This window comes from Pyrgilauda ruficollis, unplaced genomic scaffold (assembly GCF_017590135.1).
Source record: "Pyrgilauda ruficollis isolate IOZ18807 unplaced genomic scaffold, ASM1759013v1 scaffold61, whole genome shotgun sequence".
NCBI lineage: Eukaryota > Metazoa > Chordata > Aves > Passeriformes > Passeridae > Pyrgilauda > Pyrgilauda ruficollis.
Genome location: NW_024527822.1, coordinates 3,571,498 through 3,640,994, shown reverse-complemented (window position 1 = coordinate 3,640,994; position 69,497 = coordinate 3,571,498). Strand labels below are relative to the sequence as shown.

Below are 69,497 nucleotides of genomic sequence, written 5' to 3'. Positions count from 1 at the left end.
GGCCAGGAGAAGGGAATGGGCAGGTCCCCTGGAGCGTGGGTACCCGGTGCCATCTCTGCAGGAGTGACAGAAAGGCCATTTTTATGCCTTACATCAGCAAGTCCAGATGGTCAGCAGCCATTGCAGCCCGCTGCAGCCGTAGGGGATGCCTGAATGCAGTGCCCGACCCAGCCTGGTGGAATTGCAGGCAATACAGGCTGTGCTCAGGGCCATGCTGGACACCCATCCTCTGTAAGACATGGGGACGTCCTGGTGTGTCCTCAAAAGCCCATCATTCCCATCCCGAGCTGCTCAGTCTCTCTGTTGCTTTCTTCATCCAACCCATAACAATTAACTCCCACCCACTCAAACGCTCCTGCCATGGAGGAACCCAACTTTGAACTTCTTTCCTGAGAAGTATTGCCCTGTGTCAGTGCCCTGTGACAGTCTGTCCCCTCTTTGGCACCGTACAGCTGTGCCTTTGCCTTGTCTCATACCCATTCACTGCCAGCGCTGCATCCCTGGACAGCACAGCTGAATCCACAGCTCCTGGCATTCACTGGTGCCGTGTTGCTGCACTCCCTCTTCCCACCAGCCACGTCTTTGGCACCACCTTGCCCCAGTCTCTGCTCAGCAGTTGTACGGGAGAGCAAGCTTGGCAGGAGCAGCTGGACCATGGCAGGGCAAGGAGGTGGATGCTGCTGCCCAGCTCTGCCATCCCCAGAGAGTGGCTTTACCCTCAAAGTCACCAGCTTGGAGACCAGGAGAGTGCAAGAAGGCAGGAAGAGGGAATCCCCCTCTCTACATCCATTTCCAATTGCTGGCAAGGGTTGGAAGATCCCTAATTTTGGGCTCAGGGCTTCTTGGGATACGAGCACTGCCCAAGCCCCAGCAGAGGATCCTGGTTTGCCAGTATCAGCCATCATTTGCAGAGACCCAAAAGCAGAGCTGGGATGTGGGCAGATGCACTTCTCCCGGCAGACCTGCTCCCATTTAAAGGCAAAGTTTAGCTTTTCCATTCCTGACACAGAACATTCCAGCTCGGGACCTCACCAGCGTCCGTTCCTAAGCAACCCCAGTGAATCGGGGAGGAAAGGACCCCTGGGCAGCACAGCGATCCCTTGTCTGTCAGACACGGCTACAGCAGCGAGAGACCATTGGCTGCTGCTCGGCCCATCGGACAGGTTCCAAAAAAGCCACAGGAGTCAGGCAGGGGGTGAAGTGCAGGACGCTGGATCCCCTTTAGAGCCCAGGAACTGAAATTAGCATCCCACTTTTATTATTTACTCCTCTCCTTTGCGAGCAGAGGCATAGCTGGAAAAAGACAGGGATCAGGGATCGAAGGCTTGACCTGGGCTGAAGAGTTTGGGAGTTACCTGCCAGGACTGCCTCCGTGCTCCAATGGCACATCCCCGTCCCCAGAAGTGCCCGTTGCTGGGAGCTTCCCAAAATCCCTGACCAAGGAGCATCCAGCAGGACCCAAGTGCAGGGCACTGCTCCAACAAAGGTACCCCTGCCTCCAGTGCTCCCATCAGGGCAGCACTGCTCGTGGGGATACCTGTCCCCCCCTCGGTTCATCTTCTTGGGGTCCTGCCTGTCCTCCTAAGCCACATCATTCCATTTTTCCCCGAAAATCCGGTTGGTATCACTTTGTTCTCATTAAACATTGTAATTGTAGCAGCAGTTCCAAGTTCTCGCAGGGAGGGCGGTGATGGACTTGATACACTTCTGAATAATCTCAGGCGGTTTCAGCCTGCACCCCGCAAGCACACACGAGTGTGGGTAACCCCTCCTAACAGGGGACAACCCCGAGACACAGACGGATGATGTGACGCTCCAGGTACCGTGGATCCCGAGGGATCCCGATCCCAGGAGCCCCCTCCCCGGCACCGCAGCAGTGCCGAGAGCCGAGCGGCTTACGGGGATTGACACCTGAGGAGCCGCTGCTGCCACACGTCACCGAGGAGCCAGCTCCTCCAGCCCGGGCGGAAAATCAGTTCCCAGGGAGGCACCAAACGCAGCCCCCCATCCCCATCCCGGCAAAGCCCCCCAGGCTGGGGGAGCGGCAGCCGGGCTGCTCCAGCCGCAGCGGCCTGGGGTCTGCAGGGCACACCCGGCTCTGCGACCCCTGCCCTGCCCAAACCCCCTCCAGCCCCACTCCGAGGGTCCCCCCGACCCTGGGACCCCGAGCCCCACGTTCCCGATAGAGTTTTGGGGGGATGTTGCTTTGGGGAGGATTATTTGAAAGTTGATTTTCTTGGGCAGAAGGGGAGGGAAATGTTTTGTGAGTTATTTGGGGAGGGGATCTTGCTGGAAGGGTTTAGTTCTGGGCATATCGTTTGGGGTTTTTTTTAAATTTGGCGCTGTGTTTGGGGTTGATGGATTATTTTTGGTTTGGGACACTAATGGGGAGATGGTTGTTTTTGTTTTATTTCAGGGGGTTTTTTTAATATAATTAGGCCAAATTGAAGCTTTTCCTTCTTTTGGAATTTGGGGGGGCTCCTTTTATATTTTTTCATTAGGGTGCAGCCTTTCTTATTTTTGATGCTGTTTTGGAGGGAGACTGAGAATTCTTTCTTATTTCATATGGATTTTTAAATTTGTTTGCAGGGTTCGGGCAGGTTCCTCGCTCGGGCCGGCCCCTCGGCTGCCTGCGGCGCTCCGTGCCGAGCCGGGGGGCAGGGGGTGGCGAGCAGCCGCTCTCCGGGGCGGCCGGGAGGAGGTTCCTCCTAACCGGGGGGCATTTACCGGGAGGGTCGGGAGGGGGGGGCACCACGGGACTTTCGGCTGCATTTCCTCCGCCGCGGTTCGCTGCGGCGGGGGGTTCTTTCGGGGGAGGGGGGTGCCGGGGGTGGTCGCTGTCGCGGCGGAGCGCCGTCCCTTACCCTGGCCGAGGTCTCCCCGAAGAGCGGCCGGTTGTCCGCGCCGCCGGTGCCGTACCCGCGGGCGGGGAATCCCTCCATGGCGCGGGGGCGCTGCGCCGGCGGCCGCGGGGGGGCGCCCGCTCATGCTGCGCCTCCCCCGCCCGGCCCTGCGCGCCCGCTCCGCGCCCCGCGGCGGCACCGGCAGCGAACGCAGCGGAGCGGCACCGGGGAACGCGGGGCCAGCGCGCCGCCCGCCGCCGGCTCTGCCGATTTGTTGCTCAACAAAGTTGCGGTATTTGGGCAAATCTCATTAGGGATGATGATATGGCAGCTTGGAGGAAGTAGCCTGATTTGATTTGGGTTTGATTCGATTTGATTTTTCTTATTATAGGCTTTATTTTCTTTTCTTTTTTTTTTTTTTTTTTTTGCTTTTATTTTCCTTTATTGTGTTTTACTCTCATAAAATCACAGAAGCAGAATATCCTGAGTTGGAAGGGACCCAAAAGTAACATCAGTCCAACTCCTGGCCGTGCACAGGACACCCCGCAAACCTCACCCTGTGCCTGGGAGCATTGTCCAAACCCTTCTTGAGCTCTGTCAGGCTCAGTGCTGTGAGCCTGCTCCAGTGCCCAGCCACCCCCTGGGTGTAAAACCTTTTCCTGATGTCCAACCTAACCTTTATTTTACAGCCATTGTATTTTTTATTTTGTCATTTATTCTTCTTTATTCTATTTTACTTTATTTTTAGGGGCATATTTATTTATTTATTTATAACATCTGAGCCTGCTAGAGCTGAAAAATGAACTCACATGTGCTCTTCCTGGTCCCCTACATAAGTTACCCACCTAAACTAGATAAAAGAGAGGGATTGTCCCTGGAGCTAGGATTGGTAGCAGTAAAACACTTTTGCTGTATACATTCCTTAGCAAAAGTTATCCCATCTCCCAGCTGCTGCTGCTGCTTTGGAGCTGATGATGGGTTTGCATGTGAGAAAGCCTGGGGGCATTAATTGTATTGTTATTCTAAAATTTATTTTTATTTATTTTAATTTTATAATGATAGTTTTATTTACATTTTTATTTAATTTTTATTTAAATTAATTTCTATTGGTTTGGAGGGTTTTTTTACTTTTAAATTAATTTCATTTTTTCTATTTACATCACTTGGTCTCAGGAAATAGCTTTCCTTTCGGATGTCCCCCAGACCATCATGGATATAACCTTTCTCCAAGTGCATTTTAGGATGAAAAGAAACCAGTTAAGATTCATTAAATGTTGTGGCTTCCAGGACAGATTTTAAACTTTTTGTTCAAATGTCTGTGGTTTCCCCAGACCCTGCTCTCTCCAGGAATTCCAGAGGGCTTTTTGCCCTGAGAGACAAACTCCCCTAAATACCACTGGAATTTAGGAGAAACAGCATGGCCATTTCCTTCTTGCTGGATAGAAAAGATTTATAGGCCAGCTCTGTAGGTGAAAAGATCAGAAAGAAGAACACATCTGCAGATATGAGCTGTCAGAGCAGTTGTTCTGTTGGTGGCTCCAATTCCTGCCACCAAGGTCCTCCTGCAGGCCATGGCTCTGGGAGCTCCCCAGCTGTTGAGCAAGAGCCTGGTGAAATCAGCTTCTCTTGCAAAACATTTCTGTCATTTTAGGTCTCAAGTGCTGCCTGCCCTGGGGCTGTGCAGGCAGGGCTGGGGCACTGGAGCACTCGGTCTGCTCTCGGCCTCTGCGCTCAACGCTCAGAGACCAAAGCACCGCCGCCTCAGAGGGGAAAAGTACTGAATTCAAGTGAGGCTGGGAAATTATCACAGCTTCCAAGGGGAAAAGTACTGAATTCAAGTGAGGCTGGGAAATTATCACAGCTTCCAAGGGGAAAAGTACTGAATTCAAGTGAGGCTGGGAAATTATCACAGCTTCAACGAGCTTGACGGAGTCCTGAGCTGAAGTACTGGGTGGGAAGCACAAGGTCTCCTGTAACCCTCTGTTCCCAGGGTAAGCGCTGGGGAAGAAGGGTCTCCAGACCCAGTGGAGAGACTCTTCATGTCCTCTTGAGCCACTTGCTAACAAACAATCCCATGGTGTGAAGGATGTGGCTTCCTGGCACACGAGTGCTCTTGACCTACAGAACAGTTGGTTCTATGCTCATTTTTCAGTACTTGTGTATTAATTATACTCCTGAGCAGGCTCTGGCTGTGCCCAGATTAAATACTGAGGGGTTTGTAGGGTCTGGGTGGGGCATGGCAGTGCTGGAGAGGGTGACTGCATCATTTAAACTTGGAGTTATGGCTCAGTGGGACAAAGGGACATAACCTTCTTCCAACACCCACTGAATAACTGAGAACAAATGCAAAACAGAGGCAAAACTTGCTGAAAACCACAAATTGTTACTTGTGCATAATAATCCATGAATCAATAATCAGGGAATATTGGAACAGGGGAGTTACTTGTTTCTCAGCCCATGCTTTGTTATAGTATCTTGTTTTTTCAGTGCTACATGTCTTCTACACTTAACCAACCTGCACCTCTCCCACCTGGACCACTGACTTGTGCATCAAAGTGCTTCCTGGGTGATATGATCACTTTGTAGACAGCAGCTGTAATCTGATGAGAGTCTGATTGAGCCACTAATGTAACAGACCAAACAGATTCACTTCTTTCTACAATTCAAACTAAGTATATCAGTCTTCAGTGAAAAATACCTATGCTTCTCAGGTCTGAAATAAAAAACAACTTGCTGTTTAATAGAGGAAGTAATATCAAAGGAAATCTTGGATGATTTAACATTGGAAGGATTTGTACTGCTCAGGTTGGACACAACTCCTTCGGTCTTATTTAGTGTGTTTTACATTTATTACAGTTGGCTGCATCTGTTACAGCAGTTCCAAGGTTTACATGCTGAGCTTTAGCTCTCCTTCCTCAAAAATATTCCTGGCATTACTTCCTAGAAATAGATTTGGCCCATAAATTGCAGAGAGCTTTGGAGTCTCTTCAGAACATCAGCACCATAGACTATAAAAGACTATGTGCTTTCTCCTGTCTAATATTTTATTTATATTAAAGCCATCATGTGTTTTTCTCTGCACTCTGGGTGAAGGTTTAATTCAGCACATATATGAAAATTTCAATATATCCCAAGGCTAATTATATATCACTGTCACTGATGCTGCAGCCTCTGTAACTCACCAGCTGGCTGTTGGAGTCCCAGGGTGGAGGTCAGTAACTCATCTGGGCAGGCAGTGCTGCCTTCAGCCCCTCACTGACCTGGCTCCCTGATGCTCTGTGTGTCCTTTCTAGTGATCTAAAGTGCTGGAGCTTCTAATGCATCAATTTATTCCATAACTCTTTGGTAGCAGGGGCTTTCTGTTGCCATTTATCTCGGTCTCAGCTCCAGCAAGAGCAGACCCTGCTCTCCTGTCTCCTTCCCCGTAGCAATTTCAGCTTCCCGACACAGCCATTACTGATTACAGCCTGGCAGTTGGTTTTTGCACTATTAAATCAGCCCTCAGCTCCCAGCACAATGGCCATGAGGCTATTCTACTTGGCACACTTTATTTTTAAAGGATAGCAGTTTCCTCAGAGCTTTCTAACAAAGCCTCCACAACACAAAACTCCTGGGGCATCCAGGAGCTGTTTTCACTGTGTTTTCAAGTCCAAAGGAAACCTGACTAACAAACTTGGTTTGTCAGAATAGCTTTTACTCCCATCTCTATCAGGCCCCAACCTGAGGAAATACTTTAGAAGAGGAATAAATGGACAAGATATTTACAACACTGAGATCCCTCTCCATCACCCCAGAAGAGTTGGTTTTGACTCCCTCTACAGAAAAGGTCACCCGACTCTGGCGGATCATCAAGGGACAGCCAGCTCGAGGACAGCCATGCTCCCCCCAGAGCAAGGGGCATGATTTTCAGTTAATCCTGCCTTGCTGTACATTTCTTGCCTTTGCTGGGTGCATATGTTCTGCTGAGATGACAGGAAGTTTCTAAGTATTTCCAGTACACCCCAGGTGTAATCTAGTGGTGCAGCCAAAGATCTCTGCCTGCATCTCCCAGTTTATGGTAACTTTTCTTGAGTCTCTGCCTTACTGCTTTCAGAGTTTTTCCCCCAAACAAGGATGCTTTAATTTAGAGTTAATGGAGAAGCTGAGTGGCACTGGGACCCATGGAGCAGATGCCACAAAGGGAACACAGGGCTGCTGGGGTGACAACCACTGGGACCATGGGGCTGGGGCTGATGTGAGCAGCCCGTACCCAACAGCTCCCCAGATTTCACTGTCATTGCCTGGGACATGGGGAGGAACATCATCCCAGCGGGAGGGGGAAAACAACCACGGCCTTTTATGATTTGCAGCCAATGAGAGAGGTCTGGGGATGCAGTCAGCAGAGGGAGGCACGAGCACACAGATCCTGTGCAAGCCTCAGCCCGTGGCAAACCTCCAAGCTCCACAATGCAGACAGAGGGCTTCAAACAGTTCTGAAAAACTACTTATTTCATTTTTTTCATATTTATGTTTAGCTCTTGGAGATCAGATGAGAGACTGGACAAGTGAGGAAGCTGAAACATTCTCATTCAAGGATGTATTGTCTGAATTATTCATTATAATTTTCATTCTCCTGTGGATTTTTCAGCATTTGAGATTTATGAGGATTGTGGATTCTCCCTCTTTTATATTATCTTACTTAATGAATTCCAGAAGCTTTCCCATCTACTCCTTCATACTCCAAAATCTCAGCAGAGAGTCAATGTTTGATAGACTTAGAGAAAAATTTCCTCAATATTTTTTTTTTATTTTTGAGAAAAAATATTTTCAAAAAGATAAACATTTCATTAATATATGCACATGTACGCATATACAATGCAAATTTCCCTCCTGGGCTTCTGATAGATGTATAAGCTGTTTACCATTTACCAACTGCTCCTCTGAGCTGGTGGCAGACATTAAGTGGGGCAGCAGCTATGGGGCTGCTTCAAAACACCCCTTTGAAGAGCAGAGGATAGAGCTCAGTGTGACACCAGTGGTGGCAGGAACATCACAGGGAAATCTGCATTGGTACTGATCTTCAAGAAGAAAAAAGCTACTTTGAATAGCAAAAGGACACAGAGCAGCAGTACCACCTCCTGATTTTGCAGGATTTCCATCTTGTCATTTAAGCTTTCCACAGTAGGATGAACAGAAAAGAAAATTATGCACCTATTTGTCCTTCCTTAGTATGTGCATATGCTCCCCTTTGGCACTACCACAGCCTTGAAATGCAGGGTTTTGTGATTCTCTGCAGAGAGCTGAGATGAAAAACCTTCTTTGCCCACAGCAAGCATGCTTTGAGAGGTCATCCCACCAGCAGCAAGGGTCTGTGCCTTGTCCATCTTCCCAAGCCACCTCAAGGCTACCTGCCAGCCAAGCACATCCAGGAGGAGATTTTCTTCCCAAAATTCGATGTTCCTGAGGCACATGCTCCATTAAACAATGGCTAGCTGGAGGCTGACTAAAACATCTGCCTGAAATCCAGACTGCTGCCTCTTGTGCTGAAATGTTTCCAGCTGGCACTGCCCCAAACGCAGGTTTTTTCTTCTCCATGGGCATGTGCAGTTCAAAGCCTGCAGTGGCTACAGCTTCTGAATTGAAAAGCAAGTCATGCAAATCCTATTTGTACCAGGGAGCTGTTATCTTACTAAAGTTTATGGATTTCACAGAGTCTGAGGGCAGAGGGCTCCATCCCAAGTGAGAGGTGTGAACTCTCTTTTGGGATCTCACACAACACAAATCACTGCTTATAGTCAGGTAACTGGGCTGAGACTGATGGCAGTGTTTGGAAACTGTGTTAATCCTCAGGCAGTAAAATAATGTTCCAGAAACAAAACCTCTGCCTGCTCCGTATCTGTCTTACATCTCTGTATCCACCTTGTCTGTATCAGACAAGATGTGCCTGATCAGTGAGGCACAGTGGAAAATACTTCCATTGGCCTCCATTGACAGAGTCCCAGTGTAACCACTTCATTAATTTATCCCTGATTAGAGTCTGTTTATCCAGTCTAGTATCATTCCCTTTTAAGTACTGGTTCCTGTTGACCCTTCATCAGTCCTCTGGCACCTCTCCAGTTTTCCAAAGTTTGTTAAGATCTAAAATTAATGAAATAAGAGTACTGAGCTACTGGTCTTAAGAATGGAAGTGTACATGACCCCAGACTTCTGAACTTAAAGTGTTCATATTTAGCACGTGTTTCACATCCTCCTCAGCTACAGATTGTAAATTATTTCATCTGGTATAGATAGATCCTACTACCTTGCTCTGATATAGTAAAGCAGGAATAAGAACATTTGGTGTGATGTTTTTCCCATCTGATGGATATAAATGGTAAGATTGTAAATAACAGAAAAGCTATTCCTAGGTTAAGATTCCCAGTGATATTTTAATGTCTTCTTACTGTCTAAACATACTTAAGTTTTTATATTTCTGTTTCTGTTGCCTTGCATTCTCAATAATCTGCTTGCAATATACATTCTATGGTAATGAATATCTCTTCTAAACACCTCTTCTGAACTCCTCCTTCAGATCTATCTGTCTGTCATCTATCTATCTTCTCTGTTGAAATATTGCTCTGGTCTGAAAAAATATTAATCCACTGATGTTTAAATAAATCTCTGTCTTTGTAGTTGCACTTGTAGTAATCTTTCTCATTTGCTGAGGCCAAAGTTGTGAGTGATAGGCTACCAAAGAGATATTTCATGTTTTTAATTAGCATCTCCTCCAAACAGTGATCTTTCAGCTTTGGTCCACAGACCTCCTCCTTTTTGAAGGGTCCAGTGGAGGGAAGAAGGGTCCTTCTGGACTGTGACTCAAGTTCCTTCTGAACAAGATGGACATGTATCTCAGGGAGGTTAGGATAGGAGTTAGCAGGTTGTAACCACCACAGAGCAAGAGCTCCACTGTCTGTAGCTTCAGGAAACCAGAGCCACGGAAAGAAGCTGATCTGCAGGGACACCGGGCTCTTTTCTCCAGAAACACTGCCCAACACATCCCTGTGTCGCGTGTGCCTGGCTCCAGCCCATCTCTCCAGGCACAGCATCCAAGCACTTATCTCCTCTCACTCACAGCCCACCTGCTGGCTCCTCCTCGCTCACATCCCAGCCCTGGCTGGAACATCACGTACTTGGCACAGGATGCTCCCCAGGACAGCACAGCAGACATCCTCTAGACACCCCGGGCAAACATGAAGAACCTGCCATATATCCAGCCCCCTGCTTTTTGTTCCATCCCCCAAGCAGCTGGCAGCCGTTTATCCACCCGAGCAGGACAGCTCCCACTTGGATGAGGTATTTGGGTGCTCCTGCCAAGGCAGGAGGAACATCTGCAGCGAGGAGCTGGGACCACATCCTACTTCCCCAACCAGCAAGAGTTGCCAGCAGGGGAGGAGGTTTCTGTGAGCACGAGATTGCTGGCAAAATGCTGATGCATCTGTGCGCTTGACTCTTTAACCTGCTCGTCCTTCCCTGAACCCGTCCCCTTCTTCCCCCGCTCCCCTTTCCCCCTCCTCCTTCTGTTTCTGGGCATTCCCTTCCCGTATCTCCCGGTCCCTAGAGCTGCCGCCTGCCAGCACCGTGGGGCTCAGGTGCGTGGGTGCCTCTCCACCATCCTCAGAGCACAGCCAAGCGCCTGCCTCGGGAGCTGCCACAGGACGTGTGAAACTGCAGAGCATCTGCTTCAGTAAATTGTCTGGTTATTCCGTATCACAGAAGTAACAAATAACGAGGAAAACAGTGATTTAAACACACAGGCACACAAACATTAATGAGCAGGTGATGAGAGAGACAGTAAGGGAGGCCAGAACTTGCCAGGCACTGTCTGATGGACCATTAAAGGAGCTACTCTGGCTTTGGAGAGGGTCTGCCTCAATATTGTAACTGATAAGATGGAGAGAACATGGTTAGTGTGAAATCAGAGGTGTATGTGAGGGAGCTCGGGGAACTGAACAAAACTTACTACAGGATGTTTACAGAAATGACCAAAGACACAGGAAGGGAAGGATCAGGGTGGAACAAGTATGGGAAGATGACAAGGAAGGAGGCTGGAGGGATCACACATGACAGCAAGTGTTTGGGCAGGACAATCACCTGGCTGGGCCCTGGCCCTGATCCATGCAGTCTGGCCTGCCTTCTTATTAAAACCCATCCTTGATTTCCTTTGCTGTGTGCCAGGCCCCGGAAAAGACTCAAGGTCTGAGCCAGGGCTGGTGGAGGGAGCCAGGACAGAGGACACTGGACAGGCTTTTCAAGGGATCCATGAGTGTGGAGTGCCTGTGAAGGCAGAGAAGATGGGAGAGTATTGAGGGGAGAAAAAGAGCCACAAAAGCAACAAGCAGCAAAGATACTCTATCTCAACACTGAGAGATGTAAATACACTGGCAGAACAAAGCATCCATAAAAATGATTATGTTTGTTCAAAGTTACATTACAGTAATTTTTTGGGTGCCACCCTGGAACTCTACTGTCAGTAGACATTCCCCAGTCACCATCCCAAATGTTGTTTGTGAGGGTGTTGTGCTTCAGACTTGAATTAAATGCCAAGTCTCAATTGCAACAAGAAAGAAATTGTGGGTTTTTTTTAAGTAATTAAGTAATTGCTAAGAAGTGTTCAGGACATCCAGGTTACTGAGAAAGCAGGTCCAATGAATAAGATAAATTCAGTGGAACTGAAGTACCAGGAGAGAACCTGCAAGGAGCACAGGGGAACTCCATTCCAGCTGCTTTCAGGCAGCCCTCGTTTGTATCGACAATGTGAGGAAAAGCAGCACCAACAACTGCTGAGTTAGGAAGTTGTTTTTAATGAGTTTGAAGCCTACCATTTTCAACACTTTGAAACAAGGGAACCATGCTTGAAAACCAAAAGGTTGAGGTTCAACTGTCTTCAGAGATGGAAAAACAACTGTCCATTCAGGTACCTAAGTGAAAAATCAAAACAACTCTGCCATCCTTCCGTGTGGAGCTTTGAGCTGCTGTGACTGCAAAGCAGTCAAACAACCATGGTATCACTGTCAGAAAGCACTGTTCCAAAATGGATTCCACTAAAGCCTGAAAAGCAGAGCACAGCAGCCTGGAACACCCCAGGTTGCACTCTTGGCATTTCACGTGTAGCAGTCAAACACAAAGCCTGCAGAGTAGGTCTTGGAATTTGTTTTCCCTACTCTTGTGAGCTTTTACAGGCACAGAAAGGATTTATTATTCTTTTACAAAGCTATGAAGGGAATTAAAATTAGACCAAGTAGATCAGGCTTAGACAGCTGCAAGCTAACAGAGCCTTGCCACCAACCATTCCTTGAGCTGCTGCAAATGCCACTGAGAGCATTACAATATTCCCTGATAAGAGAAATACCAACAGATAAGTACCTGGGAAAGTACTTTTTACATAATTACTTTTTACTAAGACTCAAATCAGAAAAACAGCACATATTTTCATCTCTGGGCAATAAAACTTGAAATATGTGCTTTATCTCTTTAAAATTCAGTAAAAGAGTTTGTATAATGATGTTCAGAAATAATTTATGTAGATAAGTACTGTTGTGTCACCCTTAAATGAAGCACAGCTTCCCCAGATCGCTTACTTCTGATACTCCTTCATAACTAAGCTTAAGAGACAAGTGAGCTCACAGCTTTCCACCTGCTTAAAACTGAGGTAGGGATATTTCAGCTAAGAAATATTTCAGGTATTTCTCATATCAGATGTATCAGATAAGAGAAAACACTGAGTTCTTTTGACAGCTCTTCCGAGCAAAAGATATATCCAGCACACAGGCAGCAGAGGAAACTTTGTTGGTACTCAAGTATCAGCTTCATGCTCAGCCAGCACAGCTGAATGCCAAAGCCTGGTTAGGAGGAACTTTGGCAGGCTGGAGGAGTGGTCATATTATCTTAAGTTTAGCACAAACTGGATGTCAAAGGACAATTATAACTGAAACCAACGCTGCTAGTACAAAACCTGCTGTTTTGCTAATGAACTGAGGGAACTCGCAAATTCCCCAGTCTTGAACTGACAAAGGCCATCTCAGTAAACTGGTCTTACTAATTACAAGGCTTGTCTTTCATCCTGTGAATCTTTTCAATATCACAGTGACATTCAATCTTTTTTACACTGACAGTGCTGAAAAACGTAAGTAATATCTAGGTAACTCATTCTCTCAAAGTGGGAAGGATCTGTCAACTCATATAAAGTGGAACATGAATTCCCATGCTATTCATTTGAAGTGAAATATCCATGGGCTGCATGAAATGCACACTCATGGTTTTAAAATACAGACAGAAGCATCTAGCAACATTGCAAAAATATTGAGGAGTAGTTAGGTATAATGAGGGAATGCCAGAATAATCTCTTATATGTGTTTCAACTTCCAAAAATCTTTCTTGAGGAAAAAAATTCACATTAAATCCTAAAAAGTTACCTGCAGTTTTAATTCCTGTTCTCAAATACCCAACTATGTCTTTTTTATAGACTGAGAAAATGGCTGTACCAAATGTTCTCACTTCTTCTGTGTGTGCTGATAGCAATAATTTCTGACAATAAATTTGAGCTGGCTATACACCACATCTATGTTTTGTGAAATTCTTTAAAGGCCGTTTTCATATCCACTGGAATATTCTGGTTTTAGGATTTTTTTAAAGCTAACAAAGTGAGATCCACTAAACTAAAGTGACAAAATAGATGGGTTATCTGGTAATTGCTCTGTTTCCACTATTTAACTGCAAAGTATGTAAAAAGTCCTGTCTTTAAAAAGTACATCCAGAGCACTTCAAGTATAAAAGAAATCATAATGAAAGGCTGAAATGACATTCATTGCAGCAATGCTTTATTTCTCTACATTGCAGTAACTCTCTATATGCCACTAAAGCCTTCTGGGAATATAAGTTTCATAGTTGCTTCAGAGTATCTTTCAGTCATTTCTCTAACAGAGCTCATACAAATTTAAGCTAAAATTCTCCAAGTGGTCTAAATACGATGAGAGCATCAGCAATCATTGTCAATGAAGTATTTTAAATATTGCACTCATACTAGTTATTTTGACTAGGAGCTGTGTCTTCTATTTCTCATCTTGAGTCTGCTTCCATCTTAGGCTCAAACAAATGAAGAATATCCATAAGTTAGGTGGTCAAATGTACACTGCTAACTCCTGCCTAAATCTAAGTTTAGATACCCTTGGTCAACAGTCTAGAGATAGGAAATATTAACAACAAAATTTTTGTAACTACCTCAAACACACCTACTGGTCTTCATAACAACAGTCTGTTCTGCTGGTCAATTATCAGGAGTTTTGGCATCTCAAAGTATTTTAATATAATATTTTAAATCCCCTCATGAGTGAAGGTAAGTACAGTCCCTCATCTTCACTGAGTGTCTCAGTAGCCCAGATATGGGCAGCTGCTGCAGAGCTGATGTCACAGCAGCACATTCAAAGAAAACATTACATAGCTGCACTTAAAATAAATTAATTGTGCCCACAAGAGCTTCTCTCCATTCAGAACAAAGGCTGTCCAAATGACAGGATCAGGTGTGGATGTTGATAATGTGACATTTGAAGTTAGATGAGATGAATTCTGCCCAGAAATCCCACATATAATCTGTGTACGTCAATTTCCCCTAAATATTACCAAACATGGATTTCATGTTCTCCCTGGAGTTTTATACTCCATGTTCCCAACACCTGTGAATCCACAATCCACCCCTGCAAGAAGGAATATGCTGCTAAGTCAATTAATACTTCCTCTTTGAGTAATTAATACTGGCATCTGACAAAAATACTTTGGGGATAGACAAAAAGACATTTCTGTTGTGACTCTTTCTATCACAATAACCAGTCTTTATATCTGCGTCTCAGCACTGGCCATTGTTACTTGATTGTTCAGCATCCTGCACTTAAATTCTTTGCTTGTTTTTCTTGCTCTGCTCCAAGGAAATGTCAGTCAGTGCTCTGGTCTCACTTTGGCCCTTTGGAGTCTCATAACCCTTAGCTGCCCCAAGAGACTGTGGCTGACATTAACAAGTGTCAACTAGATTCTATTGTTTGGAATAAAGATTGATGCTTGTACTTACAATGGATGTTATACAGTTAATTGAAATATATGATATCCATTTACCAGTTTTTAGCTTTATGTCAAAGCATCTGTAACCAGGAAAATGAGGCATAATAAGGCTTTTAGTTATAGGAAGGAAAAGGTGAAGTTTCTATGTCTATAGTTCAGGCTTCTCTACATTTCCGGCACTCCCCTTTCTATCTAAGCATGACATGGATACTTCAGGTAAGCCAGATTACACAGTTCATTTACTTACAGGTCTTAAGAAACAATTTATAGAAACAAACCAACCAGAACAGTAACAGCACTAATACACATAAACTTTCACGTTACGGACATCTTTGTCTTCGCATTCTCTTTGCCTATTGTAATAATAGAATGTATTGTCCCTTCTCTGGAGTTTCTTAACAAATCCAGTTTCTGGCCAGCACTCTACCTACAAGTAGAACAAAAATGATATAAAATCACCTGAACCACATTAAATTATGTTTGTGCAGGACATTGCAACGAATATGGGGTATACTTTCATAGAAAACCCTCATTTGCATCTAAATACTACTTTTCTATTAACTTGCTGAACTTTTAAAAACAGATTGAGAACAAGATGACAGAAACCAGTTTTCAGTTTAGTATAAAGTTATGTGATCTGAAAAGCCTAGAAATAGGAATCTAAGGATATTTAACAGACTTATTTTAAATTGGGCAAGTCAAAGTTTTTAAAACTCCTTGTTTAGGAACACAACATTGATGCTATTCAGTTATTCAGTAATCTGAGAGGCTGCCAGTGTCTGCTTTTGTAAGACTGACATATATTTAAAGATTTCTTTCAGATCCTTCTGTTGAATATGCAAATGCTGAAGCCTTTAATTTAAAGGGTGATGCTGAGTTTATGTGGGACTTACCAGTCTCGAAGACAGTAGGATCAGTCCCACATAAACTCAGCATCACCCTGGTGCTCTTCACTCTTTCATAGTGTAAAGCTTTAAATTAAAAGCTTCAGCATTTGCATATTCAACAGCTTTATGGCTTTAGTGGCTCTTTCAGCTTGGGCATCTATGACTGCTTCTGATTAAACTAAACCTTAAAAATCAGGTAATAAGCATCTTATTTCTCTTCCAGGCAGAGCTGACAACAGGATGTCAAACTAGAGCATTCTCTAATTGGAGAGCCCCAGAAGTGGTTTCATCACTTACCTTCTGACTTCAGGCACATAGCTGTGTTATTTGCATTGTCTATCTAAACATAACAGCCCTAAGATTCATTCCACCTACATTATAATTGCATCTTTAGTAACAACAATATGGAATAAACAAGACATTTCAGAATATGTAAGTTCAAAGAGAATCACTGCCAGGCCCTGGCATGCTGGAACTGAATGCTCACTCACACTACAATTAGTCAGTGGTATTCTTTAACTTTCATCAGGGTTTAACTGCCAGGGGCTGTGCCCTGTCATGAATCTTGAACACACAGATCCTACCACAATAATTACGTTATTTCCTTCTGCAGTTACTGAAAATTATACCACAGCCTTTGTAGTGATTTCAGAGTCCACGATAAAATAATAAACTGTATCTTATTATGCACATCAATATGTTTTGCTGTGTTTTGAGTTAACTGGATGGGGAGTGAGTTTCTTGGAACTTTCTGTTCTTTCTTATGTGCACAGGAAGCCAGCATATTTTAAAAGTGTGTTCTTCATACTGTATTTGCTGCTTTGGAAGATAAATTACAGAGCTGTAATAAAAATGATATATTGTTTGCTGTATTAACCTGTCGGTTGCTGTTTTGAACCCAGAGTAGCCACTGGATGTTTGGCCACTACTCAGTAGCTCATTTGATGTGCTGGAGAGCATCACTAACAACTGCAGTGAGCAGAGGCACAAGTCCTTGGTGTTGACAAGAGCCTGTGTCACAACTGCCTTTAGTACAATTCAAATATTTCCATTGTGGACATCATTTTGATAGAGGCCAAGCTGTGAGTGTGCACAAAGCCTGACTGTGCTACCAAACAATCCAACTGCAAACTGAAGCAGCAGCAATGACACAGGACTGACTCCACGGACAATCAACAAGTTTCCTATCAAGTCTATTGACAGACTAATGGGGAAGCTTCAGAGAGCTCACTTTGAAATGTTTCTTTCCTGAACACTGAATGATTCCTTTGGAGATCAGCTCCATCTGTTCAAAGAGATCTGTGATGCTTCTAAATGCATCAGAGATGGGCAACAAAACACAGGCTGGGTAGTATTTCTGCTTCACTTCTGTGAAATGAGTTATTCTACACAGTTAACAACAGCTCAAGAATTCAAGTCAGACCTGTGAGGAAAAACACTGTATCAGAACCTAGCCTAAATGAAAGGAAGTAAGCAGCACCTCCATTTTTATTTAATCATTTTAGATGAGACAGAAGTTCAAAGCAGTAACTCTTACAAAGTTCTAAATCTTACCTCATCAACTTGTTTTACTTGTTTATATTCCACCTCATCTCTGTATCCAGCTTGCTGAAATCTGTATAAGTTCTCTACATCATTTGACCATATCTTGGCACGATGCACAGATTTTGGTTTGATGTCAGCTTTTGTCATGACTTTAGAAACTTCAGGCATCTTCCTGAAATCAGACTTAAAAAAATTAAATAGAGAAGACAGAAGCAAGTGATTTTGTTGGGGACATAGAGTAATGGATAGAACAAAATGTTAAAACAAAGGAATTACAGAGTTCAAAGTCTGAGGTTAAAAAAGGAAAAAGTTATAAGCAGTTGGAACCAAATTAAATGCACTACTTGATGTCAAACCCAACTCATCTGTACTTCTGTATATATCTTGACTCAACCCTCCTAAAATTTAATTGTGCATATTGATGAATTAAAAAAATACTAAATGCAGTATTTTTGAATTTCACATCGCTGCAGCTGCTGTCCCCTTGGGGCAGGCGGGCAGAATTCCACATTTTTCTTTCTTGCTCCTGAAGTGGCACCAAACTGGGAACCACAGAATGAAGATCTGGGCTGTTACTGAAGAACAGCAAACACTCAGGATGGGACAGGAGGGGAAAGGAGAAATGCACAGTCAGTGACATGGCCACAGTGCCAATGACAGAGATGAGGTCTTCAGAGATAAACTGGATAAGGAGACAAGGCACACAGCCTGCCAGAATTCACCCTTTTCTACCTTTGCCCAAGCAAACAGACTGCCACTGACTTCCTCCTCACACAAAACCCATTTGTTCAGTCTGCTGAGATGCAGCAAACAGGTTAATCAGCTGCTAAACCTGAGAAGAGCAGAACTGGGACAAGCTGAAACTCAAACTGAAAAGAAAATTAATTGCATAGATAAATAATAAAAAAACCCCAAATAAACTAAAAACAACAGCAACAAAAAAAGCAATTAAAAATTGCAGAGAGTGGATACTCAGCAGGGGTGGATTTGAACTGCACTAAAAAAATAAATACTTTGACTTCTGAATTTCATTGCATTTGCTTTCCTAAGCATATCTTATTTTGCTGCCCAAATAGAACTTTTGTTGCTTCTGCCAGCAAAGCACACCCATCACTATCATGCCTAGCAGGTATGATCAGAGGTGAGTCCTTTCCCAGTTTTGAAATGTCACCAAGCTTCAGCTTCATAACCAGGAAAGCATCTCGAAGGAATGAAAACTTCTGTATTTTACAGTGAGAGGATGAATAGTTTCCTTCCCTGTGGGTATCATGCTGCCTCCAAACCTTGCCCAATTTCTTTACTTGGCAAGTTCCTATATCAACTTGAGAGAACTTGAAAAGTTGAATGCTGAAATTATATCAAATGCAAAATGTCACTAGTCTTTCAGAAAAGCAGAAATTGGGAAAAAAAAAGTCTTGCATCACATGATAAAAATATTTGGGAAAAATATATCAACAATTATTGTTACCACAATGTGGAACTAGCAGAAAGAAGTCTGCACCTGTTTGTATGAGAGCCAGCAGGAGACAAAGAAAGGGCCTTTTATCTCCTACTGAATACATTTATTAGAGATCAATAAAAATATGTGAAAGGGCATTTTTCTGGCAACACTAAACCATTTCTTGCAGTTCAGTATTCCAAGCATTCTTTTACCAGGCACTGCAGCATTTTTCAGTTGAAAGCAGCCATTCACTAAACTAAAAAAGCAATTTTCCCACCTGGTTATGAAGTATCAAATACAAATTAACAGGATAAGCACAGATCCTTATTCTAAATTTAGGGTAGTAATTAGGGTAAGTTTGTTCCTCCTGTGCTGCAAAGGGCTCTTTTGTAGCCACCACAGGATTTTTCAAGCTCTGTATTTTTTATCAGTGTTTGATGAGAACTGTTGTCAGTCAATATTGACTTCAGACAGTCAATATGATTAGCAATAATATTAGATCCTAATAAATGCTAAGCTATAATGAAATTAAGTGTCTTGTGATAACTTACATGTCGTTAGTGTTAAGTACTTCTTTACTGGACGTGCTGGATTCACCTAATGAAGGTTTTTCTTCAAGACATGTGGATAGGTCTGGCACTTCTTGAGTCACCATTAATTCACAGTGCCTGTCTACAGGCGTTCCTGCCCAAAAAATAAAGATCAGATATTAAAACTTCCAGCTTAGTGACTTCATATAATGAAAGCATCCCATTTTGGGGCTGCTATTTAAAAATTGTACTCTGTGTCTATTGTGTGTCCAAGTTCCAGGCACAGAGCTGTTTTCATTGTACCAGAGCAGGGGACAGCTGTACTCCAGCCAGGAATTCAGGGAAGAGATGAAGGACAACAGACAGACAAAGGCAAATAAAGAAGACAAGAGAATGGTAAGAAAATATTCAGTTTAATTTTAACGCTTTTCATTTAGGGGGAATTTTTGAACAGTGAAGTGAACTTTGCTAAAATGACAATGTTTGCCAGCTCCTGATTTAGGGTAAACAGTGAGTGCTTTGGCCTTGGGAACACATTTTTTAATGTTAACCATAACACAGTGACTGTGGAGTCCCAGCTAGCTTGGGCTCGCTGATGGTGGTTTCCTGAACAGTTACACAAGCTGTAAGGGTTTGTGGGAGGAGAGTGTCTGCTCCCTTAGGGCATCTGCCCAAGGACCACTTTCACTGCAACATGGGGTTACAGGAAAGGGAGAAAGACATACAACAATATATGGGGACTCAAACCTGAGCAGCAAATGAGGAAAGTGAGGATGAGAACCCCACCCGTGGCATGTGAAGAGTGTGAGAATGTTAATTCCAACAAGGTTATCTGATCAGGGACCTTGTCAGTTGGGAAATTTGGGAAAAAGGGGGAAACAAACAAAATATGCAGAGATAGGGACCTGACAAAACAAACGCTGATAAACAAACCTCAACTCCAGCACTAATAGATGGCCTATCAAGAAACAACAGGAATGACATCCAGGGAAAGCAACCTGGACTTTGCACTGGTGAGACTTAACCAGGGGAACCCAGACTTGGAGAGGTGTGGGAATCCACAGAACTGTATAGATCTGTGAGGAATGTGCAGGAGCAGTGAGAAACAAAGATGGGAATAGACAGAAAGGAGTACAAAACAAGCCTGTCCTGTGTAAAACAGGATCAGTCAGTATTACGTGCCCAGCTAAGCCCCACACCTGATCATCACAGACTGTCCTACTCTTTTGTATCTTCTTAAATCTTGACTGTCTCTGCACAAACTCTGTGTTCCGTGTGTGTGCTGCAAGGACAAAGTGCCAGCTCCTGGTGAGACCTGTGTATGAGTGAACACTGGTGCCAGCTCTGGGAATCAGGCTGGGGCTATGAGCACTTGTGGCCTATGATATCTGGAGTAGGTGGGGATACTAAATTTCCAGCCACTGGAGCAGGAACAGGGTGTGTCCTGAAAAATTAGCTACTGGGGGAGGGCTGTCATGAGTGAGGGGCTCCATGTCAGCAGGTGCAGCAGGACTGTGGGTCACAGCCTGTGTGCTGGTGCTGGGGGGGAGTAGTGTCTGTGCCTTCACCCATTTAGGGTGCACACCCACATTCACCAGCAAACTTGAAGCTGAAAAGTACGGGCACCTTGGCCCCAGGCCAGGGTATCCTCAGCCCGGACAAGGAGCACCATGTCCCCAGGCAGGAGAGGCCCTGGGCACAGCACTGGGAGGAGATGGCTGTACTGCCTACATCACTCACCCCAACCCAGCAAACACAGGACCTGCTTGGGGTCTCAGAAGAGCCAGTAAGGGATTTCATAGAATGTCAAGGGGTTGGAAAGGCCCTTAAAGATCATCTCGTTCCAAACCCCTGCCATGAGCAGGGACACCTTCCATTAGATCAGGTTGGTCAAAGGCCCATCCAACCAGGCCTTGAACTGTCCCAGGGCTGGGGCAGCAAAACCTCACTGGGAAACCTGTCCCAGTGCCTCACCGCCCGCACTGTAAAAAAAAAAAAAAAAATCCTTCCTAACATCTAATCTAAGTTCCCCTCTTTCCAGTGGCTTCTACCTACTCTACCCGACAGTTCCTTGTACATTCCGAGATGCTCAGGCTGACGTCCCGGCCTGCACCCGTAACTGCGCAGCGACCCTAACTCCACCCTGCTCCCACCGCTCTGGCCACAACCCGCCCACCCAGTCCTTAAGGCAGCCCACCTCGGTTCAAGAGAGGCAAAACGGGGACTCTTCCCAGGCGGGGCGGAGCGGCAGCCGAGGCCCGATGGCGGCGCCCCTCACGGCCTCCCCCAGCCCCTCACGGCTGTCCCCTCACGGCTGTCCCCTCACGACGCCAACGGTCGCCAGGCAACCGCCCGCCGTGGCCTCTTTAATCGGCCGTGCCCGCCCCTGATAGGCTGGCGCGGGGCGGGACCGCCTCTCGATTGGCCGGGGGCCGGGCTGGGCGGAAGCGCGCGCTCGCCGCCCGCCATGAGCCGGTTCGGGGGCCGCACGCGCGAGTACCCGGCGCTGTCCATCGACCGCTTCGACCGCGACAACCTGCGCGCGCGCGCCTTCTTCCTGTCGCACTGCCACAAGGGTGAGGGCCCGCCGGGGTCCCCCCGCCGTGCTCCCTCCCCCGCCGTGTCCCCCGGCTGACCCCCCGCCTCTCTCCCCAGATCACATGATGGGGCTGCGGGCGACCGCCCTGAAGAGGAGGCTGGAGGGCAGGTACGGGCTGAGGCGGGGCGGCCTCAGGGGAGGCGGCTGAAGAGCGCGAGGAGCCGCCGTGGGCCATAAATCCCGGGATGGGAACGGGACAGGGACACCTCCCGCTAGACCGGGCTGCTCCTGCCTGGCCTCGGACTCTTCCAGGGATGGGGCATCCGCAACTTCTCTGGGCAGTTTGTTGCAGTGCCTCGCCACCCTCGCTCATTGTAAAAAACTTATTCTTTGTACGTCGTCTAGACCTGCCCCCTTTCAATTTAAAGTCAGCTCCCCTGGTCCACACCATGTCCTTGTGGAAAGTCCCTCTCTGTAATTTTTAAAAGCCCCTTTTAAATATCAAATGGTAGCAGTAATGTCCCCCCAGAATTTTCTCTTCTCTAGGCTGAAAAACCCCAGCTATCTCAGCCTGCCTTCATAGCGGAGGTGCCCCAGCCCTCTGAGCATCTTCGTGGCCTCCTCTGGAACTGCTCCAACAGGTCCCTGTCCTTCCTGTGCTGGTGACCCCAGAGCTGGCAGCAGCGCTGCAGCTGGGGCTCACGGGAGAGGAGCAGAACGCCCTGCTTGTCCTGCTGCCCACAGTGCTGGTGATGCAGCCCGGGATAAGATTGGCTTTCTGGGCTGCAGGTGCACACTGCTGGCTCATGTCCAGCCTCTCATCCACCCGTACCCCAAAGTCTTCTGCAGGGCTGCTGTTAACCCGTTTATCCCTCAGTCTGTTTTGATACCAGGGGTTGCTCAGACTCAGGTACACTTGGCCTCGTTGAACTCCATGACGTTCATGAGCTTCGTGAGGATCTCTGTTGTTCTCTGGAAGCGTTGGTACACGGAGACAGTGCTGTGACTGTGCAGTGGAGGGGCCAGCTGTGCTCTCTGAGGTGTATAAGCAAACAGGTAGCCAGCAGTTTGAGGGAGACAGTTATTCCCCGCTGGCCAGCATCTATGAGACTTTTCTGGGGTACTGTGTCCAGCCCTGGGCTCCCCTGGATGGTAAATTGATAGGTGTTCTGGTCAGCATCACCACGCTGGTCTGGGGCCAGGGCTGTGTGGTGTGTGAGGAGAGGCTGAGAGAGCTGGATGTCTTCAGCCTTAGGAGTAGGTGACAATCGTATATCACTGTTTGCAGGTAGGGATAGAGGAGATGGAGCCAGGCTTTTCATGGAAATGCATAAAGAAAGGGCAAGGGACACCTTTTTCACCCTGAGGGTGACTAAATGTGGCAATGGGCCCAGGGTGGTTGTGGACCAGTTCCTAAGCTCTCTTTGATTTATTAGAGTAGGTATTGCATCTCCTCTGATGCAAGCAGAGAATCTCTTTGCTCATCAGGTCTCTGTGCATCAGCTTGAGCTTCATAAGGAGTATTCTGTGTTCTGCTGTGTGCTAACTGTCCCAAATGCCTTTCCAGGAGTGTGTGCAGGGGTAGAGAAACAAGCAGATGGGTCATGGCCATGTGCCACACGCTGCATTTGTGTCTGCACCAAACCCTGCAGGCAGGGGCACACAGGGGTAGGTTTGGGTTGCTGTGCTGAAGAGAAGCCTGCAGGCTTCCAGCTCTGCAGGTCTCCTCACGTGAGAGCTTTCTGAGGGCAGGGTTTGATGTACTGGGTGCCAGGTGCTGATGTGTTGTTAGATTGTTCCTCATGTCTGCTTTAGAAAACACTTATCTGTGTTTTTTGTCTCCTCACAGCTTGAAAGTTAAACTATACTGCTCACCAGTAACTAAGGAATTGTTGTTGACTAACTGGAAATACAAGTTTTGGGAGAATCATATTGTGAGTTTGTGTTTATTTTGAAAATAGCACTTTCCAAGCAGTGATTCTCAGAGAGAAGCAGCTCCCTGCTCCTCAGGAGTGTCTAAAGATTGGTGTTGATATAGTCTTGCAGGGCTTGAGTACTTCCAGCAGTGTGCCTTTCCTGCTGCTTGCTGTGTGGCATTGGTTTATTGCTGCTTGTTGTTTAATGATTTTTCCCCCCACAAAATTTTTCCTTTTCTCTGAACTTCAGCTTTACATGATCTCATCCTTACACTGATCATTGTATGTTTGAATTTGTATTCATTTCCTTACCTTGCTCATGTCTCTTTGCTTCTGTCCTTTATTTTTCTTTGGCTTCATTTAAAGTCTCTTACTGCTTGGAGTGTATATAATCCGAAGTTATGATTTTCCTTTTACTTTTTGGAAAATGGACAATAACATGAAGAAGTTTTAATATAAAATCACTGAAAAACTTAATAAATTTACATGATTTGCAGTGTTTGAAGCCAGACTGCAAGGGAACAATGTTATGTACAGGTGTGACTTGAAGTTATTTCCTTCCTTTTTCAGATGCAGGCATTATAAAACAGAACATGAGTTTTTTTACAGAAGCAAAAATAATTAGATCATAATTATTATATATATGTATGTAATATAATATATTATTATATATAGTATAATAGTTGTATAATAATTATTAATTATAAAACAGGCATTATAAAACAGAACATGAGTTTTTTTTACAGAAATAAAAATAATTATCTCTGCACAAATACAGGAATATGTCCTTCCAGTGATTTGTGGGCTCTGCTTCTGGTAATAGGGGGCAGTGGGAAGCACTGCAGCAGAGATCTGTTCTAGCAAGATCCACTGCTGTGGGACTGGGATTTTGGGCTTTGCAGTCATCCAAAAATAAGGCGTGTGATCCATCCAGAGGAACAAGAGCTGTTGCTGATATAAGTCCAACATGCTCTTTTTTTAGGCATGCACACCTTGGCTGAAGTATCTCTATTTAATTTTTAGATAACTTCAAGGAAAATTTATTCCATTGGAAATGGAAATTTGTGACTTACTATGGGAAAATGAATTTAATTTTACAGGCGTAGCATTAGCGACAGTGAGTGCTACAGATGTCTACATAATAAATAACTAGACATAAACATGAAACAGAATGTTCAGTAAATCCTATAATGCAATTAATCATTTTGTTACAGGTTGCATTGGAAGTTGAAACACCAACTCAGATTACTTTAGAAGATGAAACATCTGGTGAAGTAAGTTACAGGAAAAAAAGATTCATATGTCAGTCATGGGCAGTGATGCTGTTTACACGAGTACAGGAAACACAGCTGCAGCATCTGAAGTGCACAAGCTATTTTTAAAATGTATGTGCCCCTCCTCTCCTGTAGGGACAGAGAAAGAGATGGTAGTTCTCAACTAAAAAAGGCTCAATTCAGACTAGGTATAAGGAAGAAGCATTTTACAATGAGGATGGTGAAACAAAGGAACAGGTTGCCCAGAGAGGTGGTGGATGCCCCATTCCTGGAAACATTCAAGGTCAGGATGAGGCTCTGAACAGTCTGATCTGGTTGAAGATGTCCCTGCTTATTGCAGGGGAGTTGGACTGGATGAACTTTAAAGGTCCTTTCCAACCCAAACTATTCTGTACTTGCTTACCAGAAACCAAGGAAGTAGAACTGTCTTCTGTCCAACTTGCTTAATAAACACCATACAAATACTTGGTCCTCTCTTCTGCCATGACAGGATGGTGGTTGCAGTGTGAAGAGAGGCTCTGGTTTTAAAAGCAATGCTAAATGCTGCAGGAGGCTGTGGGGAGTAATGCATTGCTCTCACTGTGCTGACAAAAGTACTGGTGTACTTACTACAGTCTGAAAATAATGTTAACCCCTCTCTTCCAGAAAGAAGATGTAGTGGTGACACTTCTGCCAGCTGGTCACTGTCCAGGTTCAGTCATGTATGTCCTTTCAATACTTTAAATGTTTCACCACCTGGCATTTAATGAGGCGTTTGACCCAAATGTTGCTGTCTGCAGGTTTCTGTTTGAAGGTGAGAATGGCACTGTGTTATACACAGGGGATTTCAGGCTTGCAAAAGGAGAAGTAGCCAGAATGGAGCTTCTGCATTCAGGGACCAGGTGAGCTATTTGTGGGATATAGAAAGAACAGAAGATCATATGGCATGGACAATTTGGCTAGGTATTCTTTATTTTTTCCTCATTTTTAATTCTAGATTAAATGTAATTGCTATACTGCAATTATATTTAATCTAGAAGTAAAAATGAGGAAAAGTGGGGCAGTTACAAGCCCCCTTTGACAAATTCTTTGTAATCAAGAGGTAGAATTACCTCCTTTTGAAGAGAGAGGAAGTGGTGTATCTTAGCACTGTGGTATAATGTTTACTCTGATATCACGTTTCTATTCTCCAGGGTAAAAGACATCCAGAGTGTGTATTTGGACACTACTTTTTGTGATCCCAAATTTTATCACATACCAAGCCGGGTAAGTCTAATAAATTGTGAGAAGAAAGGCCCTTGAAACTGTTAATTAATTAACTACCCCTTTGTTAGGAAGGTCTTACAAGGCAATGCCATTTTGTATTACTAAGTCACAGCACGTTGGAAGTCTCTTCCAAGATGATTGACAGCACTTTCTACACTTTTCAGGAGGAATGTTTAAATGGGATCTTGGAGTTGGTGCGAAGCTGGACCTCACTGTCTCGTAATCATGTTGTGTGGCTGAACTGCAAAGCTGCTTATGGATATGAGTATTTATTCATAAACCTCAGTGAGGAACTCAGAATCAAGGTAATGTTTCCCTAATTGCTGCTTTGGAACAGATCCTCAGTAATGATTGTGGTCAACACTGAGCTGATAATGGCTGTTCAGAGGGCTGCTCTAGGTCACAGTTATGCCTGTTTCATTAACTTCCCTTAAAAAGTGCAGTTGTGCTCAGATTGAGGTAACTAGTTGACTTCAGTCTGGAACATCTGGACTTTTCAAAGAGAAGTTAATTCCCAGTTTTCAAGCTCAGTATTTACCTCACTCCCTTTTATTTTGTGAATGATAAAAGTCATTTGCATACAGCATTCATAGTATATATATATTCTGATTTTCTCATGAGTATTCATCCTTTTTTAGTATAGGTGGTATGTTCTACTTGTTCCAGATGTCCAAGTTTTGGCTGACACATCTCTGCTTGGACATTATTTGGAGTAATAATTTAAATGCCTGCCAGCATTTGGGGAGAGCACAATCACATCCATACAGCTGCTCCAGCTGCAGTTTGGCAAACACTAATAAAGAGTAAACTCTGGCTTTCTCTAGGTGCACATGAACAAACTTGATATGTTCAGGAACATGCCAGAAATCCTGTGCCATGTTACCACAGACCAACGCACGCAGATTCACGCCTGTCGACATCCTCGGGTGCGTTCGTTCTGCAAAGCCTCCCCTGACTTTGCTGTGAAAGTGTGGTTATAGGTGCTGATGTTTGGGGCTTCTTGGTTTAGTGAAGATTGATGAAATGGTGACTTAATGTGAAGAAGAGTGAAAACCTTAGTTAGTGGGTTGAAGTTGTTTTGTTTTTTTTTAAGGAAAAAAAAAGGGGAAAATATATGAGCTTATGCTAGGAGTAATTTAATTGTATTTGAAGCCTGAAAATTGTTTTTAAGCAGCTGAGTAGATCAATCAGGTGTTACCCATTTCAATGTATCAAAAGCAGCTCAGATGGTGCCTGTGTGGTTTTAGCATGTGGCCATCCATTTCTAGGACGTCTGGCTGGCTGGAGGCTCCAGCTTGGAGGAACACAGGTAGAACCTGAGATGGCACACTGGGGCATTGGTCTCTCTGATTTGCTTTTCCAGCTGCACTGACGAACCAAGGTGTGACAGGGTCTTTCAAGGGAATTAGAAATGAGAGATATCTAGTATTTGGCTAGATACTACACTGCTTAATTTCTGGGTAAAAAAGGTCTCTGTTGAACTTAATTTTATATCCACTGGACAGGACGATGACTGCTTCCGAGGGAACAGACTGCCCTGTGGGATAACTTGCCTCAATGGAACTCCCCTGCACGTAATCAGCATCAAACCCTCCACAATGTGGTTTGGGGAAAGGAAAAAGAAAACCAATGTAATAGTGAGGTGAGCATTTGGGCCACACAGAAACCTGTTGTTGCAGGTTTGTATCTTGCCTGATACGTGTATAATTGAATCTCAGAATGGACTTCAAGAGTAGGTTATGCTGGCCTGTTGACCAGAATGAAGAGCAGTTACCTAATTTCTGTGCCTCTTCTGTTTTTTTAGGACTGGGGAGAGAACGTACAGAGCTTGTTTCTCTTTCCACTCTTCGTACAGCGAGGTTTGTATACTTCTAGTACCGAGTATACAAAGAATATTAAGAAAATGTAAAAAAGAGTTTTGATTATTCTGGAGTGTATGACATGATTTGTCATAATAAGAAAAAATCCTGTCAGTAATAAGATGTAAGGAGATAGGAAGTTCTGAATGCTGATGACAGAGAAATTAGTTTTAATATAGCTGCAAAGGAACTTGTTAAAGTAGGGCAGGATTACAAGCCTATTTCCTGTTCTCTGTTCTCAATGTATAGTCACTTCTACAATTGTTTTGACTGCCTTTCTGTTTTAGATTATTGTGTAACTGTGCAATGCTTAAAGCAGGGAGTTTTAGTTTACAATACGTTGTTTATCTGCTGTGACTTAGATTTGGGTGGGTTTGCCTTCTTTTCTCAGCCCACATATTTAAACCAAATTTTCTCTCATCCTGACTGCTGCTCTTTCCCCTTTTCCTGTGTTAAAAGACTAAAAGGAAATTGGTCATGGCAGCATCCTCCCCACAATCACACACTTTCATTTAACATGACTCGATACAGCTCTAAAAACACTACTTTCTCTTAAGAAACTGAACTGAAACTGGATCAGTGATAACAATGAACTGTCACAAAGTCTTGCATTACAAAATGGGGGCAGTACTGTTTTTAACATCCTGATTAAGTATAAATTTGCTCTGCCATGCAGAATTTTAAATAGAGGTCCCAGTGTGGAATTTGCTGGTGGAATATGGGGGGTAGTGTAGCTCTAACACTCCTACCTCCACATGCAAAAATAGGTGGGTCTGTGTCTTGGTTTGAGACAGTTTAAAGGAGAACACTCTGGAACGAGTTGTCTCTCTTTACAGGTTCAACTAATCCCTTTCCACCAACAAGGAATGAACAGGAGTAGATAGAAGTGAAAAAAACAACAGTTTCCTAACAAGTGCAACAGCAACAGGAAAAAAATAACAGTAAATAACTTCTAGATACAAAATTGCAATAACATTATGGGTCACCCCAGGACAGTCCTCCTGTCTGTACAGATAGCATTGTAACCTGCAACCTGCAAGTGTTTCCAGTGCTCAGCAGGAGTGCCCCAAACTGGACACAATTCTTCAAGAAATTTACTGGAAATCATCTAGACGACAGAGTAAGGCTTGGAAAAAACAGTGTGTTTTGTTATAATGGGCTTTTAGAGGGTACTTTAGGAGAGACTTTAGGAATAGGAAAGGAATACCTGATCTGCATAACTGGAGGCTTGAACTCCAGTAAAAAAATGCATATTTGAGAAGATAGCAGCAGTAAGGACAAGGAACCATTGGATCACATTCCAGGTCTGCCCAGCCATTTCTTTCAGGGACAGTGATGGTCTTGTGTAGTAATTGATAATTGCAGTGAGGTGTTAGGTGAGACTGGGTTCTCAGCATCCTTTCAGGCCTGTTTGCTTGTTCCAGAGGAAACCACTTTGGCAGAGTCATGGGCATTGGTGTTTTCATAAAGACTACTAGTAGTAGTTTTGGATGTGCTTGCATCAGTGCTGCCTTTAAGTTACATTCTTAACTGTTGCTGTAATTTGTTAAATTGCTTCTTCTTTTCTGGAATTCAGATCAAGGATTTCCTGAGCTATATCTGTCCTGTGAATGTGTATCCCAATGTACTGCCAGTGGGTGGGACAGAGGACAAAGTTATGGAAATGTAAGTGACAAGTGGCTCCTGGAGGGAGGTGATCCAAACCTTTGATTGGTCATTGTTCCTGTAAAGACAATTCCCCTCCTGAATCCCAGGTTGTCAGGAGGGCCACTGCCTTCTGCTTGTCTGATAATTCAGATTTTTTTTTTTTCTATATTCAGTCTCACAGACTTGGGCTTTCTGAAGCACACATGTATGTTGAGCTGAGTCTTCGAGTTTGTACTCTACTTCTATCTGTGTGTAGAGGCTTTTCTGCTCTGTTTGGGAGGAAGCTGAATACAGTTTCATCTGACTGTGTTCTGTGACCCATTTCTATTTGTCATTGCTACTTCTCAGAAGTTTCTTTTAACGGTGGTTTCTCTGGGGACTTGAACTCCTCCACTGCACAGCATTAGAGAGGCCAGTTCTCCTGTGCTGCTTTAGATGTTGGCAGATTAAAAAGCACCCTCAGAGAGCAGGAGAGCTGTGGTGTGTCAGTCTGGACAGAACAAAGATTCGTATTCCTTTCTCCTTTCCTCCTCAGTAAGAAAGGAGACTTCCACTTAATCACTGAATAAAACTGTAGTCAGATTTTGAACCCTGACAGCTTGTCTTCTGTAAGGAAGGAACCACGAGATAGTTTCTAAAAAATGTACATGTTTTAAGGTAAATGTATTGAAAGGAAAGATTTCTAGCTTTCAGCTGCTGAAGCTCACCAAAGAATCAAGGACTTTGCCCTAGGTATTGCTACCTTTGCTTTAACATTTTTGCTGCAGTGCCTATGAAAGGCATGGAGCAGTGTATTTAAAACAAGTTAAAGGATTTACTTTTGCTCCTGAAAGCATCTGCTGGGTTCTAAATATTAACTGCTTTTCTCATTCCCTTCAGATTAAAGCCATTATGCAGGTCATACAGGAGAATCACAGAACCCAGGTACAAGCCCTTAGGAACACTGAAGAGAGCCCACAAGAGAGAATTATCTGATACAGGTAAAGGTTCTGCTGCTGCTACTGCACCTTAAATGGAAGTCTGAGACTAAGCAGAAGTGCCAAAAGTTTTGGTGTTCACCACAGTCTGTCTGTGTGTTCAAAGCAACAGTTGGAAAGGAGAAGTAGAAATTATGTGAACTTAGATATTAGGAGGATGAGAGAGTACTAACTGTGTGAAAACACACTTGTTTGAAGTCTTAATATGTACTTAATGCTCAACAGCCCTGTAAGTTTTTGGATGGAGTTCGTTCCCTCTGTCCCAGACCAGTCCTAGGGAAGCATGTTCTGTCTCTGTCAGGCACTGTGCTAGACAAGGCAAGGCAAACACTGTCAATATCGTCCTGCAAAATCTCCAGCTGGACTAAAGAATATTTTCCTCAATTTATACTGAATGAATTTTTATTAAAACTTTGCTCTCAATAAGATTTTAGCAGAGATTTGAACTTTTCTTAGTGATTTTCTGTTTGTTTCTTTCCAGATGAAGATGATCTCTTTGATTCAGAATTAATTTCTACAAGGCCTAAGATTCCAAAACAGCAGAGAGGAGAGTGCAGGCCCTCTAGCACAGGACAGGCTGAAAATTCTGAAGGAAACATTAATGAGAGCACAGAAAGTTACAAAGGGACCATAACTTACACCTCCCTCAAGGTAGACTTCGTGGACTGTGAAGAATCAAATGATGATGATGATGATGAAGATGATGAAGAAGAACCTGAAAAAAATACAATTCAATGTCTTCCCCATGAGCCAGATGCCACTTCCACAGCCAATTTCAATGGAGTAACTAGTGACCAGCAGGAGTCTAATGCCAACGTCCCTTGCTGGGATGAATTTTTTACAGGTAATAGACTAGAGGAAAGCTCTGAAAATGAGGACAACCTCCCATCTTCAGCAGATGCTGGCGGGTCCCAGTCACTCTTCAGCGATTCAGATGGAGTGAGTGACTCAACACACATCTCCTCCCAAAATTCTTCTCAGTCAACACACATATCAGAGCAGGGGAGCCAGGGCTGGGACAGCCAAATGGACACAGTGCTCATCACCTCCCAGGAGAGAAGTGCCCTGGACCTCAGCACAGGTGGGAGCAGAGCAGTGGTTCCTGTGCTGCAGGAGAGTCCCAGGGACATTCAGCTGGACAGCAGCAGGGAGAAGCCACCAGGTCAGGACAGACCTTGTGCTCATGATGGTGCCTGTGGCTTGAAAAGCAAAGGCTGTGAGAAAGCTGCAGAAGATGGCACTGCCCACGTTCAGGATGTGCTGGCAGAAATAAGTGACAGCTCCAGGACTCCTGATCTGGAGCTGAGGAGGGACTCCCAAAGCTCCTCTGACTTTGAAATTCCCTTGACTCCTGGTGCTGAAGCGCCTCAGCCAGATAAACTGCACTATTTATACAAGAAGCTTGCAGCAGGTGAAAACATAATCAGTGAGAAAAAAGTCTCATGAGAACAGGTATAACGGATTACCTTGTGGTAACACCCAGCATGTCTATTAGTACCTGAATTTTCTCTTTCTTGCTGGTTACTGTCTGCAGCTATGCTGAGTCATGCTTAATTCAGAAGTATCTTACTGTCAGAACCAGGAATTTGCACTCTGTGTACCTTTCAGTATTTCCAAGAAATACTGAAAAGGGAGTATTCAGAAAGTATTCCCAGGAGGGACAGTAAAAGCCTTCTACCTCCCGAGGTTCAATTCTCCAGGACTGTAAGTAGACAAAAAATGGACCAGACAAAACTAAGGGACACTAAATGAAATTTAGTGTTTATCATGAGCTCTAAGAGTTTGCCTTTGTAATGTGATCTCAGGTTTTAATAAAATAGCACACTATTGACTGTGGGGAGGAAGACCTAAGAACAACCATGCAAACAAGGCAGTTGTAATTTGGCTTTAATCCCTATTACCATTGTTTGTCATTATTATAACAATTTAATCAGTACTCACTGCAGTTATTTTTAAAGATAACTGCAGAACAGATTAGAGAATTACTGAGGTTGTAAGGAGGTTTTAATTTGTTTTAAATTGTTCATTTCAGAAAGTCTCTCTTGACACTGAGCTTTCACTCCTGAGTTAGGTACTGCAGACTGCTGTCTATGCTTCACCTCCAACTCATTGCAAACAACTTGTCATCACTTCCTCTGTGTTCTGGTTTGTTCTGAATTGTTCTTCAGAAAAACTTAAAATCCTGTGGTTCCCAAGTTACCAGCCCTGTCCTGCTCTGGCAGGTAACTCAGCCACAGAAGGTAACCTGGTATCCCAGACAGGCTCCTGTACTACAAAACTTCACCTCCTCTGCAACACTCTGTAGAGTTCACTGTTTTAAATCAAGACAATATATTCTCCATGCACATGGTGCCATCATAACTTTCTGCCAAAATTCTTAGCTTCTAACATAGAAATGTAATTCAGGTTTTTCCTAAACTGGAGTGCCTACAAAATATCCAAACCACAGAAGTCATCTAAAAATCCCTGAGGTCTTATATCCATGGTCTTAAGTCCCAAAGAATTAAACAAACTTTAGCACAACATCCCTCTCCTCTGAGTGTGCCTTCACTTGTTGTGCCATGCTTAGCACATGTGAATGTTAAACCAACCAGCATTCTGCCACAGGAAACAGAGGCAGGAGGGTCAAAGCATTGCCATAATCTATGTATGATTCTAAGGATATTAAAGATCCATGTATTTCTCCACTGTTACCTTTCCTGCTGTTTGTGGGATTCATTAACCTAAATTCCAACTTTGGGGGTCTTTTAGCAAGCTCGAGTGAGTGGAACTGCTGTTGGAACTACCTCTGTGAATAAAGTCAGACAAAACAGAACCTCTTCTGTTGGCTCATTTCATATCTGAAAACTGCATGTAGGTTCAGGGCTGCCTTTAACAGGATGCTTAAATACACAGGAATCCAGTCTGTTCAGGCAAGTGTTAATTTATACCAGTTCTCATCAGACCTAAACTGAAAACACATCACTTCCTCATGGTCCCTCTGCTGGAATCCTTACAGTCCTAGAAAATTTGGGTACAAGCCAGGAATTAAGAAGTTGCAGTCTTAAAGCAAATTCTAGTGCTACAACTAATTTTGACAGGCTAATTTATTTTTTAAAAATGACAACAACAAGAGAAAAACTAAATTTAATTTATTTTATCAAAAACTATAGGAAGACAGCAATACTAGAGATGACACAGTATGAAAAGAAAAGGTTCCTGAGCTTACAAACTGTATATTCTAATACAGTTCCTAAAACATACATTAATAATAACCAAAAGATTGACTTAACTTGGAGATTAAATAAATAGACAATAGCTCTTCTTACAGGTGATCTTGCAGCTTTAGTTTTGCTACAAAAAATAGAACCAACAAAAAAAGAACAGCTGGGGGGCAGGCCACAGGCTACCAGCCCCCAAGAAGTGCATACACAGGACTGAATTGGTGACCATGACAATGCCAACAGACCGCAAAACAAAGGCAGAAGCTGGGCTGGTTTAGCTTCCCTAAGAAATTGAAAACAGCTATTTCTCCATTTTCAGTTTGGCAATTTTCTGCCAAACTCATAAAAACAGTAAAAGGTGTTTTAAAAGTGACACAGTGTCCCATTAAGCTAATTCACTGACTGCAATCCAAATACACTGTGAATATGTAAATATAAAATACTGTTCAAGGCTCTTATGCTGGAAACTAGATCCACGGGTTTCCTTCAAATAAACACAAAATACTGCTACCTCCCAGAACATAAATTAACAGTTCTTTATTTATGGCAGAAGATAACACACATATCCTTAACAAACAACAGCGTTATTCCAGTGCTGGTGGTAACATTCCCTGCCTCTGGAAAAGGCAGACACTGCACTCCAGTACAACTGCCACAACTGTTACCTTCTAAAATGCATCTACTTGCAATATTTGAACCAAACTGGGCGTGGGGAGAGACAGAGCCTGGGGTCTGCCCCGTGCCTGTGGCACGGGCTGGAGTAAGGAATTAATCTCTTGCCGCAGCTGCTCCATCCTGCAGGGACAGCGCAGGCTGCAGGCTGCGGCGGATCAGGGAGCTGGAGGCTGCAGATTCCATCCACATGGAATGCACTGCTCATTTGAGCTACATGCAAGGGAAAGCACTAATGACTCCAAACGATGCAAGATCATCTAGAGTTTGCTGACATTAAAGCTCCACATTCCACTTAAAACTTTAAGTTAAAAGAAAAATTCAATAGTGATATAGCATGATAAAAACTGACAAGATTCAGCATTTATCAACTGTGGATACTTTTAAATCTAAGCAAACTTCCTCCTATTCATTAAGCAATATAAAGTCTCTATTTCAACGTGTATCTCTGTATTGTAGATTACAAAACTCACACAGCATTTCCAGCAGCCCATGCTCTTCACCAAAAGTGTAAAACTGATTTTGGCTAGTAGCATATAAAATGTCATTTGCTACCAAAGAGCCAGATCTTCAGTACAAATGCAACTGTGCTTCTTAAGAAACAACCTTGAAATGCTCTTTTTGAAGTGCTAATAATCAACATGGAATTTAAGGCATTTTCTAACAAATTAAGTAAACAGTTACATGCTAGGTACTTGACTTCATTCACCTGAGCCAACAGCTGTGCACCTTATAAAGGTAACTAGCTGACCTATGATACATAGCCAGCATCCAGCTATGGAGCATCCATTTATGGAGCAAGATTATTCTGCCTGACCCTGTCAACATTTACATGACTGGTAAGCAATATGCAAGTTTTACAAGCTCTGAGTCCATGAGAAAAAAGCATGTGGATCATCCCTAGAGCATGGACCTTGGCTGTAACTCCACTCATCACCCACCTCAACTGCTCTTCAGTGGTTCTGAAGCCAAGCAAAACTTAGCATATGTTATGAATAGATTGAGACAACTTTAAGATGATCAGGGAAAAAAAAGATGACTCAAGCAGCTGAAGAACAGCACATTTCTCAGCCTTTACATTCAAGAACATCTTACAAATGTCTACAGCAAATGGGTATACTCACCCCTAGTCTAACTTCACTGAAGTTAACATTTTTGCAACCAGAAAATACAGGCCTAGTATCTCAGAAGTCTGTCACTAGGTAAAAAAGACACGGTATGTAAAAATTTAACCAAAACCAGTTGTGAATATACATCAGTCCCAGGGCTCTTTTGCACCTAACAGATAACAGAGCATATCTCCACAATGCACTGGCTTTGTTAGACAATGGGCTGCTCTCCTTAACCTTTTGTTATCTATCTCCAAACTGTAGCCAGCAACTTGTTTCAGCCACAACTGCCAAATTTCTGTAATGAAAACAAATGGCAAATGTTACTTCTGACAATTCCATATTTACAAATGCTCTGTGGAACTGCAGTCCTCCTATAGAATCCTAACTAAAAATCAGAGCATAACTGAACACATTCTACGTAACATCAGCTAAGAAGTTCAAGTTTTACACTTGAGATCTGTTAATACTAATTACAGAATCACAGAATCAATTAGGCTGGAAAAGGCTTTTGAGATCATCGAGTCCAACCTATGACCAAAAACCGTCTTGTGAACCAGACCATGGCACTGAGTGCCACGTCCACTCTTTTTAAACATCTTCAGGATGCTCCTCTCTGAGCAGCCCATTCCAGTGTCCAATCACCCCTTCTCTGAAGAAATTTTTCCTAATGTCCAACCTAACCACGTGCCCCAGCACACCATGAGACTATGTCTCCTTGTCCTACTGCTGGATCCCTGGGAGGCTGACCCTCACCCGGCTACAACTCCTGTCAGGGAGTTGTAGAGAGAGATAAAGTCAGCCCTGAGCCTCCTTTTCTCCAGGTACATGATGGAATGGCTTGGTGAGCTCATCTGCCAGCTCTCTCATCACCCTAGGATGGATCCCATGGACTCATGAGCATCTAAGTGACTCAGCAAGCCTCCCACTGTTTCTTCCTGGATTACAGGGGGACTATTCTACTCCAGCTCAGGAGGCCAGTTGTCCTGAGAACAGAACAACTGTCTTAATGTTGAAAACTGAGGCAAAGAAGGTGTTAAGTACCTCAGCCTTGTCCTCATCTTTGGTGACCATATTCCCTCACTGTATCCAACAAAGAATGGAGGTTTTTCTTGCCCCTCCTTTTGCTATTAACATATTTATAAAAACATTTTTTTACTATCCTTTAAAGAAGTGGCCAGGTTAAATTTTAATTGAGCTTTGGCCTCTCTAATTTTCTTTCCGCAATTACTTCCTTTGCATGGAATTCCATGGATATTTTACAATTTGCACTCCTGTGAACCTTTATTTACACACTGGCTCTCCTTAATCCCTCACCGTGGTGTCATAAATGTTATTGCTAAGATCTTCAAGCTTTTCTTTATATAACAAAAAAAAAGCAAAACAACTGTTCAACTAAAATTTAGAATTCAAAGCAAATGCCTCCTGACTTCTTAAGGTATAGAAAACACATAGCTTGAAGCTGAGTCACAGGAGGATTGGATTGGATATTAGGAAAAGGTTCTTCATCCAGAGGGTGGTTGGGCACTAGAAGAGGCTCCCTAGGGAGGTGGTCAGAGCACCCAGCCTGGCAGAGTTCAAGAAGTGTATGGACAATGCTCTCAGGCAAAAGGGGTGACACTTGGGGATGTCCTGTGCAGGACTAAGAGTTGGACATGATGACCCTTGAGGGTCCCTTCCAATCCAGTTTATTCCATGATTCTAGGAATATTGAAATCAAGGTACATTTTAGTTTTCTTTGCATACGTTTTACGGCTTCCTAAACAACTGCTCCAGAAAAATGAATTTTTAATCCCCATTAGTAGTTCCATATTGTCTTGAAACACTACAATTTCTTTCTTTGGCCAATGCCATTTCAATTACCAACACAATACCTTGTTTTCACCATCCTCATTTAGATTAGATGTAAGAATACTTGAATATATGTGTGAAAGAAGAATCTTCTTAAAACACATCAAAAAAAGAACAAAATATTTGTGACTTTGGATACCCGAACTCAGTTGAGATAACCTCTGCAACACATGGCTCCACATTTACAGACAGTTCTGATGCTCTTTTTGGATGGGCTAAGACCTTCAGCAGAGTCTGAAGTCAGATCTATTGAACCTGCAACACAGATGAACACAAGTAAGAAAGTTCTAAAAGACAGACCAAGATCATGCCCAGTACTCAAACAGTTTCTAAAGGCCTTCTAACAGCCCAGTTCAAAGAGCTGTGTGCGAAGCTGTACTCAGATTCTACTGACACCCTTGTTACAGCTACTTGTACAACACCTGGCATACACATCGGAATCCAAAACTCAGACTCGATCTCTGTAACCCCCAGATATCCACATGGATCAGCTGAGAGTGCAGCTGGCCTTCAAGGGCCTTCAATGTCAGCGTCACAAACAGAGAGAAAGAGGAGTTTTAAGGTTCAAATCAATTTGGCACTGTGGTGTTTCCAGCCCAGATGGCAATGAAACACCATGCAGACACTTGCTCACTTCCACCCCAGCAGAGCAGGGAGGAGATCCAAAAGTAAAACTTTCAGGTTAAGAACAGCTTAATAATTGAAACAGTAAAATATTGTAATAATTACGATATTCTGATTATGCTGATGCTGATTATTAGTAGTAGTAATAAAAGAAAAAACCAAACATGAGTGATGCACATAAAATTGCTTACCTTTGGCTTATTGATGCTCAGAGGCCATCCCTGAACTCTGATCAGCCCCTTCTGGATATCTCCCCAGTTTCTACACTGGGCATGACATTCTCTGGCGTGGAATAGCTCTTTGACCAGTTCATCTGTCTATGCTTCCTATCAGATTTTTTTTTTATATTTTTTTGAGTACCTCCTCACTGGTAAAGCATGAGACACAAAAAAGTTCTTGATTTAAGAAAACATCAGTGAATTATCAACACTGTTCTCATACTGAGTCTAAAACACAGCACTGTACCAGCTACGGAGAAGAAATTAACTCTATCCCATCTGAAACAGCTGTTCTGTAGGACCTACACCCACAGCTGAGGCCTACAGGACACCAGAACTCAAAGACACACCTATGGTGCCTCATGCTGCTGAGCTGTTACAACTGCCTTAGTATCTATCTTAGTAACTATCACTAGCAGACTTCTTAGAAAGTAGTTTGCCTGAAATGCTGATTTGAATAAAGGAAAGCTTTATTTAAGGGCAGCCTGACCATTCCTTTGAGCATTCCTGGGACAAAGCTTCAAAATCATTTGCTTCACCAGACAATCCAACCACAATCCCTGATGTGCTAGGAGCACTGAGGGAGCAATGCACTAGAGATGCAGGTAAAAGCTTCTGGGTGTGCTTCTCTCTGCACTACATGTCATGAGCAATGACTGCAGAGCTGTGTTATAAAAAGCTGCGCCTGAGCTGAAATGCCACCATCATTCAGGCTGCAATAAAACCCACCAGCACCCCAAAACTTCCACAAGAACCATGTTAAAATGTGCAGACCTTTCATCTGATAGTCAAAGGTTAGCTCTTCTCCAGCCTTGATGGTTCGAGTAGAGAACAGTGCTATGCGAGGAAGACGCAAGTCGAGGTTATCAATAAACACATTGAAGACTTGAAGATTTGGATCGCACTGTAAGCAAAAATGAATGCAGTTTCTGTTTAGAACAATTAATGTTTAATATCACTGAAGCGTTTAAGTAAACCAAGGTCACAGCAAAGAAAGAATGGGTTCTTGTCTCAGTGAAAGAAGTCTGCAATTAAGTTATCTTCTGAAATCAACAAATTGAAATAATGTTCCAGAGAACATCTGTAGCTCAGATCCAAGTCCTTCCAGGAAGGCAACCTTTGCACAATGTGCAGACTACACTAATATGAACCTATTTAAAAAAAATGGCACCTTCAAAGGTGACAACAAAAATGGTGACAAAATAATTAGAGCTACATTCAGAGGCTAGTACTACCACCAAAACCCATAAAAAGAATTAAAGTTGAAAGAAAACTAAAAACAACCTAGTGTTTCAAGCCCCACAAACTCACTGCTCTGTAGTGATGTTTAAGCACTGCTTCCAGGCTAGAGATAACATCTTCATATGCATGAATTTCTACTGTAAACTGCAAACCTGCTTGGCTTCTGAATTCCCTGCCATGGTCTGAGTGCTAGGAGAAGGGTGAAGGTCACTAAGCTGGAACTAGAAACCACTTCCTCATTTTGTCTGGATTAAGTGTCAAAAGTCAGTAGTCCCTGAGACTGTTAAATTCTGAATGCTTTTTTGTTAAGAGTGAAATATATCACACATTAAAGAATCAGAATTGAAATTGCAGACATCAGAATTTACACTGAAGATATCTAAATTTACACTCCCATTTGCGAAAGTGAAGAGCAACTCTCTGCATCTAAAACTCTTATTCATCCTTCTCCCTGGCAAGTCTGCAAGAAATACAAGTGTCATCATCTCACAGACCTGAAGACATTAATTTTCTGTATTTGTAGAATACTGACTGCATACCTCACAAACATTAGATTAGTAAGAAATAATAATTTTTCATTCCGGAATCCTTACAAATGCAGCTCAGCTTTCTTTCTTTAGGTACTTCAGTTGAACTTCAACAAAACACTACAAAAACTGCTTGTTAAAATTTACTTTTGAGCTCTCTGGCAAGTTTAGATTAGGAGGAAAAATTCTATTTCTCTGCTGTAGATACATAAGAAAGCACAGGAATTTTCTCTTTTTTCCTCTCCAAGTTTGCAGGATGAAATTCAGAGTAACATTCCAACCTACCCAGCTACAAAATAACACATCAATTCCTGTCATCTCTGACTCCTGGCAAAGTTCATTACGGAACTGTCACATACCAAGTATTTCAGGTACTCAGAAAAAACACACCCAAACCAACCCTATTTTGGTTGTCTAGAAGTGGCTGATTCAGTGAAAACTCCAGTCCTATAGGATGTCCACTTCAGGCAGCATCTCTCCCCCAGATTTTTGTAGGCAGTCTCAATCCAAGTGAAGCCCAGTATTCTGTTCTATTTTTAGATCATCTGATTAACTGGACTGTGCTGGCATGAAGCAAACTATTCCAGAAAAACTGTCAATACAGTAAGGAAATGTTTACATTAGACGACATTTCTAGCACAATTAGGATAACTCTCCAAATTATTAGTATACAAAACAAAGTCTTACACTGTGGTTCACAAAGTGGGACACATTTCCATATCGAGCTGCATCTACTGTAAATTCATCTGAGTCATAGTCCAAATCAAACAAGTATGTATTTCCCTGGTTGTCATAGAACTGGCCTCGCCTCTCTGCTTCCTCACTTGTAATCACCTAAAAAAAGAAATAAAAAAGGAATAAGGAAACCTGCATCATATTATTAATTATTACTAAATCAAAACAAAAATCACAATCATGTTAGAAAAATACTTAGCAAAAAAATACCACAATAAGTTTTTGATGTTGAAATAGCATTCCATCTAATGAATGAAGAATACATAAGAGTACATACAGCTGAACTAATTATTTTTGATTGAGGCTTCTCTGGGTGCAATTTGTCTACACCTGATGCACAGCACTACCTTGTCTCTGGAAAAAAAAAAACCATATCAGCACCCTCTATTAATAATTTTGGTGATGACAATACAATCAACTGGTTTTACCTGAAGTTTCTATATACACACTTTCCCCATTAGATCCAGAAAGCCTCGTTTACTTCACATAAAACCAAGATTCAACCTTTTCCCTTTGCAAAGATGATCAACAGGTATCAGTCTTTAAAACCCAGTCACATTTACAGCCCGATATTCATTTCCTCTCTTCCCAGAAGCATCTCCTCCTGCTATTTTTGACTGCAGTGAAAGATCCTATTCACTGCAGCTCACACACATCACTTCACAAAGCTCAATCTATTCAATTAGGCGAGTGTGTCACTGTCGACAGACGAAACAGCTTAAACAATTTCATCTGTGGCCCATCACATTAAACACATTCTGTTGTGCAGATACAGCAAAGAAATCATAATTTTGCAGCAAGAGACATGCAAAATGTGATGGAATTGGACAACAAATCCCTCTAAAATCTGATAGATGAGATTTGAGAACTCAGCAGTAGATATTAAGTAGATTCAGGTGAAATGGTAAATACACACTCTTTTCTTTAAGCAACATAATCATCTTTCAGTGAATGGAGTATATGACCTTTCGTATTTTTAAAGGAAATGGATGAACATGAGAAGAAGTTTTGGGGCAGGAAGCATGGAGGAAATCTACTTAAGAACATAAACATTGTACAAAGGGACAGAAGGAAATACTTTGAGTCAACATAGTAGCAAGGCAGATTTGTGGTAGAAATGAAACACACTGTAACAGAGAGGCTGCCAGGAACTGCTGGTGCAAAGAGCCCAGGAACAGAGCAGAGGCTGAAACACATAAACACAGGGCAATACAAAATCTCAAGAGTAGCTCAAGGTCTGTATTTTATAACACAAAAGTTTTCTTTGAAATAGTATGAGATTGAATAAGCAGATAACGTCCGTACTATGAATCTTATTCTTGTTGTTAATCAAAAGCAATAAATACGCTTGGAAATACTACCTTAGAAGTGCAGACAAAACAAAAAAGGGACTGAAGGTCTGTGCAGGGAGTTTGAAAAGAGCTGTGCTTTGGGAATGGCAAAAATCCTACAAAAAAGATGATCAGGGAAGAATGAAGAATATGATTGCCATGAAAGAAATTAAGGACTTGCCTTTAGAAATACTCTTAGGGCATATATCTAAAATAATTCTTTAGTGCCATATGAGATAAATATTCTCTTTACTTTTGACCTTTTACAACTGTTCTGGAATGAGGGAATGTTCTAGACAACATAATTTGCTGTTGACTTCAATGTCCCTTTATCTCTCTACTCAAAAGCAGACTAATCTATTACATAGTAGAATCACAGAGTATCCTGAGTTGGAAGAGTCCCACCAGGATCACCAAGTCCTGGCCCTGCCCAGGACATCCCCAGGAATCACACCACGTGCCTTATTGTCCAAACACCCCATGAACTCTGTCAGCTTTGTTGCCACGATCACCTCTCTGGAGAGCCTGTTCCAATGTCTGACCACCCTCTGGGTCAAGAAGTCAAGAAGTATGAAAACTGAGAGAAAGCTCATTCAGATTTTATCTAACATTTCCTTGATTGTAGGCAATTCACCTCTACAAGATAAATACATACCTACCTCTCCAACATACTCCATCACAAAACTGTTGGTTTTAATTTTCTGGAGGGTTTTTACTCCCCAACCACGGCCGTTGTTGGTTCTGAAGATGCAGAGGGAATATGGGGTCCCTTTCTGCACAATCCTATTGGGGCAGTCAGGCCCACACCTACAATATGAATTGCACTCATAGATGGGCAAGCCAGGCTGGATTTTCAATTTCTTACGTTTATTGTAAGCCAAAATAAACCCAGCCTCCTTTGGACAGCACTTCTCAGCAGGGCAGTCAGCACATTCACAGCCAGTTGTTATTCCATTGAGCACATTTATTCCTGGAGCAGGTTTATACTCATTGATGTAGTAGAAGTCTAAAGGAGGGCCTTCAAGATCCACGGTGTTTTCTACCAGAATCATTGCTTTGTGATTCTTTTTCCTGTTGAGTTCTTCTTTCCACCTCTGCAGGGCTATTCTTTGTTTAGCCTTCTTTACAATATAATCTGCAATTGCAGGTTTCAAAGTTTTAACATGGTTTCTCAATTTCATTGCTTTTCCTCCTCTCCCCCGAGACAAGTATTCATTCTTGTCTCTAAGAAAGTTCTGAATAAGCAGAGGGCAGTTCAGATGTTTCTGAGGTTCCCAAGTATTTGAAGACTCTGGCCATCCTTTCCATTTCACAAGATAGTATGCTTTGCCCTTGAAATACAGAAACAGATACAGATTTAGCCAGAGCTCACGTTGCTGAAATCCAGCATCACAGAACAACACAAACAAACACAAGAGCTCTGGACTTAAGAATCAGCACAAAGGGCAGAAGGCCTTGATGTCTCCATAAAAATTACAATTGGGGAGAAAGAGAAAAATCAGGTTGTTTGCAAATTAACTTATAGCACGACTTTGCATACTTTACAAACTGGCTCTAGGGGCAAAGAAATCAAAAGCTGGGATGAACTCTGATTGCTAACAGCATACCTGGATGAGGAGGCTAGTTTGTCAAGGCAGGTGGTAAGCTATGCTAACTCGCTGTATGACTCGTATGCACAAGCAGAATGCAGTCATATCACATACAGAACAAAAAAAAAAAAGCAAAATGTAGCAAAAAAAAGTCTAAAACCCACTATTGATCATATCAACCATCCTCCCAGAACACTAATTTGATAAGCGCAATGTTGTATTTACAATGAAGCAGCATACATTTTGCACTTATTTAAAAAGGACAAATAACTGTAACAAGGACAAATCCTGACACTGAATTTCACAGGAATCCATTTGCAGCACATGGCCCTAATTCTTCGTCAAATAGACTAAAAGAATCAAGAGAGAAATACACATGTTTGTCTACAAATAAAGGAGAGGCATCATAATTCATACTGAGCTACCACCCTAAAACATCAGCATCAGATACACAAAAGTGAAACATTTCATATTCTAAATGTCTGTAATTTCAGGAAAAGATCTTCCTTCCACATACTGAAAGTAGCAGTTTACACCACTTTCTGTTTACAGTTTAAAGTTTAAAATATATTTAATTTGACGCCAGCAAAACCTTTGTCCTCACTGTCTGCTGCTTTATATTACGAGCAAAACTACCTTTGGCTTGCTTCCAAATTTCAGTTGAAAGAGTGATCAAATTGGTCTGTGTTTCTCTTACCTCTTCTACCTTGTAGTCACACAAATATTCCACCTCATAACTCTTTAGACTCCTGTTGGTGATTCCAATGGATTTACATGTGAGATTTTCCTTCCTACATAATTCTTGGAGGGTCTCAAGTGAAGCTAGACATGGCACATACCAGGCTACAATAAGAAAATTGGTAAAGAATCCTATTTAATGTCTCAGCTAAATTGAAATAATTATGCCTCATCCCAGAGTCCCCACATTACCATTTGTTACAGCAGTCCACGAGTCTCTTGTACAACTGCAGCGTCTCCAACTCAACCCTTCTCTAGCGGGTCAAGTGAAACACGTTAATGATTCCCTCCCTGCACCTTCATTCTGTACAGTACGTACGCGTCTAAAGAGGGCAGAGACTTCCACAGGTGAAAGATACACTAAGCACCAGAAATTTTTCTACAATTACCGCGTGGCATAACTGAATTACGGCAAGCAGGAAACCTCCATTCTTTAACAAGACCGCCAAATTTCTGTAGTCAAGCGCAACTGAGTACTTGCGATGCAACCATGGTGACTGGACGAAGAGATAGAGACCTACATTCCTCGTCCGGAAGGATCGCGAGTGCCAGCCAGGCGGATTTAGCGGGACGAGACACTCCGCAGGGCGCCAGCGCCCGGGAAGCACCGGGATCAAGGGGCTGGATGGAGTCCAGAGCGGGAGCCGCCGGCTGCGGGGCCGTGCCCGCCTCCCCCCGGGGTTCCGCCGCCCCGGCCCGGCCCCAGCGCAGCTCACCGAGCTCGGGAGGGGGCGGCGGTGCCTTTCCCGCGTCCCCACCCTCGGTTCCAGGCTTACCCCAGGCACCTCCCGCCCTGCTCCCACAGCTCCCCTGGGGCAGCGGGAAGCAGCCTCAGGGAAGCGGGCAGGACCCTCAGCCCTTCCCTCCCCGCCCGCCGGGGGTCTGTGGGCAGGGGCGGTGGGAACGCTCCTGGCAGAGCCGGGCGACAGAGACCGGTAGCGGCTCCCACCGCCGAAAGCGAGCGGGAGCTTCCCCACCCGTCCTTCCCCCCGGTCCGTCCCGGTCCCCCAGCGCCCGGGAGGCAGCTGAGCCCCGGGCGGCCCCGTCCCCAGCCCGCTCCCCCCTCACCTCCTCGCCAGCCCTCCATGTTGGGGGGGAGGGGCCGCGCTCGGGCAGCGCTAGCTCCGCCCCTCGCCGGAAGGGGGCGGGGCGCAGAGGGCGGCCCAGGCGCACGCGCGGCTCCGCCCGCCCTCCCCTTTCCCGCCTCTGCCGTGAGGGGCCCCCGGAGGGACGGAGCCGGGAGAGCGGGAACGGGGCGGAGAGCGGCTGAAAGGGAGCGGGACGGACTTAAAGCCATTTTGCTTTTGTTCTTACAGAGCTCAGGGGCAGGCGGGGGAAGCGCGAGGGCGCGAGGCAGCTTCTTACCCGCGCCACTCAGCTGCAGAACTGAAAAGAACCTCGGAGAAATGGTCCCGGCCGTTCTTGGGAGGGGGGGAATGTTACACCGTCATTACATCTCACTCCTCACATGAGGTGTTTACTATTAATGTAGCTTCGACAGAAGCACAGAATCGATTAGTTTAGAAAAGGCCGCTGAGATAATTAAGTCCAACCTATGACCAAACACCACCCTGGCAACCAGACCATGGCCCTGAGTGCCACGTCCAGGCTTTCCTTAAACACCCCTGGCTGTTTAATTAAACACTTCACCACCTCCCTTGGGCAGCCCATTCCAATGTCTAATCACCTTTAATGTGAAGAAATTCCTCCCACTGTCCCACCCAAACCTCCCCTGTCAGCGCTTTGTCAGCAGCCTCTCATCCTGCCGGGTTTTCTCCCAGGTAACCACGGACAGGAAGGCTCCTTTCAGGCAGGTAATGGAATATGGAACACACCTCACAACCCTCAATGGGCTACAACCCCCTCTTACAACCCAATGGAATACCTACAGCCCTCTTCAATCCCAGACAGATACCTGTGTTCTCTAATTCTTGAGGCTCTCCTGTGCCACTTCCAGTGTTGTACAAGGTAACACACGGCTGTAGGCACTGAGCTGTTGTCCCTTAACAGCACTTTAGGCCGAGACCCTTATATTCCATAACCACACTTGCCTGCTCAATCTCGTTATTGAAAAACCTGCCAGTTTATACCCACACAAACGTATGACTGTACAGATTTAAAACAGTACCACACATAATGGAGATTGCCAGGATCTGTGTAAAAAAATGTATTTTTTAATAACGTATAAATAAGCACACTTAACTCTTACACTTCTCAGGTAATATGACAAAACCATTTTACAGAAAAAAACTCTTGAAAAAAAAGATTCTCCTGTTCAAGAGGCCTGTGCAAATGGGCTCCACCTTCATGGTTTTGGGCAATATCAATCACACAGGATTCCAGTATAATTACCAGAGTGGATTTTCACCAGCCTTGTTCTCACTGGTTCAAAGCTATACTACTGGAGCCACAGATGCACTAGCTAAACGGGTACAAGACCTGATTAGTCAAGAAAAATCTTCAAACTATGGTTCTTGCTGAACCACAGGTATTTGTGCTTTGCATTTTGTAAACCAAGTGCTGATAATTCAATGATCTGCTGTTCACATCTCTTGACTATCGTTTTGCACCACACTCTAAACAGACTTGGTGGCAAAATAATTTGGTGGCATTTTACTTTAGTTTATTACTGTCCTCTAAGAATCATGAGAGACATCACAAAGAGTCACTGTTTTGGCAGAAAAGCCAGTAAGAGACAAAAATCAAGTTAGAAAAATGTTGCCTTTCAAAATGGCCTATGATGCCACTTCAACAGTGATGATTTCACACTTTCCAGTATCTTGATCTGTGCAGGTGACGTGCAAGGACCCATCCCTAGATAAGGGAGAGAGTTATGTTTAGGATTACCTCAACACAACACTTACTATGTTACTGCATGTGCCAGAGAGGATAAACAACAATCTCCACACAGATGAAAGGATGACAGATCAGCATCAAAATATCCTGGGATAAACATGCTTCAACACAGATGAAATTTGTTTATGAAATTAAGTTTAAATTAGTCATTGTTTTTATATGCACTTCTTGCCCTTAAAGCATCTATCTTCTCTACATATGCTGGAATAGATCTAAGAACACATTTAAATATTGCAACTGAATTTATTTTTTAGAGGTTTGTAAATAGAATATGTGGTAATATTATTAAAAATATTCCTTGTGAGAACTGAGTAACAGCAGTGGATTGATAAACATGTCTTGTCATAGCCTGAGAACTTGACTTTCGAAGTTTAAGTAGTCTTTTAATTCCAAGGATCTCCTTCAACAAGGAAAACCTTAATTGTCAAAATCCAAGACTTTAGAAACAATATTGAGCCCTACTTCAGCTAGGCATACAGTCATAAAAAATAAATTTAGGCACAAATAAATGTTCTCTACTAAACTTCCTCTGCCTTTTACACCTAAATATTCCTTACATCTCCTTTCAAATAATGATGTTTTTCTGCATGACAGAGTTGAATCTATAACCCCCAAAATGTTTTCCTTATCAATACTCAGTATAAATCTCTGTATAACAAACCAGGCATTTTAGGTGAGGTCTATTAACAGGCATTAATGCACCTGAAAGCTAACATAAGAAAATGAAGTATTTTGAAACATAAACAGCAAGTAGAAATTTCCTGTGGCATTGTTTCTCTTTTTAACAACCATGCTCCTGAAAGGACAGAGCCACTGTAAATTCTACAATCCTTCATAACTAAAAAAGACAAAACCTCCTTCAGTTTTTCCCAAGAGTGTGGGCATTCAGCAAAGCTACCCAACCCACTTCCAGAGGAAGTTTGAGATCCTGGCTGCTCTCATGCATGATCAAACTGATCAACGGTTCAGAAGTTGCTAAACATAATCTACACAATTGCATTAATCTTTGTTTCTTTAAGAATCAAACAATGACAGCACCAAAGGTACTACAGAAAACCCACATTTCTACAGAATTTACCCCTGCTAGGACTGTACAGCCTTATGACCAAAGAAATGCTGAAATTTCTCAAAAAAAAAAAAATTAAATACTCTGTAACAGGAGCAAAGACTGTCAGAAGTGTGACATAAGAGGGTAAACAGCAGAACAAGTGTTTTGGGTACCTTTTCATTGTGAGAACAGTTAGTATATCATGTAGGCCATCTTCCTTTTTATCTAAATCCTGGAGTACAATCTATTAAAAATAAAAAAGAAAGTTTGATTATAGTAGATTCTTCAAGTTCCTGTTCAGCAGTTCAAGGGAAGTGACACAACAGCTAAGATGTGAAAATTCATGCATTTTAGCTATTTGCACTATTGTTTTTGTGTTCAGATGGTTCAGGATCTGTCCCTGAAGTACCTACCATTCCCACAGTGTCCTTTAGAATCAGTATTGTAATTATTAGGTAACATCCCTTCCCTCTTTAAAGATATTTGGGCAGAATTAAGGTGGAATAACCATCTTCTTAAATATTCCATCAGTTTCAGACACATCTGCCCCTTCCCTGATGCTTTCCAAGCAAAGCACATAATTAACTGTTTCAAAAAAGCTGTGTTCTCTCTGTAGGTTGATTCCTAAACAACAACTTTAAACCCACACTTGATAGAATCATTTCATCTTCATCTTTCATAACAAGATCCTGTCCAATCTAGGAAGATCAAAAAGTAATAAACACATTAGCTATAGCATTTCCTTCATCAGTTTTATTTTTAAAATGTTCAAGGATCTGTGTATGACTGGAATAACTGGTAAACACCTCTCATCCCAGGTGATCTTATTACAGTAGTGCCACGTGTCAAATCCTGTCAGCCATTTAAGAATTCAAAGGGGAAACTTCAGTACTTTACAAAGTAGTTCAATATTTTGCATGTTCAGAAGAATATTTAAAAGACCAGTACCAAAGAGATGCATGTCACTGTAATTTTCTAACAATAACTTTTGGTGTTGATGGAATTGGTTTAAATTTTTTTTTCCCAGGAGGCTGCTGTTAAAACTGCACAGGAGTGTGCACATACTCACCTGTGCAAATTTCTCTTCTTCGTTCATGGGAATCTTCCCCAGTGACTCGTACAGCTCAAGGCACACAGAGGAAATGTTTCCAGGAGCATGCAGGGTGTGTTGCCTTCGAGCTGGCAGTGGTGTCCCTGATGGAAATAGCACTGTGAATTTGTCAGCCCCTGACTCGTCTACTCCCTTAAAAAAGAAAAAAAAAGGAATATAGTTCATGTTTTTCTTTAAGTGCTTCATTGAGCTGGAAGTATTACAACAGTGCTCCACAAGAAAAGAAGTCCAAGCTTCATTCCCTGTCACATTTACCACCCCAGCAAGTAAAAACCCTGATATTCCTACAAATGAGAAGTCCAGCTATTACAACATAGGAAAGATACAATCCATGTCCCCTTAAAATCAGTCTTTCCTGTATTTTTTTTGTCAATAAACCTAAGTTAGCATGTACTGCTGCTCTACAGCAAATCTGTAGAAGTAATAATAAAGCAATGCTGTTTCTCTAACATCAATCACACATAATCAGTGCTATAAATTCACTGCAGCAGTAAAATTTTCTAATATTCTAATTTTAGCCTTACCTTAAGAAGAATATCTTTGGCAGAACACTCAATGAGTGCATCTTCTTCTAACAAGGTATTCTCTTTCCCTAGCAGAATTCCTGCCTCTATGGCTGCACCAATGGGAATAACTTCATCCGGAGGAATTGAATTCAGTAATTCCACAGCTGGGAAAATGTCTTTGATCAGCTGCTGTAGCTTGGGGATTCGAGCAGATCCACCACAAAGAACCACCTGGAAAACACATCATAATAATTTCAAATCTTTAGTCTGTGAAATAAAACAGGTCACACCCTGCTGTGCAAAAATGCAAACTGCTCTGGGATATTTTATCATCTACAGTTGTTGAAATAAAAATTGATGTAATCTTTGGTAGACTTGATACTTTTGCTTCTGAAATTAAAGGAAACATGATGTCTTTGAGAGGTTTCTCTTACAGCAACAATCACCTGAATAAAATAACACCTTGAAAATTGAAAAATTCATCATAAAAAGAACATGAGGTTTAAAGGGACTTCCAGAGGTGATCTAGTCCAACCTCCTGACCAGACCAGGCACAGTTACAACAGGCTGCTCAGGACCTTTCCTCCACAGCTGCTGTATTCCACAGATCTGTAGGCCCTTAATTCAGCATCTGATTTCCCTCATACTACACATTCCTTCCCTGGAATCTAAAATTTCCCCACGCTGTAACTTGTGCTGCTTGCCACCCACTCTTCCATCATGCACCTTTAGGAAGGAGCAAGTCAGGTTTTATCCATAAATTCAAGTCTTATTACAGAGACTTTGTTGTAACCAGCCAGATCTGGAAACAAAGCTAACTTTTCCTCGTGTAAAACATAAACCTAATTTACAACTCTGAAGTTATTTATTTTTACATTTCAAGTGTTCCACTGCCCTTCATCCAAAGCATTAAAGCCTGAGAGCCTGAAAAGCCACCTAAAAACCACTGCGACCAGAAAACAAAAGCCATTCTTTGAACAGTGACCTGGGATACTTCATTATCCATCAGAAAAACTGGGATGTGACACAACAAACACTAATTAAAAGTCTGAAACAGCATCAAGTGTCATTGAAAGCAGCTTCAGCTGCAGACCTGATGAGCCAAAGCTGTCAGCAATGAATGCAGCACCATTTGCCAAGCACAGGTACAAAGGGGTAAGATCAATTTCCTCTCTTACACCAAGGCAAGAGAGACATGAATTAAACTGCTAATGTCTGCTGCCTTGCTCACATCTTTGGGATTAAAGCACTCTCTGGTTTGGCACCTCCTGTAGTTTTTAAGCCAGCAAGGAGAAGCACCAAGTGAACACTTAGTGATCTGTTCAGTTTTAAGTCAAAACTTCACCTTTCTTCACAAGTGGCAGCAAACCCTGTCTAAAGTTCAATGAAGGCAGAACAAATCCCACAGACTGAACTTAAGGCAGGTACTCCTCAGCTTGAATTTGGGCAGTTACACAAACACCAGATGGAGACAAATTCTCCCCACCTACTCAATATGCAGCAGTAAAAACACACAACTGAACGTGACTCTACCTTTTACTTAACTTCAAATACCTGAAATGGAAGCAAATACAGCAGTTCTAAAGATCCTGAATCTATAGACTTTGTTGGATCCCAGTCAACACAGCTTAAATATATCATGAAATAATCTCAGTCTGCAAGGAAAACAGGCCCCATAAGCATTGTTCTTGTGGAAGTGTCCTACAGACACATGATTTCTATTATTACCTTATTAATATCATCTGCTGTAAATCCAACTTGCTGCAAGAGCTTTTTAATTGCTTCTACACATTTACTAAAAAGTGAGGAACAGATAAGTTCAAACCTGGCCCTAAAAGAGAAAAATAAAACATTCAAAAACGATCATGTCATCCATTAGAGACAAGTACCTGAAATGGAAGAACAATAAATTTTAGAATATACTTTAGTTCTCCAGCTGGTACTAAGGGATTTTTAAACAGTCATCTTTCCATCATTAATCTTCAAGTAATTTTGTTGTTGTGGAAGTATCTGTGTTATTAGTTCTATCATCAACACCTACATGAATGCACATTCATTCTTCAATGTACTCCAGAGGAAAAAACCCAGTATTGTTGTCTTGGCAACACCAGTATTACTGTCTTGACTCATGCCAAAAAAATAAAGAAAAATTCTGGAACTGCTTTGTGATCTTTAAAATGAATACAAGGACTTAATTTTTAGAGGCAAATCATGCTGTGTCCTGATTTTCACACAGGGAGCAGATTAAGCAAACAAACAAACAAACTTGTGCTTGCTTTTGTCTCTTTCAAGCCTGCAAAGGAAGTTCTACTCTGCATGAATACAACAAATCCAAGTCTGCAACACTGATCCACAGGACTGGCATCCTGATCCAAATGGAGCTGACTCCATTTATACAGTATTGCTTCTCACACTTTCAAACATGCTGTGCCGTATTTGATTAGCTCCAACTGCTGGAGTTCTGGAATGGAAAAGTCTGTTTCATTTTGCTAAAGCTGCTGCTGCCTAGAAGAGCAATCAAAGCGAGCTAAAAATCTCAGTAAGAAATCATCCCAAGGGAAAAAAGACTGAGTAGGACACAGCAGTAGGAACAAAAAGACAGAAAATGTCTTTCTACTCCAGCTCTCACTGAGAAGCAACACCAAGACTTCCAGGACTCCTACCATTCTGGATCTCATTTAACTGAAGGGTCCACAAGCCATCTTTTCTTTAAGGAAAGTGGAACAAAAACAACAAGGGGAAGGAAACAGCCACCTTGATTCACTACAGTATCTACTCCCTCCAATCAACAACCAGACTCTGAAGATGGGGTCTCCTTGTGCCTTTTTGGCACTTCATTTTCTAACCATCATGGAAACACTGTTACTGTGATTGCCCTGACCACTACAGACTGCAGCATAACAGAACCATCAACATGAAACAGCAGGTTTGCCTTCAATCTTACTTCCTTCTCTAAAATAAACAGAAATCAAAGCTTACTGAATGAACATCCATAATACCACCCAGAAAGATTTCAGTAGTTTCAAGATCTGCCTTACCTGGACACGTTGCAATCAAAATCCAATCCATCATACAATGAATCTACAAAACAGTTTGCACTTCCCAGGGTTGATAAAGAGTGTTTTGCAATATCAGCACTGTTCATTAACTTCATCATGGCTCTGGGGTTTCCTCTGATGTCATGTTTACAAGACCTGTGTTTAAAAAAAATGATGACACCAGATTAAAGAGGCAGGAATTTGACTGGTAACTTTCTGAAAAGAAAAACAAGTTAGAGCTCTTGCACTTTTTATCTGTAAACATTTTAGTATTAACTACAATGCCACTACTGAATGTTTGCACACATCTTGACACAGAGTCCACAGCTGAGCCCTTATAGTTTAACACCAACTTAAGGCACCATCCACCCAAACTCAGGCATTTCCCAGTCTTCCTCCTTGACCCCAAACAACTGACTGCTCCTTCAGCATCATCTTTACTTGAACCATTTCACTAACAGAGATTCTGCTAGATTTTTTTTTTTAAGCAAGCACCACATAATGAAGATCCTGTCCTAACAGCAACATGGTTGGAATTCAAATCTTACCTCTGAAATTCAGAAGCTAAGTGTTGTGCTAGAGCTTCTGTGAAGCAAACTCCACCAATGCTGTCATCTGTGTTTGTAGCAAGTACACGGTATATTCCACTGTTTACTTCTATGACTGTGATAGAAAGTGATGTTCCACCCAGTTTATAAACCAGCACGTTGCTGCCACATTAAAAAAATGTTAAAAGTAGCATTAATTTTGACACATTGTCAAAAGATTACCACCATGTATTGAAGGTTTTAATCAGACGAGAAGTATATGAGAATGGTAAAGAAACACCACACAAGAAGAACAAAAAAGTTCAAACTGACAACAGTTTTCAGTATTTTGAAAGTGAATTATCTATATATTCATAAAGACAACCAGGTGCACCTACTGAATCCAGGAGCTCTGCTTGAGTTCTTCCAACCCATGTAAAATGATCCCATCTCCCACAATTAAAACAAGCTATGCCAAAATATTTTCAAAAAGGAATGCATTTTTCTTCAAGGCAATCAGCTTATTAAACAGAAAGTTGGAAACTGGGGCCAAATCTTTAAAATCTTTAAAGACAATTCTCAAAATATAAAGACCAAAGCAAAGGGATTTACAAATTACAACTTCTAAATGCTTACTGTCTTGATTGAGAGAAAAAAGCAAAACAAGCCTCATGCTAAGGCAACATGGCATTCCCTCACTTAATATTTCTTAGGATTTAAGTACAGCAGCTTAAAAAGAAATAAAATATTAGGATTTTACCTTTTCCCAGTGGGTGAATCTTGGCCAATTCCATAAGCAAGGAGAGCTGCAGATGGTTCATGAATTAATCTCATAACATTGAACCCAGCAGCTGCAGCTGCTTCCCTGCAATGAGCCATAACAGCATTTCATTTTACTTTAATGATCTCACTGTAGTCACAGGCTACTAAGATTTGACCTGAAGTACATGTGCCACCTAATCAGACCTTGTTTATAGCGTGATATTAACAAAACTGAGTGACTGGAAAAGTACCAAGGAGGTCAGCTGCTACTGTGTTCTTCAAAGAATTGCATCTGCTGTGTGCTCACTGTCAAAGAAAACACTGGTCTATCAGACTACATAGCCCATAAACACTGCAAAATACCCCAAAACTACACCCCACCCTAAATCAAACTTGGTAACTTATCTTCAGGTGTGGTCTTAAAGCTCCTTGATACATTATTTCAACAGGTAACAAAGTTAATTCACCATGCCTCACTTACAACATTTAACTTACATGTTTTCTTGACACTTCAGTAACCCTGGGAATACCCCACAACCTGTTTCCTCCACTTTGAACTTATACCAGAGCAATAGAATGTTTCAAAATGGACACTGCAAATCCCCAGCTCCTGCTTTCTGAGCAACATTTAGGTGTGCTTTATTTATTTCTTTCATGACAGTTAAATATAAGGGCTTCTACACATCAGAAAGCAGAAATAGCTGCTGACATTTATGCTCAGCTTTAAGCATGTTTATGTTTTCCTACTGAGGAACTGTTCAAGCAAAAGTGTTTCCAAACAGAATTCCCAAGTAGAAAACTGGTATGTATTCCAAATCTGCCCTCTGACAAAACAGACCTCAAGAGGCCATGCAGCACCACTCTGGGGAGTATGGAGGGCAGGGAGGTGAAATTATGGAGGAGGGTGAGAAACTATTTGCATTTCAAAGGGGTCACTGGAGATCCTGATCTGAAGTGAGGATCTGTCCTTGATGAAATTGAAATTTCCTCTCACTTCACTGATTCAGAATTTCCTTTTGGTCACATCAGAAAATTCCCATTAAAAGTTTCTCCACTCATGATTAAACCTCTTGCTTTCATATTTCCCAAGTTTAAATAACATCCCGATATCTTGACTGATGGTCACAAGTAGAAGTCCAGCAGCAGAATTCCCACTGCTGATCTTCCAGTCCATCTGCTTTAGGCACATAAAATACCAGAAAAACCACAGTGCTCTTACCCAAGGGCATTTTTCTGATTCTCTCCAAAATCAAATGGTACAGTGACAACAACATCATTCACATCTGAACCCAATGCAGACTGGGCAGTCTCTGTTTAGAAACACAGGCAGAGCATGGTGAGTAAAAAATATATGACATCTTAAAAATAAAAGGACAGCTTAAAAAGCTAAATCATGCCAATGAAATGAATCATTAGATACCTTTCATTTTACTGAAAATTAGTTTTGCCACATCTTCTGGGTTAATAAGTTTGTTATCTATTTCATACTGAAGTTTTCCATTCTTCTCAACTATCTGTAAGCAAAACCAGCACACCTTTGTCAGACAGTAATTTGGTTAATAACCAAAAGTAATGTTTAATTTAGGCTCTGTTTAAAGTAAAAAGCACTGGGCTGTGTAAACACTCCCTGCCTTAGCATTCTACTACAAGGGAATAAACATTTCAACATGCTTATCAAAGACCCCTTAGCATATGACAGACACAACAGGGACATTTAAGAATTTAAAGAGTCAAGACTTTCCCTTTCTATTAAGTTTTCCTGAGTACAAAAGCAATGCTTAGAACAAAAGTATCCTGGTTATATTCCATAAGAAAAATCCCAGCTATTTATAAAATCACACCAATATGAACAGTCAAATCCCAGGGGAAAACTCACTCTTTTGTTATGAATGCATTTTCCAGGATAATTTTTCTCCTGTTTTGCAAAATTTTCTAGCAACAAGGACAGTATTCTGCAAATTAAATACTGGGATTAAATCAGCTGGTTAAAGAGGTTAATCACAAAGTGCTGCAACTTGAGTATCTTCCACCAGCTCTAAGAAAAACCACAATGGTACTGCCTAAATACAGTAGGATTCATCTGTTTGGAGGATGGCCAAGAGATACATAATTTTCTGTTGGAACTAACTATATTATGCTGGCAGCCTCCAGAGCATGGTTATCTACTGGATAAAGACAGAAACAAACCACACAGCAGCAAAGGGACATCATATGATGAGAGCTGATCACTACACAACACAGAATGGGGTGGCCCAAACAATAACAAGGAAAGCATAAATTTACATAAATCATCATACTCACAGAGCATTTGCTTTCTGCAATGTATTTCTTTGCCTGAGGGTCACCAGAGCTGTCCATAAAAATTCAAAATAACAAAATAAATCATGCATTCAAGGTTAATTGCACAAATGCATCTTGCTGATATTCCTTGTAACATCTCCAACACATCAAGCTATACTTAAACAAAAAATGCCTGTTCTCATTCTACAGATACATTTATAGAGTAGAAGAAAACCCAGCAGTTCTGACTGGTGGCATTTTTTATCCTCCTTTCCTAAAACTTATGATTGAAAAAATACCTAATAATTATGGAAAAGGAAAACCAAAACCCAGCACATTGTTTTAATCACCCATGAACGTTTATAAAAGCTTTCAGTGAAATTCTGCATCTGAGAAGTGCTGAGAAATACAGAAAGGGCAACATCTTGTCAGCTCCTGTCAATGAAAGGAACATACAGCTGGGTCATCACTAAGAAGTTTTGTCACATCTCTGATGTTAACTCCAACACAAGAGGTTTAGTTCTACTGTCACTCTAATTGCAAATTATCACAGCTCCTCTAACAGGAATCACAACAGGCACTAATCAACAGTGTCACTATTGCAATAGAAGCAACACAAAGTTTCATGCAAACAAAACCACAGTGGAATTTACAAAGAGCAATCAGGTGACAAAAAATCATTGTTAAGGAACGTAAGTATGTATGAAAAGCATATATGCAACTTGTTACTACATTTCACAACTTGATTTTCACTGACAAGTTCAGACCTATCATACAGTTTTTCTTCTCTACTTTTTTATTTCCAGAAGCACCTCTTTGCTGCTGGAAGAACAGACAGGCTGAGAAGCTCACAGTAGCAACCTGGTCTAGGGGAAGGTGTCCCTGCCCTGGCAGGGGCATTGGAAGGGAGGTGATCATTAAAATCCCTTCCAAACAAAGGACTTGTTTGGACTCCATGACTCTATGATAACAGATTTTTTTTTTTTTTCAAGAGTTGCCTTCAGTATTAGTGCTCAGACCAGCCTTAAATGGGAAAAAATGGGTGCAGTCACCATCCCTGGATGTGTTTAAGAAAAGACTGGATGTGGCACTCGGTGCCATGGTTCAGTTGAGGTGTTAGGCATGGGTTGGACTCCATGGTCTTTAAGGTCTCTTCCAACCTAGTCACTCTGTGAATTCCCTAATTTCCCACCGCCCCTTTCACGTCCATTCTCCTACCTCCGCCCAAGGATCTGCTTTACTTTCACGACAGTGTTTGAAATATTTCTTATCCTACTTTGCTTCGCAGCTAAGCCAACAACCTGAATGAAAAATAAAGGACAACACAAAAGGAAAAGCTGAGTAGCAGACAGAAACCCCCTGCCCTGCTCCTCCCCACAGCGCCCCGCGGAGAGGCAGCCTCACCTCCTCGCTCTCCGAGAACGCCACGACCGCGGGAGTGACCCTGTCCCCGGCGTCGTTGGCGACCACATCGGCGCGGCCGTCCTGGGGGGAGAGAGAGAGGGAGAGGGAGGCAGAGCCGTGAGCCTGTGGGGGCTTCACGGCCGAGGGGCCCCCGGAGCGGCAGAGACTCCGGGTGGGCTCCCCGAGCGGCAGAGACTCCGGGTGGGCTCCCCGAGCGGCAGAGACTCCGGGTGGGCCCCCGGAGAGGCAGAGCCGCCCCCCGAGCGGCAGAGGCGCTGCCCGGGCCCCCCGAGCGGGCGCTGCCCTCACCTTGTACACGGCGGCGCACGCACAGGTGGCGCCCAGGTGCACCCCGATGGCCGCCATTGCCGCCCCGGCGTGCTCCGCGCGTGCCCGCTCCCAGCCAATCGCGCGCCGCGCTGCGCCGTAGCCGGAGGAGCAGCCAGTGAAAAAAAGCAGAGCGGGAGGCGTCATCGCGCATAGCAACGGGGGGCAGATGCGCGCGCGAGGCGCGCGGGTTTTGGCGGGAAGCGGCGCTGAGGGGAGGCGGCTCCGTGAGGGTTTGTTTGAGCCGGGGCACCGGCGGCGAGAAAAGAGGAGTTAAAGGGCGGGAACCAGAAAATACAGACATCAAAACAGACAATCGAGATCAAAGCGGAGAAAGCAGCAAGTGTGCGTGTGGTTTATGTCCGTGGCGCCTCTCGCGGTTTAGCTGCTAGCAGTGAAGCGCATGGAGGAAGAGGCTGTAAATCACAGAATCACGGAACCTTTCCCAGCGTTTTCCATGAGGCTGGAAAAGACCTCTGAGATCACCGAGTCCAACCAGTGAGTGAACACACGGCCCTGAGTGCCATGTCCAGACTTGCCTTAAGCATTTCCAGGGACGGTGACTCCACCGCCTCGCTCGGCAGCCTGTTCCACTCTCATCATCATTTCTGTGAAGAAATTCCTCCTGATTGTGAAAAACACGTTCAGTCTCCTGTGAAAATTTAAGAAGTTGAATAAAGTGCAATAGGAGACAAGGGCCATAGAGTGAAGGTTATTGTGGCCGGGTGCATCTTGGCACTCATCTTCAGAAATAGCCCTGCAGTACCTTTCCCCTTCCATCAGCCTGTTGCATATTCATAAATCCTTATGCAAAATAAACTTTCCCCCAAACTAGTTTACATGTTCCAAGGATTATATAGCATATCTCCTCCTTGGGTCCACCTTTCTAGCGCATGCATGTTCCTTGGTTTTGGTTTTAGTTCTTTTTTATAATCATCAGTTTTGGCCCTGGCCCACATTGTCTTCAGACAGTGAGTGCTGACAGTTGGCACATCTGTAGGAGGTGTCTTCTTCATATGCTCATAAGATGTTATCCCATCCAAGCAGGCATTTTAACACAAGCATAGTTACTAGCAGGTGTCTTCTTCATATGCTCATGTTATCCCATCCAAGCAGGCATTTTAACACAAGCATAGTTATATTAGCTATTTCACTACTATGCCTAAGCTTAATTAAGAACAGAAATAAAAAGTACGTCTTCATAACAAAGTTATTCTAACACTACACATATAGAATGCATTTTAATATTTGCAAAAAGCCAATATTATAATATGTATCTATGACATAACATCCAGCCTTCCTATATTACAGAAATATCTCTGTATCTAGTGCTGCAGGTTGAGCTGAAGTGCTGGTTTTCCATTATCTAACAAGGCATGAGCAATGCCTGAAAGCAAAGCTCAGTGTTCCATAATGCCACACTGCTGCTGGAGAAATTCATTCTCAATGCCACAGGACAGGGAAGAAAAAAAAATTTATCTCTAATCACTCCTGGGGAAATCAGCATCACAGAAACTCACAGAAAAACACAGAAATTCATCCTGGCCAGAGCAGTGTGCCAACACCTCCTCAGATTTCCTGTGACCCCATAAAAGGAACTGCACAGTTATCACAGGACAGGACAGGCCACCTCACATTTGCAACCTCACACTGTCCAGGTAACAGCACTTGTGTAGGTTTGGGTGCTCATTTGCATCTCATTTCCATAGGGAGTCTAAATGCCCCTCTGGGCCATCTCACTGCGTTGCTCTGAAACAAAGATTGTCCTTACCATGTTTGTAAATGATATGTTGAAGGTTAAAGAAATGGAGCAAGCTCACATAGAGGTGAAAGGTTTTACTTGGAGTCTCAAAGGAATTGTGTGACCCAGAACAGATCCCAAGGTTCTTGAGTCATGGGACAATCTTCCTTTGGGTAACTGAGCCTGCTGAAAGTGCCCAAAGGCCGGAGCTCAGATGCCAGAGGTGATGACAGTGTGACAAAGGCAAAGCTTATACAGCTGGAAACAATCCCTTTGTTTCCATCCTTTGGAGGATGTCCAAACTGTGGCTCCTTCTGTCTTCTCTTGTAAATGGAGGAATGAAAAGAGAAAAAGGTTAGAAGTGGGCAGAAGAGAGCTGTGGGGACTGGGAAAAGGTATCATAGAAGAGGAGGAAGTGGGGAGGGCTCCTCATGGTGCTTTTGGCAAAAGAAGAGAAAGGAGTCTGGGAAGAGACACAGGAGATGTGAGGGTAAAAGAAAACATAGGTCCCAATACAGAAAACAAGATATTTTTCCTGTGCTTTCCTTCAAATCCTAATACTGGTTGCAGCATTTATGTCAGTACACAGTATTTAGAACCCAAGCCAGAATGTGTAATCTGTGCATTACAAAGTGCTTGTGGCCACCCTGGTAACAACTCCTCCACAGCTAAGCACACCCACAGTTATTTTCCAGTTGTTATGCCATAGACATGTCCATATGGACACACAGAAGCTCTGCTTATCTCAACCAAAGCAATCAATGTTCCTGCCAGGTGTAAGCGAACCTGAGTGATAGCAGGCAAGGAATTCCTTGGCAGAGGTTTGTGGTGGCAAGTGGTGTTTGCTGAGGAGTGAAAAGCCCTTGTCTGTCTGTGCCCTTCCTAAGTTTTTAGGAATTGTTCTTATCTAATGGGAAGTTCAGAAGCTGCACTGAGCTTGAGTGAGCTGATAGATGGGGCAACAACCCACCTCTGAATGAAAAGGGGAAGCAGCAGCCTGGGATTGGAATTTGATCTTGCACTCCTCTGCAAGAGCTATTTCTCTGAGGCAGGAAGAGGAGAAACACCCAGCCACAATGTGAAAGGAGTCCTGCACATCTCCAGGCACCTACATCCAACAAACACCACCATGCATCAAACTCAGCTCAGAATTAGATGGGTACTCTGATTAAACCCCTTAGTATTATCTCCCAGCTGAAAAAGCAGTAGCACAAACCTTTCCCAGTGTCAGAGCTGTCCCTTCTCCTCTGGGCTGTGGCACATCTCTCAACCATTCAAAAACCAGAGCAGCCTTATATCCTCAAATCTAATACAAATCAGCCCTCTTTCAATTTAAAACCATCACCCCTTGCAACAGGCCCTGCTAAAAACTCTGTCCCCATCTTTCTCACTGGCCCCCTTTAATGCCTTTAAGGTGGAAGCAAGTGTCTCTATCAAACAAATATTGTTTTGCAGCTGGGAAATAGTATATACTCTAAAATGTCCCTTGGGGTGAGAAAACAGGGATGAGAGAACTTGTTTTAATTATCTTGTGTGTGTTCTGACTTAATTCTCAGAAAATTAAGCTTCGAGGAGACAAGGTGGCAGCTCCAAGACTGTGGCCTGTGATCATCTCTGGCCTGAGGATGTGAACAGAGGCAGCTCAGTGGTCAGGGTTCTCGGGAGAGCTTTGTGGGAGCCTGGTTCTGGGGGACCTGGACAGGAATCCTCTGGGTGGCACTTAACCCCAGCTTTGAAAACAGCTCCTTCCCCAAGACAGAGCTGTAAGACTACACAGTCTTACTGGAGGTGCTGTCATCTTCCATTTCCCTCACTTTGTATAAAAAGAGGCTTTTCAAGCTCTCTTTCTAAATTCCCCGGAGTGATTACACCATCCTTATTCATTGCAGTGCTTATTTTGGGCACCTGGTGTTGGGGGGGTCTGTCTGTATATCACCTCCAAAGCTGCTGGGCTTTGGTGGAGGCTGCAGCTATTTCTGGCTTTGCTCTAACACACCCATTACAAAAGTCACTTAATCAAATTTATTTCAGTATCCCTTCTTCTCAACCACAGTATATAAATGATAGCGAAGAAGCAAGCCCAGTTAATGGGTCAGACTAGTTAAATAATTATCTTAATATATAATAAGTGGAACAAAATATTTTTATGAGTCGAAGGTCGGGGCTGACTGCTGTGGAGTCTTCCCTCAGCAGACCAAACAAAAAAGAAGTAGGTAGAAATCTTGGCAGGCAAACCCCTTGCAGGGTTTGCTCTCAGCGCCTGTAGATGGCAGAACTGCCGCATGAAACCGCAGTGCAACAATTTACAGCGCTCCGTCTGTTCGGCAGCCCGGCAGGTTGGCAGCAAAGTTGAAGCCAGATTAATTTTCTTTTACTCACACCAGAGTGCTTATTAGAGAGTATCCCAAGGTTGGTTTATATTTTAGAGGACGTAGAGTATATTAAACATCCCTGATTTTCTTTCCTTTCTTGAAAAACCTTAAGGTGCTTTCAAAATAAACCACCATTTTTTTGCACTCCACATTACAAACTTGAGTTACAAAGTGGGAAAAATTTGATTTTCTTACAACCTGAAACAACCAATTGTACCAGGGGCATTGATGAGTGCTCCTTGAATGAGCTGCTCACTCACACTGAAGCATCCCAAGGGAATCTGCTGATGGCTCCACTGAAAACAACATTGTCCTGAAAATAGGAAGCTCTTTCAGGTCACTCCAGTACATTTCATCTCTGCTGCCACTCAGCCATTTCTGAATTATTGTTGACAGGAGCAAGGAGGTACTGAAGGCCAATTAAACACGGCAAACACACTTCAAGGACAGAACAAAGAGCTGGCACAAGACACCTTTGACAAGGCTTTGTTGAAATTTGGCTATTAGGGAAATCAAATTTGTATGAATTACTGTAGAGTAAATATAAGCACATGCCACTCCTAATTGCATGTACATTTAGTGTTAAGAAAACAAAAACTATGTAATATTCTCATTGCTGCTTGGGGAATTGCTATTGACTGTATCAGGCAGTATCATCTTTGGGCACATCTGTGATGATCAAAGTTGGCTAAACAACTTCATTACTCTTGTCAAGCCTGAGAACTTTCAAACATACATACCAGGGCTTTTTCCACCCCCAGTAAAAATGCAAATCTGCATATTTTTCTCCATTTTCCTCTCTGTGTTCCAGTTTTTCCATCTCTTAAATGATGTCAAGTTCACTCTGCAGGAATGTTGAAAGACTTTAATAATAGATAGGAAGTGTGCTGAGATCCTTGGCTGGAGGACACTCTGTAAATGCAAAATGCTGTGGTTAATAATGCAGATCTAAGTTGTGACATGAATACAAAGGATGCCATGAAGCAAACTCAGAGCTTTCCAAGCAAACTACATGGTAAAATATGCCTGAAATTCACTTTTGTGCTCTCAGAGGAAAACCTTGTGTGCATTTAGCACTGCGGTGAATTTCATACCCTGCAGGGCGAGGTGGCTACAAAAGGATGAGAGGAAATGGCCTCAAGTTGTGTCAGGGAAGATTTAGATTAGAATTAGATACTAGGAGCAAATTATTTGCTGAAAGGGAGGTCAGGCATTGGAATCACCATCACTGGAAGTTTTCAAAAAGTGTGTGGGTGTGGCACTTGAGGTCATGGTGAGCACAGTTCTGCTGGGGTAAAGACTGGACTTGATGTTCTCAGAGGCCTTTCTCAACATGAACAGTTCCATGATTCTCTGAAAACTGAGCAGTGTTTAAACCAGCAGTTTAAGAAAGATGACTACCACAACAGGTTATGACCAGCATCAGATTTGATAGTGATTAATGTAGGCAAAGAATGGATTTAGGCATGAGGGTGCCAGCTAGAAATGAGGAGTTCATTCTGTGCACTGTCAGAGATTTACCACATCTTCTTGTGGAAGCCACTTAATTTTGCTGTTCCCTGAGTTCTTCATTTGAAAAAAAACCCCAAACCAACAAATAAACAGGAGCAGCATTTTCCTTCCTCGCAAGGGTGTTGTGAGGATAATCACATTAATTAGTTGCCTGCTTAGAGGTGAGTGTAACAGGATGGAGTAGCTAGAACACAGCTCTTATCTCTGCTGACCAGTCCTGGTCAGTATCATGTCAACTAAATTGATTTTTGCAGAAGGTGATTAAATGCAATTAAATGTCCGTGTTAAAACCAACACTAAGATTAGCTTTACTGAACTGAGATCAAAGTGGTGATAGATTTTGAGCTCCTTTTATTAAAAAAAAAAAAAAGTGTTAATAGCATTCATGCAGAGCTGACAGAACTACTTCCTTTCCCACAATTCCACTGTTATCTATAAAGCTCAAAGATGAAATTACAGTTCTTCTTTAAACTACAGAACAGTCATATTTTTTTAAGTGTTAATGATCCCTGTCTTTAGCTAACTTGTTAATATTCCTTTGGCAATCTCTGCTGTTCAGCTTAAGGTTTTTATTATTGTTATATGTAAAGAATTTTTTGACAGATTTTACCAATCACTTAGAGAAATTTAGTTCTTGCTGTGGACATCATAGCTGGTCAGCAGCTGTGGGGATGCAAAGGAAAAGAATGGCATCTGGAACCATTCTTCTTTGAAGTTCTGAGAAAGCCCTGGTTAAATGGCAGAATTTGTGCTCAGAAAAATCTCTGTCCATCTGCACTCACGGGCATTAATTCAAATCCAGTAATGACAATAATCATGATAATTATGAATAACAGAGGACAGTCCTGTGGCCTGTGAGAAGCAGATTTGTGTGGTTTGTGCTTCATTTTCAGCATATATGGCTGTGTGTTGTTGGACAGCCATTGAAATCAGTGGGACTCTTTCCAGAAGCTTCCCTGGTCTTTGGCTGAGGCCCTAAACTGCCTATTACAGCAGGGGAAAATTAACAGAGCTGTTGGCAGCTCGTCAGCTGATGACTGAATAGATACACTGAAATTCCCTTCCACCTTTACAGAGGAAGCTGGGAAAGGCCAAGGGTGCAGAGGAGGGAGCTGCTGTGCTGGTGAACAAACAGCTGCACTTTTCCTCAGCCACAGCTTCAGGGCTTCTGAGGAATTCCAGACACCCAATGATTTTACTATGTGATGCTCTGGTTTTAATGAGCTGGACCCAGAGATCTGCCTCTGAAATAACAGCTGGCACTTCCATGGAAAGCTTCACATTTTTATGGAGACAAAACCACTTCTCATTCTGGGCAGACCTGGGGCCCAGGCAGTTGGGATCCTACCTCCTGAGCCACAGGAGGGCTGAGCAATCAGGCAGTTTGTTGTAAAATCCCTCCATGCTCTGATGTTAATCAGCTGTGCTGCAGGGACTCCTCACTTCTTTGGAAGTGGGAGGGCAATCCCCAAAGTCTTCACAGAAGAGCTGCTGCAGGACACAGGCTGCTTTCTGGCAGTTCACAGGGCACAAATCCCTCCCCACCAAGAAGGGGTTTTAGGCCAACTTCTGCAGACACATCTGCAGCACCAATCAATTGCATGGGTCTACCCTTTGAAGGAAGGTGTACACTGAATTTTCAGCTCTGGATTTCCCCAGTTTGCCTTTTGGAGATTTTCCTGGCCTGGTCTCAGTGGTTATTCCTCTGAGTGCTGTTCAACTACAGAGCAAAAAGACAAAATCTCCTTGAAGAAATTACAGTCAAACCAAGAGGAATTTCCTGGGGTGCAGAGAAACAGTGAATCAGTCTGGGCAGAAGATAAGCAGAGGTTTCTGTGGATCAGCCTCCTGCCCCTGTGCTGAAGAGTGCTTATCCACTATGGGTCCTGGTGGGACAGCCTAGGTGGGTAGAGCTGCAAGAGTCTCATTCTTGATTTAGAACCACAGGTGGTCTCTTTGCCTTCTCTGTGCTGTAAAAGCTGGTAGAAAACCCCTGCTGCTTTTATAGGATGCATTCTGCCATGAGGAGGAGAGCTTTCTTGCTGTATCACATTACTCATTAATTCATTTAATTGTACATTCATTATGTTTGCTCATGTGACAGACTGACACAATCCAAGGCTCACCTTCAGGACTTATTTATTATAGGTGCAAATTTAAACAAAACATTGCTAAATAGAATCAACACCATTCAGTACCTCCTTGAAAATCCATTATTTTCACATTTACAACATCCATTACGAGCAGGTCTGGCACTGCTGTGCCCTTTGCTTTGCCATGTGTTTTACCCCATGGAACAGGGAGTCCTGTAATTTTAGCCAGTGGCTTGTGGCAGTCAACATCCTTGGCATAATTGCGCCTTGTACTTCCATGGGTTTCTAGGAGTGTGCAAGCCTTCCCAGCTTTGCAGGATCCTCTCCCAAAGATCTGTGAAAAGTATAAGGTGGCAGATATTTTTATGAGCTTGGATAAAGTAAGTCAAGGTTTTAAAGCAAGTTGCTGGGTTTTGGGGGGGTCTCACCATCACATTTGGGTACCTTCCTGCAGACTGTTTCTGTTATTCAGCCTTTCTAAACCCAAACAGAAAGGGAAAAAAATAGTTCTGTAGTCTCTTCCTCCCTTTTTTCATCTACTTACAGCTTAGGCCAGGAAAAATTTGGGCTTACACTTCCCTGCTAGCCAGAGCAGCCTTTGTTGGAAGCCTGTCTGGATGACTCATGGATGTGCATGGGCACTTTCCCAGCTCTGCAGTGAAGGAGGAGCAATGCTGACTCCTTCAGAGGGAGGTTGCTTGTTCAAGTTGAACAGCTGTGCACAAAGACTGCCGAGTTTTAAATAAGTGAACTCTCTTCTCCCTCTTCTTGCTTTCTTTGTACATCAAAAACCTGTGTTCCTCTTACCCAGACAGTTTTTCGTGGCAGACAAAAACTAAATATAGGACATAAACAGCCAGTCCCACGGACTGAGTGAAACCTCATTTCCAGTGGCTCAATGACTTTTGGATCTGCTGTTTTTCCTAGGAAAGTGCAGGGACTGGCACGCGATTTTCTCATGGCTGGGCACTCCTCAGACTCATTCTCCTGTGTGATTTTTCTTGTGGCTAAAGAGACTTATTCTAAAGCCTTTCTCTTGAGGAAAGAAATGAGACAGAGGAGCTGGTTCCATCCCCTCTGGAGATGTCATGGCCTGGCAAAGCCTTGGTCCTTGGCTTTAAATACTTGGAGCTGCAGACAGATCAGTGGAAGATATGGGGACTACAAGCCCATTTTGTTTGGGATGCAACAACTGGTGTCCCTGACTGTGCTGCCCTCTCTTACGGCAATTGCTCCACAGCATTCACATAAACTGCGTGAATTTTTTGCTCTCCACAGCACAGAGGAGTTAAGGACAATGTGAAAACTCACATGATGTCTAAAGCATCTCTCACATTCTTTCCTCTTGTGGAAAGGAAACTGGATTTAAAACACACAGAGCTCTCCAGGAGGGTGAGGGAGGCTGGCTGCTGGAAGTCCTGACAGGCTGGGGAGAAGGCAGCAGGGTCTGTATGGAGAAAGCAGAGCTTGTTCCAAAGTGTCTCTGTGGAAAGCCCAGATCACACCGTGAGCTGACACTTGCATCAAGCCCATATTGATCACAAACACTGCCTTAAAGAGATGGTTGGGATTTTTATTAGGAGTTGCTTTTGTAGCACCCTAGCAGTACAAGGCATTTGTCAAACGCCTTCAGAAAAGATTTCTAACAGACATACAATCATTAATTATTTACCTTGCAATAGGTGAGCAGAAGTCCCAGTATGCCAAGACCTATACATAACACACACATCAACACACACACACACAGAGGAACTGTTTTTCTACCCTATTCTCTGGGGATATGGTGTAAATAAAGCCACAGACAGAATCCATCAATAAATAAAAGGGCTCTGCCCTGTTGCCAGTGAAGTCGAGTCTCTCACTGATGATACTGGGAGCAGAATTAGCCATAGGGTATTCCTGGGGCACATGGTACTATGGAATAGAGATAGGGGAGGAGGAGAGTGCCAAAATGCAGTGGAGGTGAAACTCATGTGCCCTGGCTCAGCTGCCTGAAGCACAAGGTCCAGGTCAGAGCTAGTTCACACCTGGCAGAAATGGGCATCTGAAGATACACTTCCAACTCATCAGTTTTGGGGCTCCTGGCAGGTTCCCCACACTCCGAGTTCTCCCCTGCAAGCACAGCCTGGCACATACAGACCCTACCCTGTGCACTCTATTGTTTTTTCTCTCTTTCAGCACAGGTAGGCAAATGAACAGCAATACAGAAAAAAATTGCAGCTGTTAGTCAGAAAATGCTAACCAGAACTAACCAGCCTAAAGCCTGTGTTGCTAGGAAACAATCTGCCTCTTACTATGCATCATTGCCATTTGCATGCATCCACTCTTCTGATTTTCTTATTAATATTCCTCACCTCAGACACACTTAAGAAAATTCCACTACAAGCTGGCACAGAATCCAGTCCTCTGCAGATCCCCCAATAGTTTAATTTAACCTCAGGCTGCTGATGCAAGTGGCTTCTGTTACTTAATTTTAGTCTGGCAGGAAAGTGACAGAATTCACATGAACGTGGCCATATGAAAACAGGGACAGCTGAGCTTTGCAGGACACAGTGGCATGTGCTGCCTTCTGCTTTTCCAGCTTGTCCTGGAGGTTTCTTCCTTTCAGTGTTGCTGTTGACTTTTACATGCCTTGAGGAACTAACCTGCCTGCTTGTGATTGTTCCAACCATACCCAGAGGGAAACTCAGGCAAAAATAATTAATCCTGCTAAAATTATTTCTCTTAGGACAAGTACCTTTAACCTACAATTTTATGTCAGTTCTAGGTAAGTCTCGATTTACTCTATTGGAATTTAAGTCAATGTAGGTAAATCAATACACAACTGCAATGGAGATTAAGTCCACCATTGATTTTAAGTGTGTGTGACACCAGTAGATTTTGCCATTTACAAGCACAGGATTTATTGGTGTGAGGCAGCTTTAAATCTCTCTGGCCATGTTGCACCAGCTCTGCTGAGATTTAGACTGGGAGCTGGAGGGGGATTTCCAGTGGTGCATTCCCAGTCTGCTGATGGTTGCTGATAAACGAAGTCTCCTGATAAAACATGGTGTGTCACTGCTTCCCAGTGCAGTTCTACCAGAAAACTGAAGTAATTTAGCAAGAATCGTGGCTTTTGCTTTTGTTTCGGTGTGTTTTCAGGTGAGTTCATTTCAAGCACGTCCTGATGCTGTCAGGATTAGGAAGGGGCTCTGCCTGCAGTGCCAGCAGCAGCCACGGCAGGGCAAGGACAGCACAGCCCAGCAGAAGTCGCCGTCAGAGCACTCGCTGCTGACACTGAGCAGCAGCAGCCAGCAATCACATCCCCTTATC

The 69,497-nt window shown here is 43.1% G+C and overlaps 5 protein-coding genes across 9 annotated transcripts in view; 1 reads left to right on the top strand and 4 right to left on the bottom strand.

Annotated features, from left to right (window-relative positions):
- Positions 1-2,995, bottom strand: part of TMEM243 (transmembrane protein 243) — an 8,539-nt gene extending 5,544 nt beyond the window's left edge. The window contains exon 1 of the mRNA XM_041483724.1: positions 2,865-2,995. Within this exon, the coding sequence (XP_041339658.1) occupies positions 2,865-2,942 (78 nt within the window). The 5' untranslated portion in view covers positions 2,943-2,995. The remainder of the gene's footprint in view (positions 1-2,864) is intronic.
- Positions 2,996-15,131: 12,136 nt separating this feature from the next.
- MEIG1 (meiosis/spermiogenesis associated 1) lies at positions 15,132-21,684 on the bottom strand. 2 transcript variants are annotated; one of them, XM_041483780.1, is made up of 4 exons: positions 21,510-21,684; positions 19,334-19,466; positions 17,351-17,513; positions 15,132-15,336 (listed from the first exon to the last, which is right to left on the bottom strand). In XM_041483780.1, exons 2-4 carry the CDS (start codon positions 19,435-19,437, stop codon positions 15,208-15,210), a joined length of 396 nt encoding a protein of 131 aa, XP_041339714.1. In that variant the 5' UTR covers positions 19,438-19,466; positions 21,510-21,684; the 3' UTR covers positions 15,132-15,207. The 2 variants fall into 2 exon arrangements, with proteins under 2 accessions (XP_041339714.1, XP_041339715.1); XM_041483781.1 differs by lacking the exon at positions 21,510-21,684 and having other exon boundaries at positions 17,351-17,524.
- A 2-nt stretch (positions 21,685-21,686) lies between these two features.
- Positions 21,687-33,723, top strand: DCLRE1C (DNA cross-link repair 1C). Of its 2 annotated transcripts, XM_041483778.1 has the most exons (14): positions 21,687-21,888; positions 21,968-22,019; positions 23,701-23,785; positions 24,982-25,041; positions 25,687-25,742; positions 25,821-25,922; positions 26,214-26,286; positions 26,451-26,591; positions 27,111-27,212; positions 27,792-27,928; positions 28,091-28,145; positions 29,722-29,810; positions 30,672-30,772; positions 31,251-33,723. In XM_041483778.1, the coding sequence occupies exons 1-14, from the start codon at positions 21,780-21,782 to the stop codon at positions 32,213-32,215; spliced, it is 2,127 nt and encodes a 708-aa protein (XP_041339712.1). In that variant the 5' UTR covers positions 21,687-21,779; the 3' UTR covers positions 32,216-33,723. The 2 variants fall into 2 exon arrangements, with proteins under 2 accessions (XP_041339712.1, XP_041339713.1); XM_041483779.1 differs by lacking the exons at positions 21,968-22,019; positions 23,701-23,785 and having other exon boundaries at positions 21,767-21,888; positions 24,982-25,742.
- A 167-nt stretch (positions 33,724-33,890) lies between these two features.
- Positions 33,891-45,724, bottom strand: SUV39H2 (suppressor of variegation 3-9 homolog 2). 3 transcript variants are annotated; one of them, XM_041483727.1, is made up of 7 exons: positions 45,677-45,724; positions 44,568-44,713; positions 42,941-43,612; positions 40,903-41,049; positions 39,221-39,350; positions 37,744-37,859; positions 33,891-36,051 (listed from the first exon to the last, which is right to left on the bottom strand). In XM_041483727.1, the coding sequence occupies exons 1-6, from the start codon at positions 45,693-45,695 to the stop codon at positions 37,750-37,752; spliced, it is 1,224 nt and encodes a 407-aa protein (XP_041339661.1). In that variant the 5' UTR covers positions 45,696-45,724; the 3' UTR covers positions 33,891-36,051; positions 37,744-37,749. The 3 variants fall into 3 exon arrangements, with proteins under 3 accessions (XP_041339661.1, XP_041339660.1, XP_041339662.1); XM_041483726.1 differs by having other exon boundaries at positions 33,891-37,859; XM_041483728.1 differs by lacking the exons at positions 33,891-36,051; positions 37,744-37,859; positions 39,221-39,350 and adding an exon at positions 39,385-40,807.
- A 1,023-nt stretch (positions 45,725-46,747) lies between these two features.
- Positions 46,748-58,530, bottom strand: HSPA14 (heat shock protein family A (Hsp70) member 14). Its single transcript, XM_041483800.1, has 14 exons — positions 58,450-58,530; positions 58,141-58,221; positions 57,955-58,037; positions 56,758-56,806; positions 55,877-55,970; positions 55,676-55,766; positions 54,455-54,559; positions 53,716-53,877; positions 53,168-53,323; positions 51,858-51,960; positions 50,148-50,360; positions 49,582-49,755; positions 48,686-48,756; positions 46,748-47,422 (listed from the first exon to the last, which is right to left on the bottom strand). Exons 1-14 carry the CDS (start codon positions 58,504-58,506, stop codon positions 47,344-47,346), a joined length of 1,518 nt encoding a protein of 505 aa, XP_041339734.1. The 5' UTR covers positions 58,507-58,530; the 3' UTR covers positions 46,748-47,343.
- Between the last annotated feature and the right edge of the window lie 10,967 nt (positions 58,531-69,497).

What these genes read in the sequence shown, in the direction of transcription:
- MEIG1 (XM_041483780.1), bottom strand. Translation starts at nt 19,437, where the DNA reads ATGGTGACTCAAGAAGTGCCAGACCTATCCACATGTCTTGAAGAAAAA. An exon ending in GTACTTAACACTAACGACAT is followed by an intron (nt 17,514 to 19,333) that starts GTAAGTTATCAC and finishes GTCTGATTTCAG; the next exon opens with GAAGATGCCTGAAGTTTCTA. An exon ending in AAGTAAAACAAGTTGATGAG is followed by an intron (nt 15,337 to 17,350) that starts GTAAGATTTAGA and finishes TTCTACTTGTAG; the next exon opens with GTAGAGTGCTGGCCAGAAAC.
- HSPA14 (XM_041483800.1), bottom strand. Translation starts at nt 58,506, where the DNA reads ATGGCGGCCATCGGGGTGCACCTGGGCGCCACCTGTGCGTGCGCCGCC. An exon ending in AATTTTCAGTAAAATGAAAG is followed by an intron (nt 55,767 to 55,876) that starts GTATCTAATGAT and finishes GTTTCTAAACAG; the next exon opens with AGACTGCCCAGTCTGCATTG. An exon ending in TTTGATTGCAACGTGTCCAG is followed by an intron (nt 51,961 to 53,167) that starts GTAAGGCAGATC and finishes TTTCTCTTTTAG; the next exon opens with GGCCAGGTTTGAACTTATCT.
- SUV39H2 (XM_041483726.1), bottom strand. An exon ending in GTGACTACAAGGTAGAAGAG is followed by an intron (nt 43,613 to 44,567) that starts GTAAGAGAAACA and finishes CTGTATTTCAAG; the next exon opens with GGCAAAGCATACTATCTTGT. An exon ending in TGATGGAGTATGTTGGAGAG is followed by an intron (nt 41,050 to 42,940) that starts GTAGGTATGTAT and finishes TTCTTTTTTTAG; the next exon opens with GTGATTACAAGTGAGGAAGC.
- DCLRE1C (XM_041483778.1), top strand. Translation starts at nt 21,780, where the DNA reads ATGAGCCGGTTCGGGGGCCGCACGCGCGAGTACCCGGCGCTGTCCATC. An exon ending in AAGAGGAGGCTGGAGGGCAG is followed by an intron (nt 22,020 to 23,700) that starts GTACGGGCTGAG and finishes GTCTCCTCACAG; the next exon opens with CTTGAAAGTTAAACTATACT. An exon ending in TTTATCACATACCAAGCCGG is followed by an intron (nt 26,287 to 26,450) that starts GTAAGTCTAATA and finishes TACACTTTTCAG; the next exon opens with GAGGAATGTTTAAATGGGAT.